This window comes from Anopheles ziemanni, chromosome 3, assembly GCF_943734765.1.
Source record: "Anopheles ziemanni chromosome 3, idAnoZiCoDA_A2_x.2, whole genome shotgun sequence".
Taxonomy (NCBI): Eukaryota; Metazoa; Arthropoda; class Insecta; order Diptera; family Culicidae; genus Anopheles; species Anopheles ziemanni.
In genome coordinates, this window is record NC_080706.1 from 31,858,195 (window position 1) to 31,930,283 (window position 72,089).

The window sequence follows — 72,089 nt, forward strand, 5'->3', positions numbered from 1 at the left end:
TGCTCGAAAGGTTCTTGAAAAATCTTCTGAAATAAAATTCACTTCCAAAAAGCAGCCTCTATGCTTGCTTCAATTAACTTCTTACCCTGAGCAAATCACAGCTACAAATGGTAGGATTCTGGAGTGGCGGCACTGTTAAAATGAAGTCCAATGTGTACTGCGATCGTAACTCGATAGCTATGTCGGATATTTTTCTTCATGCAATTAGTTACGTTTGAGTTATAGGTTACTATAGGTCTATAGGTTACTTTTAGTTATTTAAATTTTCGGTATCCATTCGTTCCAATGGTAATGCTCCGATTTTACAGTTGTTTTTTGGTTAAATAAAGTGTAGATAGGTTTATTGAAAATACTGCTTTCTCTTGTGGACGAACATTTTCGGCAAAATTACTTACCAAAACCAATGGAAAATCACAATACCGTTAAACTAATTTGTTAAATAGTTTATTCGAATAATTTCTTCTCGATTGTTGCTCATTTTGTCGCACTTACAAATGTATATCTTACAATTCTCCGTTTATCACTTAACTATATTTATTTGCTAGTTATTTCAAATGCTGTAAAACACGTGTGATTCCATCGCCGGGCATGTGCCCCCAGTACCGATGCACCAAACCTATTCGCTAGTGTTTCGCTTAAAAGTCTTTTATTCCCTTGTCCAAACTGTCTCGCTTCCGTGCTGTGGTACTTTTATTGATTGAACCTGTTCTGTTTCGAACGTCCCGTTTCCGGTATGTTTAGTAGCATGTGTGAGGGTGTGTGTTTGTCATGTTCGTTTGATAAGTTTCGAAGTAACATCTAACGTTGTGTCGGTCGGTGCTATTTCGTTTTGATGGCTGGTTCCGCTTTAACTTTGACCTAACGGGTGGTTTTGGTACTATTAAACTCCTGTTCTGACGTTGATCTTGGACATTTCTTGTTTCCAAAACCCACATATTCCTGCTTTACTCTATCCCCCCCTCTATTGCGGTTAATTTTTCGTAGTAGTTTTTACATTTGTCCTTCCGCACCAACCTTTGGTCGAATTGAAACACGCATTCACGCGTACGAAGCGCTTCACAGGACTGTAGTGAGAGGGGGAAAGGCTCGATATTTGTGTGGGGGTAATGGAGTTGAACCTTCCGATCCTGACACGCTGCCCTTCCGAGCGTGCCGTCGGTAACATGTAAGATAAACGGTCGCATGTACCAAATTGGAGTAATTGTAATGTTATCTACCGACTACAATGTACACATCGTTTTATGCTTTTATGCTTACAACAGTTAACACATTTTTAACTTTTAAATTCCACCGGGTTTTGCCTGTTCTTTGCCCGATTCGATTCTCGATTCGGTCGAGTGATTGCATGTGATTTTCATGTGTGTGTGCTGCGCATTGTGTCTCCCCAAGCTCCCCAAAGGTACCCACTTTCCGGTTCGGCCTTCGAATGTTTTAAAAGGGCGATACGTATAGGTTGTGTTTTTCCACCCCACACTTTGGGTGGTCCATGGGAAAAAACATTAAGTGCCCACTGGTGAGTGCAAAATCTACAACAAATATGTAGATCCACCGGGTGGTAAGAGGTTTATTTTAATCATTCTTTTTTTCCGGCTCAAACGATTGCCCACGGTTGGCAGTGTATTTTTGAAAATGCCTTTCCCTGCTTTCGGCCTATTTGACCCGCAGCTGGACGCAGCCGAGTGAAATGCTTTTACGCACAGGTTGATTTATTTCGCTGCCGCTTGGTTCGTTTTTTGCATCCTGCTCGGAATTTTCGCATCAACCGTGGGCAAACTTCGGTACATTGATTGGCTTGATGGAATTAAAAATTCGTTTCAAACAAGATGTGTGCAAACATTGTGGGCGGGAGGGCTTCGGTTTTTTGGCTTGCTTCTGAAAGTGCACCAACAATGAAGCTTTGTGTAATAATTTATTTTTTGGTCTGATGAATGCAAAGAAGCGCGCCACAAAATCAACAAAAACCTGTCCATTGCACGATGGAGCGAAGCCGGGATAAAAATCAAAAATTCATTTTTGGATTTCAGAAAAAAGAGACATGTTTTCTTAAACTACAAGATGAAACTAAGAAATGACCCAAAAACTAGAGCCTCTGCTCTTCCAGGTTCTGAGAAACAGCCTCTCAAAGTCAAGATTTGTGAAAATATTGCGTGAAAAATTGAAAAAAATCCATCAACTTTGAAGGTCTGTAACTCCTATAATAATGGTCGGAATCGGATTCCAAGCACAGTTTTGGAAAGGTTTATTATCAAGCTTTAAAATTATTGACAGTTTAAGCTAATTGAAATTGAATGTCACAAAATATTAAGCATTGTTTCGCAAAACTCCCGGAAAATTTTTCAATTTTCTGTTTTTAACCTTATGCCATCGCTAAGGATTGCGAAAGATTGTAATATGATGCATACCCACTTATAGCCTAGAATGTTTTGTAACAATAAATGATAGTTTTTTTTGCGCATACGCGCGCATCTTTACGTTATTCTGTACTTTAGATGTGAAGCTTATAGTTTATCAGCTACTAGGCGCCTCCATCATGCCATATGCAGCATCATGTGTGGTAAGAAATATGAATTCTCATTCAATGCATTCAAATTTGAAATTCTCATTCAATGAAAAATGTGAAGCAGGGTAGTGATTGAACATCACATAAAAGGGGAAAGACAAGCCAAGTCACTGGCAAAGAATGAAACTTGGTTTGGTTTGCTTTGAATGTATCAGGTCGCTTTTACTTGTTCTACAGCTCACAAACCCATTTTTTTATACCCAAAATTCCTCGGAATAATGTACCCTACACTAAAATAATAAATAATAATAAATGTACCCTACACTAACACTTTGTTCTGTTTGTACCCTTACCTGTAAAAGCCGTGAATTTTGGGTAGATATACCTGTCACTCTTTTTCTACCCTAATGGTAAAACGCCGCTAATTGTGGGTGGATAACTCATAGAAGTGAACACAAATATTTGATAATATTTGCTTTTGAAAACAATATACCCTAACCATACAGTAACAGCTAAGGTAGATGTTAAAATTTTGACCTTCGAACGGCATACCATAGCGGTATGCATTTGAAAAGATACATATATAACATACGTTCGTTTATAAAAACATCATTCAAGCTTTACCTTGAACAGCATAAACACCAATTGTCAGAAAGCTCCTTGGAGAACGAACAACGTTTTTCTAGTTTTCAAGTAAATAATCTATCTGAGATTGATTTAATAATTTCACGATGGGTTCCTTTATAATCAATGATATCATAAACGTTTTGAAAAACAATGCTTCTTGCAAGGAAAACATTGGGTATGCTTTACAGTTCATTGAAAGTAAAGTAAGCATCAAACCGTGTGATAAATTGAAAGTGACTAATAAGTTGATGATACTGGAAAAAAGTTTCAAGGCTAGATTGAAGAAATGTGCTAGAAACTCGAAGAATTTTCAAAAGGATTCGAAAATCTGGTTGAACAAACCATTTGACATTAGTGCCTATACGGAAAACAAAAGTCGTGGACGGCCAAAAAAAGAGTTTAATGATCTCTGCGTGAGGAATAAACGTCGAAGTGTGGCCAAAGAGACAGATATCAACGGCAATCTCGAAAAGGAATTATACTCAGTGAGGTTGTTAGCTTTTAAAGAAAAGCAGTTAAGGCTGATGAGTATGATAGACATGTTTTTGAAAAATCCTTCAAGTGTTATGCCAATGACAACCAAAAGTGATGTTTTAGTATCTGCCGAAGAAGCGTTGGCATGTTTTATAGACAATAGTTTCTCAAAATCCCAGTATAATGATTTGCATAAAGTATCAAAAAAAGTTTTTCCGTCATATTACCAAATCAACAAACTTAAAAAAACCTGCGCACCAAGTGAAGATTTTATTTCTATTAGTGAAACAAAAGCTGAAGTTAATCTACAAGAGTTGGTTAATCACACTGCGTGTAGAATAATTGAAATACAAAAGGCAGAAATCTTGCGACACCTTTCATCTTCTTTGTGTGATTCACTAAGCGTCGTATTATTGTGCTCGTGGGGCATTGACGGATCTAGTGGACACAGCATTTACAATCAACCGCTTCATGGTTCCGGAGAAAATACTGCATCAGACAGTGATTTATTAGTATCGGCATTAACGCCTATCCGTCTTTCGTTCATCAGTGACGATTCAGATATCATCTGGATAAACTTGATGCCTCAAAGTGTTAGGTTTTGCAGGCCAATTGTGATCGAGTTTGCGAAAGAGTCAAAAGAAAAAGTTTTACAAACAGTAGACGAAATCAAAAGCCAAATAACCAGGTTAGTTCCTTATACAATTCAGCTAAATGAAACAAGTAATGTGACGGTAAACTATTCATTTTACATGAGTTTAATTGATGGAAAAATTTTGGCATATTTAACCGACACTCTATCTATGCAAACATGTTGTATATGTGGTGCAAAACCAACCGAAATGAACAGTGTAGAGCACTTAGAAAATGGATTTATTCCAACTCCTGAGAATTTATCTTATGGAATATCTCCACTGCACTGTTGGATCAGATTTTTCGAATGCTTGCTTCACATTTCGTACAGAATTGAATTTAAAAAATGGAAGGTTACTAAAAATTTTAAAAGCATGTACAATGATCGAAAAAAAATTGTATTGGAAAAGATGTACAAGGAATTTGGTGTAAAAGTAGATGAACCAAGGCAAATGGGTGGAAATAGTACGACGGGAAATGTTTGTCGTCGGGCTTTTTCAAACATAGAAAAATTGAGCGATATTTTGCAAATAGAAACAGAACTCATAGAAAGGTTTCGAAATATTTTAATAGCCATCAACTGTTCACAGCCTTTAAATCCAAAAACTATTAGTCTATATTGCAAAGATACATACAAGTTTTACATACATCATTACAATTGGTACAAAATGCCTTCCACTGTCCATAAAGTTCTTGCGCATGTAGGTGAAATCATTGTAAATGCCCCAGCTCCATTGGGATCCTTAGGAGAGGAAGCAGCAGAAGGTAGAAATAAAATATACAGAAGGGATAGAAGAGAACACGCCCGTAAAATGTCACGAGAATTCAATATTAAAGACATTTTTATGAGAGCATTACAATCATCCGATCCATACATTTCAACAATATCTCTGGCTAAATCGTTGAAAAATAAAAAACAAATTCCATACCCAGACGCAGTAAAAACATTCTTCGTAGATTACAGCTCCTCAAATAGTAACAGTCCCTTGCCAATTCAAACCCAAGAAGATGATGGTACAAGTTCAGAATATTCAGATAGTAGCTCTTCGTTAGGAGACGTTATGTCCGCGTTAGATGCTTTGAATATCAATTATATTCCAGATGACAATATTTTGAATGGAAGTTTGTAGTAAATTTAGTTTGTTTTATATCAAACTTTAAAAAATCTTTAAGTTAGTATAAAAAAAAAAAATTAAAAAATAATGCACCCATAGAAAATTCCAAAAATATGAGGTTTTTGCAGCGCCACCTGGCGGGATTGTCCCGAAACATCATAATTTCGTGTAATATAATAGTATTACACGATATTACAATGAAAAAATTGCAAAACATTTGATTCTGAATTTTATCCCGGCAATTTGCTCTTTTCGCTCCATAGTGCATTGGCGTGATATTATTTTTAACTTGATCCATTCATGGGCGCATTGGGGCGATGGATGTAAAAATTAACAGAGTCTCGTTTGTTTTCTTTTTGTTGCGCGTGGGAATTTGATAAAGGATAAAAAGGGTTGCCACTTTTGACGGGTGGAATTAAAACGAAACTTTTTGCAACCCACGCATGCAATCGAAAAGTACCGTAAGCTTCGGCACCGGGCGCAAAAAATGGCAAATGTGTTTGCACAACGCTAAAAACGCTGTGCTAATTGATTGGTGAAATAAAGTTTAAATGGACTGCGCTACCGTACGTTACCGTACGTCGTACGATGACACTTGCGCCGGGTGCTTCATTGCGAAGGTACATTCGGAGTCGTCATTTTACCGACGGAAGAAGCCGGCTAGAAGAACAACTAGGGCAGTGGGAAGCGTTGAGCAGCTTGTTTCATTTTAATTGACTCACTAAAACTCGGAGTGCGCTACAATAGGAATGCAAGTCGAAGGGAAGCGCGTTCTAACGAGCGCATGTGTGGGGAAGCACTTGAGCGAAAAGTTCGTTTGCTTTCAGAAGTTTACAAGAGTGTCGAGCTTATTTGTTTTATAGTTTGCGGCAGCGCCCGGACAAAGTTGGTTTTAAGTTCGGTAAGTTTCCTTGAGTATGTGTGTGTGTGAATCAGAGAGGGGTGTAATATTTTACTGAGAGTGGAAAAGTTGGTTTCTTTTCTACCCATTCGCCAACATGAGTTTGTTCATGAAAACTATTTGCATTGGGAAACATGAGTGAATTAGTTTTAAAGAAAACAAAATCATAAGAGGATAACATCTTGAAAACTGCATTTTATGTTGTTTTAACGATGTCTGCGGAACACTAAATTAACTAAAACGAAAAATTAGAAATGTTAAATTAATTCCTACACTGAGATTTTCTTTACTTTTTCGCAAAATAGAGTTGATGTCGTTAATTCTAGTTTGATCGTACGTTAAATCAAATCTTTATCGTTGAATTCAGTGCTTTTTTAAAATATCATTATGGCTTCGGGGGCTAAGATAGTTAAATATGAACTTTTATACGTTTTTCATACGCCATTTGAAAAGAAAAAGAGAAAAGAGCAGGATGAGAACGAAACCATTCCTTTATGGTATGGTTTTAAAATTCGACACAGTGTTTATCCTTTTGCCATCCACGAGTACGGAGTGTATTACCCCCCCATATAAAACGCATCGATTGCTGGAATGAACCATAAAACCGGCCATAAACATCGTCAAACAATCGCGCGCACATGTCACATGGCAAGGAAACGGATGGGAAGCGCTCCAATCGCCTATGAAGGGCAATCAAAACGGCAGAAACAAAGCAAATGGCACTCAAAAGGGATGCGCTCGATCGAGATTCGACCGACCAGGCGCCTCCATTCGGGAAAAGCGATTATCGGAGACAAAAGCGGAAGCAAAATAGACGACCGCTGTGATGGGATCGGTTTGATGATTGATAGGAAGGGCATTATGCTAATCCGGCCCCGACACGCTCGTGGAGTTAACGGAGTGTGGAATTAAGTGTGGCCAGATCGACTGTCCGGGATGGGGTTTTCCGAGTTTATCGGTCGCCAATGTGTGTGTATGTGCGTCGAAGATAACGACCAACCGTCTGAATTGAGGTTAGTTTTATCGATTGACCGAAACCGGAAAGCTCGGGGTTTGGGGTTGAACTTGTGACGACTCAGTGTCCGTTGCCTTGCCCGGCCTTTCCTAAGCCGGCGCCCTGCGGGGCCGAGTCACCGTTTCTGGGTGGGCCTCGGTGCCACAGAAGCCACAGGACGCCGTCTCAGACCAAATCACCGCAATCGGTATGCGATCAGACCCGCATCTCGCTCATGGCCGCGTGCGGTAGCTGCTGCGGGCAGGAGTTGTTGTTCTTCAGATTTTGTGATTTTAATTGCGTTAAACTATCTTGATGCTGCTGCTGCTGCTGTCCATGGTGCGCATGGTGGTGCGAGTGGCCGGACGAGACCATTTGCTGTTGCTGCTGCTGCTGCTGGTGGGTGGCGAGCAGGGGACGGTTTTCCGGCGAGGCTTGCGATGCCCGCATGTGGATGCCGATGGCGGTTCCGTTTGGTGGTAATTTAATTTGTTGCACATCTAGAAAAGCAATCGAATAATGGGGGAGGGAAATGTAAAACCTCTATGTGGGTAATGTGTGCGTGTGTGTGTGTGTGGGTGGGTCATAAAGTGCGTGTGTGTCTGAGTTTGTTCAGGGGTTTGCGTCCGTTTAATCAACCCTCCTACGGTGACGCCTCCGTTAAGCCTACGGATTTTAATGGCTTGGAATAGGATTAGTTTTGTGTGTACCGATGTTCCCGACCGTTTTCACAGAGCGGATTTGTTTGGTGGCGGAGTTTGTATAAGGCACCTCAATCAACTCGCGGCGCCTGCGAACACCGTGGGACCCAAATCGACTAACAAGCCGGTCGTTCGGTGACCGGGATTTACCAACGCCCGAAATGTGCGAACAAGCTTCTGCTAATCAAAACCATGTAAATATCCTACCGGAAATCATAGAAAAAAAAGCACACAACCGAGAGAGTGTGGGTGAGTTCGAACACCGGTTTTGCCAGAGTGGTCAAATTTGATAATCTTTAATTAGTAATTAGCTAAATCGCCCAAGCCTCGTCGCCCCCGTGCCGGTGTTAATGTGCAATTATTGACTGATAAGCGTACAAACGGGAAAAGATAAACAACTTCATTCCGCCCGGGGGCGCTTAGCGCCCGTGCTGCGCTAATTGGGTTTTTGGTGTGGAGGATTTCAATAAATCTATCGAAATAATTAAGTGTGCCGGTTGCTGTTTGTTTTGTCAATACCTCGGGCTAGTAATGATTTGTAACGGTGGATTTTAGGTTAACTTCCAGTGCTATATCTAGTCATTATTCGAATGAAAAGGTAACAAAATGTAGTCTGTCCCGGAAAGCACTTTAAATTTGTTCAACCCTCATGGCTACGATCGCATGCTCGGGTATGGTTTGCTACATTTAAAGTTGTTTATTTTCTAGAATTTTTGTTTTTGAAAAACATACTAAACATGAACGTTTTCAGGGCTCTACAACTAATGGAATGAAAAATACAGAGCGTAGGACGTTAAACGTAAAAATGTTAATATGTTGATATTCTGAAGTGTGATTGAATTTTATTTGCTTTAGTTTTTATTTTTAAGGGTTTTAAACCACGTTACCGATACTTGTTTAGATTACCAAATTTTAAATTTTTTTTTATACACATTTAATTTAATTGGTAACAAAGAACTTTAAACATAATTAGAAACTTTGCCATTATTTGGATCGGAACTAGACATTTTCAATACATCCATTTATCATTTACCATCTTGGAAAAAAAATAAATCCAATCCAAACAAAACAAAGTTTTAGAGCAAATACTTTGATGTTGTGCATAATGAGAAAACGTGTTTGCTTCAAAGATTCATAAAGATTAATTAAGGTTTCGAAAGATTCATAAACGTTTGAAGATTCGAATCCCCAAAGGATTATGAATCCATCTGAATGAAACTTAGGTGATAGATTCATATGAATTAATCTAGCCAAAAGATTCATAAGGCACAACACTATTTCTAAACAATATCTTTGAAAAAAAAAGTTACATTAGTTTAAAATATAAATCTTGAATTTTCTATCTCCAGTTTTCAAACTAAAAACCAATTAATCGCAGGATTTTATCATGTGTTAAAGGCGTTAAATGCATTAATAAACGAAAATTAATCGCAAATAGTTCAGTGCATTACACTACACTAGCACTTTACCACGGAAGGTGCGCAAAAGTGTTTCCTTATTTCTGGCCCTTGAAATATTTAATTTAAAAGTTTCTAGCAGCAACAATGTTTGGAAGCGTTCGCTCGGAGTAAAGTCAAGTGCCAGTGGGTGTAAAGAGAAAAAGTAGTAGTTCCCAAATACCGGTTGCCATGGCCATTCCGAACCGGGTAGGAGTCGCCTGCAGGGTCGGAAACTGTTGATGAAGGGCAATTTGTTCATTTTCTTCTTCGCCTCTTGTTCACTCTCATGTTGCACTCCTGATGACTGGAAACATTCGTTCCGCTGAAGCTTGAGGGACCATAGTGACATTCTCACATCACGGGAAAGGGCAGTGGTGGCATAAGCCTTTACATGGGTTTGTCCTTGTGTGGTGTATTTTTTCGTTTTGAATGGAAGAAAATGAAATTAAGGGAGCTTAAAATTGTACACCAACCGACGCGGGTCCTCGGGAAAACCGGTCGGGGGGCCGTTTAGGTGGGTGAAGTAAAACCACTTCAAAAAATTACTCTGCTCTACGCCTTCGAGTATGGCACACTCGGCATGGCGGCGAGGCTGCCCTGGGTGTGTTTAATTTGCCACGCGCACCAGTGCTTCGTGTACTTCCGGCGGCGTTGGTGGTGGAGCCATTCGCTAATCACTTTATCTTTCGTGGTTACCGGAAAAGCCGTCGGAAGCGGAAGCGGCATCGTTTAAGTATTTCCGGCCTCACCCTCGCCCCTTCCCAATGCCCCATGTGGCCCTCGTTCAGGTTCGAAGGATTTTCGTATGGGTGCTCAACAGCGACAGTCAACAAAAAGCTCCGTGGTACGCGTTGCTATAATGGCTGCAGGGCGGAACCGGGGGTGGTTTCGGTTGTTGGGGGATGGGGTTTACAGTTAGAGCGAAACTAGTTATTTGCCGAGCGTAGTTTTGCCAGAAGGTTTGTTTAGTCAGGATGGGGTAGGTCTGTGGCGGCGTGTGTGGGTATATTTAAGGATGAGCGTAAACGGGCGTCATCACCATTATCAAGACACAAAACTACGGGCGCTGCCGGAAGGGGCTGTAAACGCAAAGGGGGTGGAGGCACGCATTAAAGACATGGGTGGAGGCAGTGAGTGAAAGTATATTATTGCGAATAATTGATACAAAATAATAGTCTTAACAAATGGCGCCTCACCACGCGCATTCTGCTTCGGAACGAGAATTTCCGCTTTACGGAAACGGGATAGCTTCAGACGGTAGGTGTCCACGTGCGGGAGGAGGGTTGGAGAATGGGTAGTGGTTTTAATTTGATTCATAGCTCGTAGATTGTTTAACACTAAGGGTCTTTGTGCGGGGAAAGCGTCGGAAGGACACGGGGTTTTGTGGGAATGCTTTTATGACGTTTTACAGCGATGGCTCACCGGGAACGCCATGGTAAGAGTGGGGAGATGGGGGAGTGGAATGATGTCCGCGTTTCGGTCTTTCACGCTTGGAGGAGTTTTATTGTTTTGCGGCACGATGGTGAAAATGTGTTACATTGGGCGGAACGTAAATTGAATCATGGCGGAGGTGCTGTTTTCCGTGACAAACGTACGTCACGGGGTTTGTGTCGATTGATTGCGAAAGTTCTGCTCACGAAGCAAATGTTTTCGTTCAAATATTTTTTCTAGCCCTAGAGTTTCAGTAGAATTATCAAGAAACCCAAGTAGTACTTGCTGAGCTTACTCTGAAATAAAACTTTTCATGTTAATCGTTATGCAAAGTGGATTCAAAGAGCCCAAGGGTAGATTTTGGTCTATTTTGTGATGCTTTTCTTAAGAAAATGATTGCACAACTCTTACAAAGGTAGCTCTTACGAGCTCTTGAGAAAATGTAAGGAAATCATCAAAAATTGAAACATTTCCTGAACACATTTTTTATTATGAATGTTCTCACGTATAAAAGTCACCAATTCATGTTAATCGTTATCGTAAAGTGGATTTCCAAAGTGCTCAAAGCTAGGTATTGGTCAATTTTGTGATGCTTTACCAAGGAAAATGATTACAGCGCTCTTGCAACGTTGCAGAAGCACTTTAGAAAATCAAAGGAAGTAATCTAATATTGAAACATTGCCTGAACACATTATTTTTATAATGAATGATCTTGTCAATAAAAGGTAAAACAAAACTGTTCACTTGCATACACTAGTAAGCAAATTTCGCACCTTTAAGAAACAACCGAGAACTAGAGATAAACATTTTACTTTTATATTTTCAGCTACAATTTGAGAATCTAGTGTCTGTAGCTTATTTTGAGAGGTGACCAATTTATGTTTATTTGAAAACTAACAAAGTTAAGAAGCTCTATACATGTACTTGAACCAAAATTTAAAATACGTACCAACAACTAAATACTGTTCAGTCACTCTGTCTCTATTTCTCAACTTTACATTAAAATTGCCTAATGCTTGAAAATTAATTCACAAACCGTTCGTGTTAAATAAAAGGTCCCGTTTGTATTGGTTTGAAACATCGTTCATTGGTTTTTATTGAGTGATATATTTTTTGCCTTCTGTCGTTTCTTGTTTTGTTTGTTCGTTTTAAACTTCCGCCCGCTTACAATGCCCTGTGCTTTGTTTCTGGTTTCCTCTCGCTCTCGAACTTCCCACCTTTCCCTAATTTAACTATATTTACTCTATTTAACTAGCTCCATCACCAGTTTTTAAAACAACTATCGCAACCTGCGCCAAGATGGCGCGCGAACGTAACAGTAACGAGTTCGTAGCGAAACAAAACGGCTACCTAAAGAAACTTAGGTTCCAGCGTTAAACGTACGGTACAGAAGAGATCCAATTACGTAGGTTGGTTGAGTGTGTGTGTGTGTGTTTCAGGAGTTGTGTTAGGTTCTTCCATTGCCACCCCCTGGTGAAAAGATTAGTTCACACAGGGAAGTTCGCTCACTAACAATCAATCAGCTAACAGATAACGAGGAAGACACAGCAGTTTCCACACAAGGAAAAAAGCATGTCCCGAAGGTAACAAAAATGGCCGAACGAAGTGAGCTCCCGAAGCCTGTCACTCAGAGATTCTCCCTCTTCGGCAACCGTACACCCGAGTGTTCTTTACATTGTCCCGCGTCCCTGTACCTCAAACCCACCCCCTTGGTTCCTTCTACTTTGCTCCACCGAGGCATCCGGAACGACCGAACGAATGACGTGTGCTTAATTGTGTTCTCGATCGCTTTTGCGGAATCATGCCCTCTCCACACTCGCTTCCCTCCATCAGAGGGCAGAGTTGGGGATGGACGGGAGATGGTATACGGTTAGTTTTTGTGTGTGCAACCGGAGAGTTGTACAGGCGTCTGGGGGGAAGGATGTGTCCCTCTAATAACTGATTCGGTTCCGGTGCTGTTTTGTTCGTTCAATGCCAGGCAAACGGAAGCGCAATGGAAGGAAGAAGGTGTTGTTTGTGAGTGTATTAACGGTCGATGGCGGGAAGACAATCACGAGAGAAAGCCATTGTTGATGGTCGAGGTGCTAATGGTCATGGTAGTGTGGTGTAGAAAGGTGCACGTCCGAATGGTGATGGTGATCGTGAAGGTGGTGGTGGTGGTGGTTCGTTTTCATATCGGTGTAGTCATGAAATCTAGTCTCACTTTACCTGTGTTGGTGCCGGCGGAAGCTGCACTCAGTCCGGCGCCGCCCACGCCGCGCGGCAACGTCATGCACTCGTTCCGGTTGTAGCTCATCGGGATGTGCACTTGCTGCTGATGTTGTTGCTGCTGCTGCTGCTGTTGCTGCTGCTGCTGTGAGCTGGGCTTTGGCAGTGTCATCATGCCGCTGACGAACGTCCCACCACCCCCACCGGCGCCGGTGCCGATGAAGGTGGAGTTCTTGATCGGAATGGCGATGTGTTCGCTGCGCGGCGGAAGCTTCGTCGTACCGTAGGACGTGTTGTTCGCTTGCAGCGACATCTTCGTCACGTTCGACTGGCCGAGCGGGGCCGGCACATTGCAACTTCCACCGTCCACTCCACCACCACCACCACCACCACCAACATTCCCAACCATATTCCCACCACCGCCGTTACCGCGACCATCGACACCGCCACCACCCGGTGAGCCACTCTTCATGACGCTTATCTGCATGGCGTTGGTGCAGATGTGCGACGACTTGACGTCGCCGGCCAGGATGAGCGCGCCCGTATCGTGGTTCTCGACGTCCACGATCACGTTCGCCGACTGCGAATGGCCGAGATGGTAGTGGGCGTGCTTAATCGGATCGAACGGACCCTGCTGGTGGAGGCCACCGCCCCGCTGCTGGTACTGTTTCTGCAGGCTCTTCACCTCGAGCCGCGTCTTGTCGCGCTGGTAGTACACGCCGGCGAAGATGAGCACGTTCAGGATGAGCAGACTGCAGCCGATCGCGATCGTGACGCTGAGCGCGGTCGAGTAGGCGGCATATCCGGCCGCCTCGAGCCCGGCCAGCGTGTCCGTGGTGGCGTTCAGGACCGTGACCGTCGGCGCCAGTGCACTGTAGTTGCCGACCGGCATGCACGTTGTTAGCAGGACTGGCTCGGCCGTCGTCATGCCGACTGGAAGCAGAGGATGAGCGGTTAAAATCAAGCACAATGCCACTTAACGTTGGGGAAGTAAGATCTATCCTTGACGCCTTTCGTTAGTGTCATGTGAGCCACTGGGAGACTCAAATCGAGCACTTTCTTTGAAGTCCTTAACTGATATTTATGGATACGCAAGGTTGTTTTTGATCCAACTTTATCTGATTATTTTCTCGTTTCCAACTGTTTTGGAGGACTCAGTTTCATCTAAGAAATTGTGGAATAAGAGTTGTAGCTCTCACAGAATTTGATGTAATGCCTGCTCAAATAAATTCCTTAGGACATCGTATGCAATCAGAAGAGCAGTTTACATATTTTGCTCTTCTATTACAATTATATGGAGTATTTAATAAACGGACCATTCATTATTCTACAACGTGTCTAATTTCATTATAAGAGGGAGATTGTTCAGACAAAATTGAATTGAAATCTGTGCCTAAAAGTATAACGCATCATTTAATACTTCAAATGCTTATGTCTAAGTACCCATAGATGCTAATCTTACATTTGCCTATATTCTGCACAGCGCAGTGTGACTTTACCATAATTCGAATATCTTGAAGGGAGGTTAGAGTCATTCATGTTCGGTATGGTAATAAGTACTCGCAGATGTGCTCAGAAGCTAATTATTGCTATTCATTCAATAGTGTAGCGACGTTCAGAAACGTTCAAAGGAGCAAAACTTTCAACACGCCAAAAATGCCACTTCTGAGCCGGTTAAATAGTAATTTACCTGATACTTGAATGAATACAACACTATCCGATGGAAAATAGTGAGGTTGACTTGAACTGCTACTTTTACTGCGAAAAAATTAGCTGAGCATAGATTCGTAATGTACCTCAGCGCGAGTACCGTAATCAAATTAACCTTTCACGATCACTCGTGCAAAAAACTCGTTTAGTGGACACGTTAGAGCCATTCCCCAGGGGATGGCAACTAAAAGCTGTCTGGCCCGGCATCCGCCTGGTGTGAATTAATTCATCAGCCCCAGCGAGGGCGACACAAGACACGAGCGACCTAGCGGAATGTGAATTTCGAGGAAAAAGCGGCATGAAGAACGGTGCAGAGTTGGTGCAGAAAAACGTACCGTTGGCGTGCAGTGCGTGGCCTAGTTCGCCGCCCGTGAGCATACCTCGGCGCTTGAGATTGTCCTCCAGGTAGTTGAGCCGGCCGGCGAACGAGTCCGGTTTCACCAGACCCTCGTACAGGTCCATGTCATCGTGGTTTTTGAAGAGATTGTGCCTCGCTATCACGTCCTCCATGCCGGCCTTGTGCAGCTCCGGGATCAACCGCAGCCAGATCGACAGCTGGTGCGCTCGGAAGTGGTTCTTCATCCGTGGCTTCATGCCTACCATCATCATGTGTGTGTGTGTGGGTGGGTGGGAGGGTTTCGGACGATGGGAAGAGAGAAAAAAGCAAACGGACGAACATTAGCACACGCAGCGAGTGCGTTGGCTGGCCGGGTGGGCTTTTAGCGGCCTATTACCAATTTCCAAGTATTTCTGATGGACCGGATCGTACTCCTCCCAGTTGATGCTGCGGAAGCGGTTCCGTTCGCGTGACGCCGACAGGATTGAGTCCTGTCGATGGTGCTCGTTTGGGTTGCTGAAAGCGAGAACGAGAAGGGAGACATAATTAAACACATTTTGCCAGTCGAACCTTCGTCGAACCAAGCGTGGCCGGAGCCTCGAGTCGGTGCCCCATAGAGAGTAAGGGAACAACAGTTAATTACACCCTTGCTCGCCGATAAACGCGGATTTGGGTGTGGATTTAGAAGAATGTTTTTCGGGTCGAATGGCGTTTGGTTCTTTGAAGTTGGAATTAGCTCCAGTTATGGTAGAAATTAGTTTACACGCTTGACACAGCTGGATCGTGTAACGAAGCCGAGTACATCCTCAGAAAGATTCAACAGGGACTCAATTTGATGAAATTGTGTGCCGGTAACGGATACATTGTGCTCTGATAAGCATGCTTGGATGGTGTGGAGAGAGCTCTTGCTTTGATAATTGCTAGTAGGATAAATGTACATGGTACGGTATCAAAGGCTTTGCTATAACATTCACATTATTATGTTGTTATCACGTGTGGAGTTGGACAGTTTGATAATGACACAGGTCAGGTCATTTACATTTACAGACCGGCCCCGATTTTCTTGATCAAATGGGCCTTTGAAAACGACGAAAACATCGGCTAGCGTTCAAAAGCCTACTCAAGACTTAATAGATACAGAACAAACGATACTTATACAAATCAATGGCCATTAATCGTTTTATACTTTCTTTTACCTTTCTGGTGTCTATGCCGTGTAGGTTTACAATAATACGCTCAGTTCTTCAATTGAAAGACAATTTTGATTGAGTAAAGTAGTCTGATGCGGGAAGCCTGCACCAATTCGCTTATTAGTCCATGCTCGAATCTTTTGTCATACAAAATGCATTTAATGCTTTGGGTAAAGAACCACGTTAGTATAAACTAATTTCGAACTAATTTCATGCGACACAAATCGAGGTCGACGAAAACCGGAGCCAACTTGTACTTGTTCGCATCGTATATACAAACGGTGTCGAATTTATTGTCGATCAAAGTAGTCTTGCTAAAATTGGACTGTCTGAAGAAATCTTACCCTGTTCGCGCGAAGTTAGCCCAGTACACCATGATAGCCTCCGAAAGGGCCACCTCCGACTTGGTGTAGTTCCGCGGGAAGTGATTGAAGCCGTCCACGAGTGGAGCGCCGAACACGTACGGTAGGTCCTCCCCGTGCACCGTACCCATCCGCTGCGGGTAGTCCCCGTCCTTGGTCTGGTAGTCGAACACGTAGAAGAAACACTTCGGCCCCGACGGCTCCTGGCCGGGCAGTGGCGGCGGTGGGGCCAGCATGTCGCCGGTGTGCACGAGTGGCGCAACGAACTGAGCATCGGACAGCGCTGAGACGGCGGCATCGCGCATATTGATCGGGTGCTGCACGGTACGCTCCCAGTCCGTATACTCGTTCACCACCGTGTAGAAGATCTCGCTCAGGTGGTAGGTGTACGCGTTACGCACGTACGTCCGCAGGATCTTGTCTCGTCGCTCGCCCTCGAACCCGCTCTGAATGTCGGCGGCACTGAAGCGCCAGAGAGCCTCGCCGGTGACGACGCCGAACAGCAGGTCGTAGCGCCCGGCCGCACCTTGCGAGCGCTTGGAGGTGCCGGCTCGGACCGGCAGCTCGTCGATGTCCTGGTTGGACCGGCCGGGTCGTATCACCACCCCGTCCACCGATGGACCGAACGCACTCAGGAAGCTCGGTGGCTGAATGTCGGCGGCGAACAGCTCCTCGAGCGGCACATCCCGCAAGCAGTCGACGATCAGCTCGTGGTTCTTGATTAGATCCTCCGGGATCGAGCAGTTGACCTCCTTGGCCAGCTTGAGCGCGTACACTACCGGGTCTTCGACCAGCGCCCAGGACGAGTAGGCCGAGCCGGACAGCAGGATCGCCCGGTGGAACAGGCCCGGCACCATCGTCGGGGACGTCATCAGGAAGTTGATGCAGGCTGCGCCACTCCCGTGCCCCGCCAGCGTCACCGTCGACGGGTCGCCGCCGAACTTGGCGATGTTCTGCTGGACCCAGTGCAGGGCGGCCATCTGGTCCATCAGGCCATAGTTCGCCACTCGGGCGCGCAACTGTGGGCTGGGATTGGCATTAAGAAAACCTGCGGAAATAGCAACGGAAGGTGCTCTACAGTGTCTACATTCTCATAAGGTAAGTTATATGATTTTTTGTACCCTCTCGCCCATACGTTCAAGATGAAGTTTTGTACTCCAATTTCATACGTCAAAGATGAAGAAGTATCGAAAAAGAATATATTAGTTAGGCTCAATTAGTGCTAAATATAATCCAAATATTTTTTAAGGTCCTTTCTATTGATCGTTTCTTTGGAGAAGCACATCTTGGATCGTGAAGCACAGAAAAATACTGTTTGGAAATTTAAAATCTGAAGTGGATTAGCAATAGCTAATGATTTTTGCAACCTTCACCCACATTCAACCTATGCTGATTCATTCGCTACCCAGGAAATGCAATTTAAATTCACCGGATTAAGAGTAAAAATCATCCGACTCCCAATCGGACGGTCGGCAAAAATGAAAGACAAACTCATTCTTTTTAATGTTGATTAAAAGCACATTCGCAATTAATCGGAAAATCAATCAGTGGATTGATTGAGTAGAAGGGGAGGGTAGTTTCTGCGAAAAGGAAAAAAGTGTCTGGTACAGCTATCGGTTTGGAATGTTTCTTTATCGCCGGTTTTGCTCAGTGCCTGAGCCCCGGCTTGGATCTGATTTTTCCTTTCAAGCTTCAATCTAGAATATTCATAAATCAGAACCGAGTTTGACTTTTGCGAATGGATGGGTGGTTTGGGCGGGGGGAAATCAGGCCGGCAAGGACTGAGTGGGAGTGAATAAAGCTGAATGGTAAGAAATTAATCATTTTGCATGATTGATGAATGGTTGCACAGTTATTTGCGGCATCGTTTTTCTTCTGCCCGATGCGATTTAGCGATGGTGGTAATTTGTTTTAGGTAGATGTGTTTTCTACTGGCTCGAACGCGGGCTAAAAAAGCTGTTGGGGAAAACTAAAAGTTGTCGGTGATGGCAAAACTTACCCAATATACCTAACCGATAGTTTAACGTAACTACGACTAAATCACTGTAACTGGCTAGTACGGTACCATCGTACGGGTTCCCGCTGTTCCACTCGAACGACTCTCCGTGTAAAAATACTATAACAGGCAGTTTCTTGTCACTTTGAGTGGCTAGAGGAAGGGAGAAGTAGAGAAAAGAAAAGAAATGATCATCAGGTGCGAAGCAAATAGTATTATGTGCTAAAGCAAAGTAGCTCTTGCGGGCGTAAGATTGACCGAAAAATATGGATTATCTTGTACGCAAAATCTACCCAAAAGAGGAAACCCAAGGGGAGATAAAACAGATGGTTTAAAAAAATCGAAAGCGACTTACCATGAACTGGGGCAAATACATTCAAATACAAACAGTCCTCCGATTGGTTCTGTAAAAAAGGTAGCAAACGTTTCAAGTACTCTAGTCGTCCTTTTGGCATCTTATCTAAAGCTGCTGTTTCGTTATTTACATTCGGCAGTCGCTGGGGACAGACCGGACTAAACTTATCCGCTATCCGTATGCCGTCCCAGGGCGACGGCGTGCGGGTTGGACTAAATCTGCAAAGGAGAGAGAGAGAGAAAGGGGAAAAAATAACGATAAGAATCTGCTAACAAGCACACCACCATTTTCGGGACCGAGACTGCCCCACTTTTGACGACCCCGGGAAAAGGGATGAAACCCGACCGGGCGCGGGTTTAGGGTTCTGTTTTAGAAACTGGCACCCGAAACCAAACCAACCCCTTGGGGAAGGAAACCGGTGCGCGGTGATGAGGGTGCAATTTTCTTGGCGGATCGTGTTCGAACCGGGTCGACGCTGACCTCCGGGGCAAACCCAGCGGCGGCTCGAAAGTAGTTTTGATTGGTTTCAAATTTGGTACGGAACGAGGTTCTTAACGATGCACGATTTGGTGTTTTTCTGTCAGCTAAAGATGGAAGACGAAACGACCCACCCAGTTGCGGATGTGTCTACTGGGACTGGGAAGTGATCATCGAGTCCATTTTCGGCTATACTTTTTATTATCGAGGAACATTCGAGGTTGCAACTTCGGGTAAGCATCCGAATCGCATCGGGAATTGTCAATCGATTCGCACCATCATTTCGACGAACAATGTGCTTTGAAAAGCCATTTGAAATAGATGCTTTCAAATGGGGTTTAAAGTGATTTGTTTAGTTTTTGTGGTTTGAAATGTGCTTCATAACAGGTTTCACGGGAGGGAATTTTGTAAACTGATAGTATTGAAGTTATTCATGAACCCTTTTGTTTCGAAAAACATGCAAATGGATACCATTCGTGGAAATAGTAATTACTGCAACATATTTATATACAATAATCCATGAAAACAAAATTTACAATTTCAAAAGAGGTTTTCCTTTTATTATTTAAATTGTTTGAACTATCCCACTTTATTCTTCGTGCTTGAATCTATTCTAAACGGTATTGGTTCGATTTGTTTCGCACTTGTCGTTCGATTCGTGTGAATGCTAACATGGAATTTTATGCAATACTTCAACATATAATCAGTGGCACACCGTTTGATCTTTGGCATTACGCAAATGCAATATAGTGGATTTTTATCTTCTCTCTTTCCCCTTTCCATTCACTTTGCCTATAATCAGCGGATCATTGGATTGTTTTTATTTAATTTAAAACCTAGACAATTATCCAGCATGTACCATAACGCGATTTCGTGAAGCGATAGTGACGTTGGGAAAAAATTGGTAACCTTTTTACCCTGCCCTTTAATCGGATGCAAATAAAATTCAATACACTGGTCGCAACTAACGATGGCTTGATGAAACGCCCCCCTTTTCCCATGCAGAGAGCCCGACGAGTAGTTTCCAAAGACCGTACACATCAATCGAATCATATCACTGGCCTATTATGGTGGGTAATTTTGTTCGACAAATTTCTTTCCATCTCAATTAGCCAACAAGCGCGTCATAGCGACAGTGGCTGGCGGGCGGGCAGGGTTTTTATTTTCGTGGGGGAGTGAGAAAAATCTACAACTGTACAGAATTTAAATTAGCACCCATTTTAACAGCAATACTGGTGGGCGGGGGGTGGAAAGTGGTTCCGGATTGAATTGCGGCCCGCAACCGGGACGAGATTGATTTGTTCGCGCGCCCGTTCGGGTCGTTTTATTTTACGGATATTTTTTCATTTGTGCCAATCAGGTGCGAAGCGTGGTGCATTGACGTCGCACATTTCACGGGAAGGGTTGAGAGGATGAAAAAAGGGTAAATGCAAGTCAAATTTCCCACAGCCACCGTTTTTCGACCAATCGAACGCCAACTGCTGCTGCTGCTGGGTGAGTGCTGCGGATGCAAATGTGTCTGCATTGGAGCTGATGGAGTACCGGACGCAATCGTACCGCTGTATCATTCATTTTGCGCATCGTTGTCGGGGGGGGCCTTGCAAGGGTCTAGAGCAGTGGTGTGAAGGGGTAGGTTGATGGAATAGTTTTCAATCAGAAAAACAGCATCACGATAATCCATCGGATGCAATCGAATGCAGCCCCCGCATTGTGGAAGGGTTTTCCCCCACCGCCATGACTAATAAGTTGCGCAACGACAACATAACCGTTTCGCGTTACTGATGTGAGAGTTTTTCTTTTGATCTTTCGAAAACATATGCGCTCAACATAAAATGCACGACATAAAAAATTGGTTGATTTAGTTTTGCAATAGTTTTGGGCCGGCTAAAACCGATTAATTTTTAGTTTTTGCCTGCGATAGCTTAATTTATGATTATTGTTCAACGCTATCTTTAATTTATTATCCCGAGTACTGGGGACGATGCGATGCACACGTCCGCTTACACACAATTTCAAGCGATATATTTCATGCAACATACGCAACGATTCGCTCGCCTCGACATGACCGAGCGCTGGACGAGGAATGATTTTATGTCAGTATGGTTTGCGGTGTGGCGCGTTTGTGTGGTAAATAATTATTTTTATACGGTTATTACCATTATGATAATACCAGGCGACCCGAACCATCACAGTGTGTCATCCGGGTCGGCCAACTCCGTGTGCCGTTGTCCAGATGCGTGCCCTTGTGTCACGGAAAGTGTTAGTGGTTTCAGGGGTTTTCGGCTGACATGAATGAGCATCATTAGTGCGTTGAGCAAAGTGCAATGTCGACGGAGGGGCGGTGGGCGACAACACATCCGGCCCGGAAAGCCTCATTTGCTGGCCAGACCAAAATCCGACACGGGAACAAACATTTCGCTTCTACCGTGGCTCAAAAGGTCAGTCAGTCGGAATCTCTGCATCGCTTCGACGTGCGCCGTTTTCCTAACCTTGCCTGAAGCACGGTTTTCCGTATGTCCCGGTGTGTGTGTGGCTTATGTCGGTGGTGGCAAACGGACACACCGGTGCCACTTTTATGTTCATCATCAAAAAAGCAATGTCCCGCTGATGGGATTTCGATGTGCCCGCGTAGTCGTCCTACATCGGCTCGGATACATTCACCCCAAGACGGTAAAGTGTGCGAGTAAGTGTAAGAAAAACACCCTTCGCACCCATCACAGGAACACCACGGGTTGGGTAGAAAACGAGCATCAGTGAAAGCAGGCAAATGTTGATGATGCCGATGCTGTTGATGCCACTGTCAGGTGCGTCATCAATGTTACGGTTATGATTATTACGCGTATAACCGTGCGCAAAGAAAAGAGGTTTAACGAAAACAGAACCGGCTTGGAAAAAGAAGGAAATTGAATGCCGTCTGAAAGTCAACCCCCTTCGGACCATTTGGCCTGGTCTGCAAGGTGCATTTCGCCAGGAGGAAAATGTCAAAACACCTTACAGCGCACCGCCTCGATACAGGGATCGCTTTCACTGGGTAGAAGATGGCGGCCATTCTTCTTCAATTTCCATCGCCCGTCTCATAAGTTCAATGTTTTTGAATGGTACACAAAAACATCGTTTAATGGTTTATTTTGCTCCACTTGGTTTTGTTTTAATGGTTACGCGATGTTGGACCATTAGTTTTCCTGGCTATGGCATTAAAAAACTCACATTATTTTCAGAAAGTTCTATTTATTTATTTACAGGGTGGCATCGTAGAAGTGATACACTTATTTGAGTGTTTTCAGACAATCTTTATGTGTCACATACATGGGTATATTTTGATAAATTAACATGTTTACATTTGATGTACAAAACGTACACTTAGTGTTCAGTTCAGTTTTCTAGTAAATTGCAATGAATTCAACTCGCGAATAATTAAATATTTAGCATTTGCAAGGTTTGAAAAACGCTCAGATTAGACAGACTGTCTGTCTGCCTCAATTAAAGTCTCATCTCAATTTAAGTCGATTATTTGTCTACCGGACCATCAAGCGATACGAGGAGACAGGCACGGTTATTCTAGAGAAGAAACCGGGTAAAAAATGGAGAGTCCGGTTGTTTAAGATATGGGATGAAATGCAGGATAAAGTTATGCGTGCGGTCTGCAACGACTTTCATAAGGTTCTATGGGCAGTTATCAAGTGCAAAGGTGATAGATTTGAAAAAATTAAGTGAAATGCAAGTTTAATAGTAATAGATGCTATTTAAATCGATTTCGAAGAGATATCATACCTGGTTTCAATTTTATTACATAAACAAAGTGTATCACTTCTACGATGCCACCCTGTATTTCATATTTCATTATTTCATATTATATTTCATATCAACTATTCATATGATCAAACTTGAACCGTATTAGCAACTGTTACTTTTATAAATTTCAACTCAACTTGCAGCATAATTTAGTATCTTTATGTAAAATAGACTTTAAGAACCATAACATAGACTTTCAATTAGTAATTGAAAGTTTTGTTGACATTGATCTTCTTTGTATGAATTCTTTCACAACGAAGGTTATACATCTTAAGCTGAAGCCTATCGTTTCAAAGAAATTTGTTTCCTCCAATTAAGATTTTGAAGCTTGTAAACCGACCACTAACGGGGCTATTGACAAGGAAGATGAACTAAGTCCGGGTTGCTGGTTTGTTTCTTGTTATCCGACATGGGATCTAATCCAACCATCCACTCCCCCTCAGGGGATTCGAGGGCGGTTTCACGACTGCAAGCTACAGCACAAATCTCGAACCCAACTGTAAATTTCGAAACAGCTTCAATCGAGGGCGTGACATTCGAATGGAAATGTTCGAGATTCAACATTCGTTGTATACTTATTTTTTTACTTTAATGAACGAAAGGGCATGGTTTTGGGATTGTCCTTTTTTCGGTATTCTTTGATTTGTACCGCCCCGTGCTGGAGGAAAATGGGAAAGATGAGAAGTTTCGTGGATGAACAGCTTCAATGTTGTACCGGCTAGTGTTTGATGTTTCTTAAAAAAACAGAAAATCACATATCCAAAAGCATAAAAAAAACGAAAAACATACGAGTCGAAGGCGGTGATCATTTGTCCGCTGTACATACTGTACTTGTTTTCAGCCCTTGCTTTAATAGGTTTTCTTCGTATGGGTGTTGAATTTTAGCGTCTTTGAAGTGAACACCATGATACGGCCGATAGAAAGACGCCTGAGCTCTACATAAGGATAGGGCGACCATCAAACCAAAAAAAGAAAGCCTTTGTTGAAAAAAGTATGCACCACCCTCCTACAGACAATGAACCTACAAACGAAGGAAAGATTCGCTTCGCTTTAGCTAGTCGACAACTTGTGTTTGTATTGTTTTTTTGATTCTTTTTTGTTCACTCTTATCGTGATCCACCCTGTCTTTGGGCAAATCATGTTTTCCCTGGTGTCCGTTTTCGACGTCTTTTTATTTCTTCATTTCTTCAGTTTCTTTTGCTCCCAAGACGTAGCGCGTAGTCAAGGTTCAAATTTTATTTCCCTTTTCTTTTTCTTTTTCCGTTTACCACGAAAAGCTATGGACTCGGAAAATTTTCTTGACCTCGTAAGGGCAGACCCTTTTCCTCCTTTGTTTCACCCATCGCTTGGTACGCTTTATTTCGACATAAGATTCCAGCCCGGTACCGAGCCTGATTGGAGTTGCTAAATTTTGGACTAAATGCTTAAGTCAGGAGGAAAACAAAAGAAAGCTAGATAAAAAAAAATTAAGGAAAAATGGCCAGCTAGGCAGAAAGCAACCGCAGTGGTATAAAAAAACCAGGCTCTTGAGATGGAAGCAGCTTAAGCCGAAAGATAATCTATGAAGAGCTTCGGCTTGCAAGGCCGAGGAAAGGTGGGATGAGTGAATGGAGAGAGAAGAGGAGATGGTGAAAAAAGTAAATAAATAAACCGGCCCTTCAAGATGAAGGAAAAAGTTAAGACGCATGCCAATTTAACTCCCCGCAGACGGCGAACGGCACGAGGCAAAGTGGTGCTTTCGGGTAAATGGTATCAAAATCCATCCCAATTTGCCGCGGCTTTTCCGACGAGCGAGGGAAGCCTTCGGCGTGGGTGCGCCGCTCGTCATCGTTGTGGCCTTGATACGATTTCTTCTGAGAGAACCCAAGGGTCCACGAACTGCGAAGGCGGATGGAGAAGAAGGGTGTATGTGCGATTTGCGCAAAGCTGATATGTTTGAGAGCTCATGTTATGAAGTTATCTCGTTTGTAAAACATATTGAAGTGTTTCGTATCGCCACTGGCATATGCTTACCAATTGGTGGAACCCGAGGGCCGTAACGGATTTGGCCGATGACCTCGAGAATCATTCGTTTCACTTCTGGTGTTTGGTGGCACTAAGGAGAAGGAGGGTGGTGCACTGCGAGGGTAAACCTTGCCGATCAAAGAGTTGAGCAATGGTGCGTTTAAATTGCCCGGTTATTTCTATTTTGTCGTTTTGTGGTCAGAAACAATTTAATTTTTCCTATGAAGCGCTTTCGGGTAGAGGCCATTTTCCTCAGCCAGACAGTTCTGGCATTTTAATGGAACAGCTTTTAACTGGAGGCTGTGAGGCTTATGTTGAGGTGTTTTATTTAAGGTGCTTTATTATTATTATTATTATTATTATTATTGTTATTATTTTAATAGCCGTAAAATCATGAATCTGTAGCAATGCCGATAAAATATTTATGACTATATGACTCAGGTTATTTGTTTCTTAAATGAAAAAGTTTCGTTGTATCTCGAGCTTAGAAGCTTAACAATTCGAAGGATCCTCACAATCAAGATAACATAAGATGATTCCTTGACGGTGATATCTAATTTCATCCTTGCAGGTCGGTAAGCCAACTCGCCATTTTTCCCCGGGGAAAACAGCGATGCGTGACAGAGAAATGATGTAATGTACATTTCATGACTTGTCTGAACCCGCGGTCGGGAAAATTGTCTTCAGTAGGATCACCACTCCGTCAACGCTTTTGAGCGATTAGACGACTAGTTGAACTAACGAGCCACACGGTATAGAATTCGGCTCGTACTGGAGAAAAGATGAAGTGAGACAGAAGAGTGAGAGTATAGGTAGGAAATTCTGAAAATTGAAAACGTGTACATTTGTGGTGATGATACGAAGTGTTGTGCAATCAGCGAACTTGAAACAGCAACGCGAGCGGTTAACTGACAAGTGACATGTGAAATGTTGTCATTTTGAAGAAGACTGAAGGGAAGCCATATACATTTACTGAAATGTTTTGCTGCTCCATCAACCGCTCCTTATGAGCATGCCTTCATTATAATCAATTCCATTCGAGAGGGAAGAATTCCACACAAACCACGAAAATGGCAATGTTTTAAAAGGCAATTTTAGCTATAGCAAGATTGGGACAACATCTATAAAACATCAGGTTAAACAGAGGTTCATTTGGCTTTCAATTAACGAAAGAAGCATTAAACTTTTGTCAATGTTTATCTTCCCACACCGTGTTGAGTTGCGGCGTGTTTTAAGTCGCGTTGTAAAATCAACATTCGCGCGGTACTCGCGGTGTGTCAAGCGAAGCAAAAATAATCAATAAACTTCTTCAAGCTGTTCAAAGAGCCACATAGAGCGTCAAGCGCAGTTATAGCTTCGAGCAGTACATGACATTCGTATTTCTGAAGCATGAGAGGTTAGTGTACTCGTAAAAGCATCTCCGTGCAGGTGAGGGTTAGCTTGAAAATTTTAGTCGTGGGTATTTGTAACCTTTCGGATATGAATGGAACGTGCGTCAGAAGATAAAACTGAAGGGGAAAATAAAAATAAATCCAAAACAGAATAATAGAGAAGTGGCATGGAAGATGGAAAAAGTAAAGGCTGGAGACCTTGAGACTTTAATGGATGGCCGTTTGCTCAGCATAGACGCACGTACACTGCTCTGGTTTCCATTCATGGTCACCGAAGCGTCCGAGCTCATTCATCATTAATCGTGGCGGCAAAATGACTTCCAAGGCGGGGAGGAACAAACCTAATCTCGCCCACGCTTGCTTTAGCGAGTGAAAAGCTTTTATTTTACTCAGTTAGCTTGTCGAGGGCGGGCAATGTGCAAAAAAGGTTGTATACCTAGCCGCAAAAAACTGACGGTTTTGTCAACAAAAATCCAGGAAAAACAATTTGCAAGAACTTTGAAATCAACGAGTCGGTTAATGAGTTGCTGTATGTTGAATTTGAATAAGATGGATTTCTTATCCATCATTTTACATATTTATTTTCTTATTTCAGCTAATTTGAACCATCATTAACAACTGTTCACCCAAATTAAAGACATGTGATCAAGCTTTGGGCAAAAGATCTTTAATTTTTCTTTAAAATTGTTGCGAAATGTAAATTACCTGGTGGCACGTAGTAGTAAAAAGTAAAATATCTCAATCAATTAAGTACACCCAACGGTTTGACCGACATTGCTGCATTAATAAGCGGTCGAATGATTTTCCAGGCTAAATCGTAAGCACTTGTTTTTCATTCCTAGGGTTTACACTCCGTCGCTTTCGCTGTACAGAACCATAGAACCATGCTTGCTTTGAATTGCAAAAATTCGTGATGCATAAATAAAGAAACGTTTCATTAGCTCGGATTTAGGGCGTTGACCTCCAGTCCAGGGCCCGTGACTGGGGTTTGAACAGAATTCAAATTAGCCATCAAACAGCTCGAGCAGTGGTGAATAAGGTCAGTAGCCACCGAATATTAGCAAAGGCCAGGGACTTCCACGAATATTGACATTTGCTTTAACACTGCCTGAAGGATCATTCCGACAGAAATACGAAGCAGGATTCGGGTAACATTTGCGAGATGTTTCGATTGGAATTAATGAGAAACTGAACTGGCGGAAAGATGCTGGTCGACGTTGTCGAAGAAACCTTAATTAAAACCGTCATGTTTATAGGAGCTTGAGGCGTGACAAGGTATGTTTCCATAAGCAGGCTTGGGATAAATAACAAAAGGATCTGTAAATCCGATTAAATTCAGGGATTGTCAAGGATTGAAAGATTTGAAGGTGAACAGTTGGCATCGCTCGTGTTTGTTTAGTTTTATAAGATTAATTTACTTATGCTATGAAGCGAAGCAAATCTTTGCATTGCTTTTATCTGTAAACTCCAGATTCGCAACGTAGTTGTTTACTTACTAAACATAAAATAATAGTGCTGTAACGTCACGCAATAAGTTGTATCCGCCGTGAAGTGCAATCGAGTGGATCGGGTTAGAATATAAATCCACTCTGACTGCTGACTCGCGAGGGAACCTCTTTGGGTCCATAAACGCTCAAAAATAAAGCGTTGCAAAAGCTTCTATGTGCTGTATGACTTCTAACGCCAGCACGAAAGCCAGTGTCCCTAGATTCCCGATTTTATTGTCACTCACAACCAACCAGAGTGGGCAAGAATTTAGTGAAATCGGTCCGGATTGTTGATTGTATGTACACAAATCGTGGTCCCTAGCGTTGGTGGATTGTTGTATTTGCGTTCACCAGCCGGCCATAATTAATGGAGCTTTACAGCACCACGGTCGAGTTGGTGTGGCTAACCGTGAACGAAATGGGTCTATGTGAAATGCAGGTAAGGGACATACCCGAACAGGCAGTAACACTCCTTTCCAAACCTGAATTGGAGCTACAAACACAATCTACCACTACTTTCTGTAACCTTTGTGAACATTAGAGTAAACATAAACTCGTCGATAAGCTTTGATTTGCAAGGTCCACTCTCCAGTTGCAACTGGAAAACCTTAAATGGTTTATGAAAGTGAATAAAATAATTCAGCACAAGTTATTGAAGAAGCGGGAAGCGAAAATATATGTTACTCACTCTTCTGTGGTTCTCGTATTACTTTACTCTCGTTTTGCTCAACTTGCTGTGGGGAATCTTTTATTGGATTGAATTTAAATCGCTTCATTGGATTGAGATTTGATGGCTCCATTGTAGCATTTCTTGGCGAGCGGGATTTTATGGAGTGGTTCCTTTGGCTAAAAGAATAGAAGAAATCTTATGGACTCTTGTTTGAATCGGTACCGCTTGGCAAAACGAGGTTGGAACCGGAAAATTGTGCAGAACCGAACTCAAGCCACGCTTTTGTTGAAAGAATGTGTACTGGCGGAACGGTTGCCCTTTTGCCGACCCTTGGGGCATCCGAGAAACATTTGCCATTCCTTTCCACACTCGTAGGAAAGTCGGTAGTCTGATACCGGAGGGAAAAATGGATGGGATGATAAATATTTATTATTGACCGGTAATGAAACATTCTATCTTTTCGATTTTAAACTGCTCTCAGCGAAATGTGAAGTACTGAGGCTGGCCTCGAGCTCGTCGATGCCATTTTAAGTAGAAAAATCTCGGTTGGATTTCTTGTGACTCGGTCTCGCCGTGTGAGGGAAAATTAAATTCCATTCCATCACAAATCTATCATCGCCTAGAAGAAGGTTGGAAGTGATGAAGTTTTGTACGTTATGTAAAATTATAAATAAGTATTTGATAGGGAATTTGAAAAATATTTTATTTTGAACCGGAAAAACCTGAATGATCCGGAATGATTTTGAAGTATTTTTAAAGAATGACAGAATTTTCTCATTGAAATCAAAAACATTTTGTCGGGCACATCGGAATAAAAATTGGTTATAAAAATACACGCAACCGCTTCAGACAGAGCTTGTTGATATGTTAACTTGAAAAAAAAAGGATTGCGAATCTATTGCTAAAGCACGCAGAAAGCGCGAAACACAAACATCAAAGAGATCGCCTTCGATCTGAATCTTTACGACCAGCTTCCCCAGCCTTCTTTGTAGGCTCGGTGAATCCTCCGCGTTCGGCAATGGCGAACGGCCGAGCGTGCGTGCATCCGTAATCTCGAGCATCCGGTGGATCATAAGTTTTGTGATTTATTCATCAAAGGGCTCAAGAACTTTTGCCCCTGGCCCATACGTTCTTTCGGTATCGCTTATCGTCATTTCAAACGAGGGTTCACGTAGACACACATCTTACGGCCTCGGAACACACGCTCGAAACGGAATCGGATATCTGGCCTGGGAGTTTCAGCCGAGGGCTGGAATTGCAAATGAGCTTATCGGGCCAGGAAACGGGCCAAAACGGCCAAAAGTTGTGCTGGCGTGGAACCATCATCGGTTTTGCAGCGTTTTTGCTCACTGAAGTACATGTTCAAGGAAGGAAGAAGCAACCGGACGGGAAGGGAACATGAGACATGAAAAGCAGCGTAAATCGATACCGGTGAACGGTACTTTTAATATTGGATATGTTGCAAGAGGAAAAACTTTCCAGTCCTTTGATGCATTCACTCGGGAGGGGCCTCGAAAGTTCATCGTCAGGCAAGTTTCCTCATCCTGAGTTTTCTCACCGTCGGAAGTTGAGCTATAATTTAGGATGGAATTGACGGAAGCTTTCCCGACGGTTTGAGCAGTCCTTTTTGGAGGAGAAAGAAAAACACTCCGGATGGAAAATTGTTACTTTACCAAAAATTATTTTGCTGCTTTTTGGTGAAGAGTTCGTTTTAACCCATGAATATTTAGATGAAACGTGTCTTCGTTTACATCCGCGGCGTTTCATAAAAAGGCCCGTAACCGATCTTCCCTCAAAGTAACACAATTCGTTTCGGTTCGGACACACGTTATGGTAAACCGAACCAATCCTTTGTCGATCAAATCAACCCAGACAGCCAAATGTGGGGTTCCCTTTCCTCCGATTTCGGCGGGGTCGAACCATTCCGCTGGTGCTTGCGGCGAGGAAGCCAAACTTCCGGCGCACGGGCCACGTGTGTACCGCAAAACCCGACAGTACCGCACGCACGCACGCAAACGCTGTGACACGCATTCCAATCACGATCGCAATTTTATTGCCCAAACCTTCGCGGCTTCAGTTTTTCTATTTGCCCGCCTCTTCCGAGAGGCGTTTAGCGTGTCTTTTATGGTGCGGAATCCAATTCCATGGCACAGGCGGTGAAAGATGGGGTAGTGAAAAGGGGGAAAATTGTTACCAATCCATCGGTTTGGATGCCCGCTGGTGAAACCCGTCTGCGCTTTGCTTGTGGGACTCGAGCAAACCCGTCAGCCAGTTTCATGTTATGGCGGATGGAGGACATTCCGCGGGCTTTGCTATTCGGGGAACGAACTTCGAACAAAACAGCGGCCAACAACAAAACCGACACCACAACAACGCACCGTTCCTAGGAGCATGCCGGGCAATCGAACGTGGCGTCGACCCAACGCACGTGCCTTGTGCTTCAAAAGCAGTGATTTAGAGTGGGTTTCTTTCGGGAGAGTGAAAAACGGCCAAGATTTACGTTCCGACAAGGGGCTTGGCTTTCGTCGGGCAAAGAATTTCAATTGTTCTGGTTTGGTCGTAGGAAGTCGCAAACATTTCACTACCCAGAAGCAACTACCAGCCGCGCTTTAGAGCTACGACAAACGAACGTGAATTATATTTATGCATTTGCATACTCCAAGGGATAAATTAACACTGGGACGTTTGTTTGGGAGAAACATGTCTCAAATTTAGCCCATTTTTGCAATCACAAATTATACTTCCTGTCCTTCAACACAGTCACACGTTTCGGAGTGATATACCACTGCCACGATTTCCCCAGATACCATCAGTCAGGATCCTCCCGCTAAGAACACCTGAAATGTGCGTGGCCTGAATTCATATTCACAGGAGCCGCTTGGGGTTCGCAGAAGTGCAATATCGGAAGCGAAAACATGCCCATTTCCAGAGTTACCGAAAGAGAGAGAGAGAGAAAGAGCGTGAGGTGTAAATGTCCGAATAAATAATGATTTATGTGTGAGATTATGTGATCAGAATTGGACGCCAAAGGACAGTCGTCCTGGGAGGACTACCAAAAGAAGGTTCAGGTTTTAGGTCTCCAGCCGACCACAGGCTCATCTCCCAAAGCTCGCAACGGCTTGGAGAAAGATGAAAGAAAGACTGGTCGACACTTTCTAGGAATACCTTCCCCACACCAAACCCCGTTACGGTTCATTCCCCACACGTTACGGTTCATCCTTGTGGACGTGCGGTCATCCTAGGATCGGGTAACGTTTTCTCTGTTGCCTTCCGAGAAGATGCAAAGCAATGCACGTGTCCGTGGCGTGCAAACATAAAATGGAACCCCAGGCAGGAGTCAAGCTCGTTTCTCCGTATATCCCACCCTCGATCACTACAGCCACTAGAAACTAATCTGCGCCAGCTTGAAACGCACCCCCAATATCGAGGTGGAATTTAAGGAGAGGCTATAAATAAATGATTTCAGGTCACAGTGTAATGCAACGGTGAAGGTGCTGGTACGCTTTGAAAGTGGAATCGAGCCTTTCGGATTTCCAAACCTTTTTATGGAATTGCATCGAAAGCGCGTATCGGGGCGCAAAACGACCATCCACGGTGGTATGGCTTTGAATCAACGTATTGCCATCATGTAATCACTGCTTGGTCCAAAATTCCCGTACCTTTCTGGTTGGAAGCAGAGAGACCATAAGAGATTGTTTACGATTGCAATCTCGGATGAAGCAGGACCGGGAAGAACTAATTCCTAAGAATTGCAAATTCTGATCCTTTACATCAGCATATGCAATACCATGGAGTAGTTCCATAGCTACATCGGGTGTGTGTAGGGAGTGTGGTCATAGGAATGGTTATAAAAGCAATGATTGAAGAGGCAGATGGTAGTATTGTGAGGATGGATTCCTTCGAAAAATGAACCATGTGAAGGCGTAAAGGTTTTATGAATTATGCACCCAATCCAAACAATTTCTGAATAAACCACAATAGTAGAACATAATCGCTGCTACTCCAACTTATTTGAAGCTAATTTCGTGGAGAATCCAAGCATTTTTGTAGAAGGTAATAAGTTTGTCAGAATTCATTAATCTGCTTTCACTAGTTTCTGGAAATTTTCTTTGTTTTGTCAAGAGCATTGAGTAAACCTTTACACGAGTTCCATAATACACCCTACGGAATCCTTGGCAACATCCTCAGATACTCTAAATAAAGTCACCAGTTCTCGGGACGAAGCCTGGAAATTCATTAAATATTCATTCAAATAAAAGATTCGTTTGAAGCAATTTGCCAACCAACCCATTGCCAGCAACGGAAGCAAAAAGGAAAGTCATGCTGCACCGAGCTTTTGTTTCTTCCTTCCCCGCCCAAGGGTTTTAGGGAGGGGTAGAGCTATAATATGCCTAACATACAACCGGCAGCCAACGAGCGCACTTTCGCTCAACTGACCTCGGGAGAAAGTTGCCCACAAGAACCCTGCTCCATTTAGTGCAGTTGGCATGTGCGGGCCTCAGTCTTCTACACCCCCACCGGGCTCATGCCGGAGGGCAGCATTTTTCGGCCGGAATTATGGGTACCCCACGAGGACGGCGCAAGTAAAAATGGGGGTCCGCTTTTCGGACTGTCACAAACCAAGTTTATGGTTAACATTATTTATACTGATTGTGAATCATTACTTTTACATTGGCGCAGTTGGGTCGGCTTGGAACCAGTGGTTATCCTCGAGCACCGTTTATGGGTGACGGGTATTGTGAGTCCAGTAGGGACAGTCACTACGGAGGTTACGTTGACTCTGGGTCGGCAACAGTCGCCGGATGCCTTACCAACCGCCATGGCAAGCCGGTTTTTGGGAAGGGAGCGACGGGATTTACTGCCGCACGAATAAATGCTCCATCCGTCCGTCCGCTCATGTTCTTCCATGTCCGTGCCGTGGTTTTCTGTGTCCCCGGGTTCCTACAGACTATGTCAATTATGCTATTTGGACGCAGGACTGAGCCGTACCGGGACAACGGGGTTGTTGGTGACAGAGACATTGTCAGTTTAGTTTTTCCCCAGTTCGGCCACTTCAGACGCTGACTCCAGCCATTGTTGGTGAGGATTAGCGTAAAGATGGCATAAACAGCGAAAAGTGGCAGCTTCAAAAGAGGTCCATCCGCCGGACGTCCGTCGTCAAAAACTCGCAGTAGGTTGCATTGGGTTAAAGATGGATTCAAACCGATCCCGTGTCGGTCCCGGTTTATGCTCGTTTTTATTTATCTACCTTCACTCGGTTGCAGTTAGTTCGTTTAACGACCACCACTGATGATTAAAAGGGGAGCGATCGTAATTTTTTGTATAACGACCAGGCCCTCCTTACGATACACCTTCCGTTCTCGTCTGGGGCTTTAGTTTCAGTCATCAAAACCTTCCTTCATGCACTGATCGTACTACTTTCAGAGCGCATACTAGTTGCCCCGTCTTGGCTTCTTCTCGGAGCACATAGCAAAATGAAACGGCCGTAAACTGACGATAGGAGATAAAAGTAATACGCATGTCAGCGGAAAGTACATAAACGGACCAGGTTTATGGGTGAAATCGATGCGAAAATAATTTCGTGGAAAAATATCATTCGGATACCCGTTTGGTTACCCGTTTTGGTAATGTTTGGTAACGTTTTGATTGTCGGTCGTCAATTATTGTTTTGTTTGTTGATTTGAAATGGGAATCTCTAGCATTTAAGGCATAGATTCTACGTTGTTTGTTAAAGGGTGTCCCCGAAAGTGTAAGCACGATTTCAAAATTAGGTAAAAAATAAAACCTGTTCCAGAAACTGAATTTTTGTTTCATAAATTGTGTTTGGGTTATGTTCTGAACTATTTGCGAAAAACAAAATTTTTAAAAATTTAATCGTATGCTAATGACCGCACTTTTGATCTGTCGCCTTCGATATGGCTCAGCACAGACTTGTCGTGAACGGGTTTCGACACTTTTGAACGGTTTTACAGTTTTTTTTGAAAACTGTCAATGTCTTCCGCAGCTTTAAAATGTTTTCTCAAGTGTGCCTTCGTTAGCGCCCAAAATATTTCAATTGGTCTGGTCTTGGCCGACTCGTCGTCGAGCTGATGCATGAGGATTTACCACACAGCAGCTTGTCGTACAGCTTCCGGGCCCGATATTTAAAGCATGCGGCCTGATTTGCCCTCTCTTTCGATTTCTTTTGGTTTTTGTACGATTTTAAATTCAATCTTGCCTTGGCACATTGGACGTTACTTTTTTAGGTACCCATTTGTTGAGCCATATCGCGAATGGAACCTTCCTATTTTTACTTGAATGATTTTGCTCTTTCCCGGTTCAACTGTTGGTTGATAGGACCAGATTTTTGACCACTTTTCGGCGTATCCTCGAAGCTGAAAGCTACGTAATGTAGAAATCATGCTTATACTTTCTGGGACCCCCTTTAATCTGCATTAGACCATTCTTTTTGAAAGTTTTTGGAAGAGGTTTGTTTTGTACAATATCTACTCTGTGTATTAAATTACACTGTGCATTTACTTTCAGCTCTTAAACGTTCCTTACAATTAATTTCCAAACAAACTGCCAATTTAATTTATCTAAAGCTAATTTGCGATGGTGGTGGAAAATAAAATTAAATTACTTCGCATGTTGGAAGCGAACCACGTTTTGTAGGATAAAACTGCACGCCTCTTCATCTCTAATTGAAGTAGAAAAAACCGAGAGAGATAAATCTTAGCAAGTTCGAGAGGGCATGATCAAGAGAAATGCAAACAATAACCAAAACGGACCAGATACGATCGATACCATGAGGTGAGGCTCGCTTAAACCATTGTTTTTTCTTAATTCAAGAGCTTTTCTTCTGAGCGGTGAATAGCGTAACGATCCAGGGCGCTGAGAATTCATTTTCATTTCGGTTTCTGTACTTTAATTCTGTTTCGCTGCTGCTTCTGTCAACATAAATTTTCATTATTATGCAGCAATAGAATGAGAGATATTTTTCATATTATAATGTTCTAGAAAAAATTATAGAAATTAGAGCAACAATTGTTTAACAGTTTCACATATAACACTTTCAAACGTTAGAGTAAAGCTCCTGCGAACGACAAATGGGAGTCGTGGATAAAATCTTTATTGGAGGCATCTTCTTTTCATTATTTTTTTTGCGAGAGCTTTTACCCATAACGGCTGACGTTACTGTTATGATTGCTACCTGTTTCCTGTTTGCCGCCCGGGTGGTAAATGAATTTCCCAACGGAGCTTTACGGGCGAGCTAATAAAATTTTACTGCATCTCCGGGGCCGATCGCCAGCACAAGACTGTCATGTTCCGATATGCGAACGCTGGCGAATGCTGTTGGTGGTGGTGGTACCATGGTCCACTGTTCCTTCCTCCCGAAGCGCCCTTTTGAGGGGTGAAAGATTCCGAGCACCGGAAGTGAAGTGATTCGTTCACCAGCCGTGTCTTGCTGTGGCGCATCTTTACCAGCTCGTTTCGGGATCTATTTTGCTTTAAGGGACAAACGTGCTGGAATTTTATTTCGCCATACAGGCAGCTGCTCCACTGGAGGCCCTCTCTGCCGCACCGGGCATGATAGTAATTTAATAGGAGCCTATGTCGGTGTAAGAAAAGGTCCAACCCGGAGGCTCCAGAAATGGGACCATTCTTCTGGTTGCAGGTGTTCCAAAGAATGACCCGCGGTTGGTTCGGACTTTCATCTTGTTCGTCCTTCGCGCCAGGTGCACCGCCGGTAAAATGGCGTTTGGATGGAGTTCCTACGAGTCTGCCCTCACGGGAAGCTGCAAGCGAGAGTAGCTACCACCGATACGGTATAAAATGCAAATCAAGCGCACAAACGGTCATTTTGGAGGAGGAGCATAAGCGGATGGGAGGAGTACCGAGCCTTTCAGTGCAGACGAGAAATCTCAAAGCCCGCATGGAGTGTGAAGCAATGCAACCCAGTATTGCCCGCAGCACGGGTTCCGTCTGGACAAGTTAAACCCCCTGGTGGTTAAGGGAAAACGCCCGTGACGTTAGTAATTAATTTATGGGAAATATTTTCCAAATTGAATTAGAGAAATTTTCTCGCCCGTTGGGAGCACGTTAAATTTTGATATTCATGGTCCTGGACTAGGTTTGCCCACGATAAGAGCGTATTAACATTGGACCGAATGCAATAAGATGATTCACCATGCGGCACATAGTATGTTTTCAATTTGCAATCAGATCTTTTCCTAGAAAAATTGCTAGACTAATTTACTTTTGTTCAATGAGATATAACACATAGAAAAAATCAATCCCGTGTAAAAACCGTACGTCACAATTGCCATTGTCCACGCCACGAACGAACGGATCTAGTTTTCATCATCATCGCTTTACGGTGATGAATGAATTTTCATCATCCATCAAACAATTTGCTTCGATGAGGTTTTTATTGCGGTTCGTCTCCTTGGGGCATTTAGGTTCATGTACTTTTGTTTTTCGTTCCCTGCAGAGTAGACCGCCATGCCTCGATCGTCACGAGTTTTACTGACCTTCTGAGTAACCGGGGTGGTTTTTCGAGAGGCACTCTTCCATGATGGAAAGGACGGAGTAAAAAGCGTCCTTTTTATCGAAGAAAAACTTTGCCAATGCTATTATTGGTGCGACAGTCCCGAGGACGACAGATTGGGGCAAGAATTAATGAACGAAGAAAGGAAGAAACATAGCATGGCGCGTCCTGGGAGTGAAGTTGTTATAGGAAGACGATCGGGAGAAACCCAAAAAGGGTTCTTTTTATGGTCGTTTCCCAAGCCATAAAATACTGCACGTCGTGGTTCGTGTTCAAAAGGGTCGTTGTTCAAGGTTGCCCCGGTAGCATGCGATCTTCTTTCGTCTTATTTTCTCTCAAACTCGCCAAAGTTTGTGCGAAAAAAAGGAAAGCAACATACATAAAACACTTGGCCTATTGCCAGTTGTCGTTTTTGAAGGTTTTGAATGGCAAAGCGGCTCCTTCTGCGTATTGGGTCTTCTAAAACCGACCAAAGTCGACACACACAACGCACGATAACGTTTGCGTCGAGTGTTACGAGTTGTGTTGTTTTGTTCAGTTTTATTTCCCCGTACTTTCACGGCCGCACAGCCGGGATAACGGTCAAATAAAGCTAAAGTAAATGAGAGGAAGCTGTTATGGTCGTTATGTTTATTTTGCACTTAAAATATAGCGGGCTTGCGTTACGTCCACTGAAGTGGGGCCTTAGAAAGCGAAACGGACAGACGAATGATCATATGGTTTAGGGTACTTCTTCTGTCGTTTGTTTCTTCTGCCGGAAAAAAGTATGCGCAAATACTTTTGGGATTTCTTTTATTGTTATGGGGTTATGCTTTGAGCGATTAAATTGATATGTTCTTTAAATGTCTTGTAGGGCAGATGAACGGGCGTAATGCGTTGCTAAATGCATAATAGCACCTTCGGAACTTTTCCAACACACCGTATGTGTTTTTTATGTGTTACGATATTTACAAGTTGGTTGGGTCTCTAAGCATGCATTGCTTTTCAAACTCATTTCATTGCATCATACCTGTGTCGATTTGTTGCAATTCAGCTTAACAATTTACATTTCCAAAAACTCAACAAGATACTTGTACTGGTTAATTTGTAGAGTGGGAAAAAACATAATTGTTTAAATCAAGGATAACCTTCTTCGTTCTCATCGTCAAATACCTTGTTAACCGTCTCATTACTTTAACGAGATATTATATGCAACATGGCTTTGTATGTCAGTCAAACTCCACTGAAAGCATCCTGTGTTCCTTTACGAAATACTTAATTTTATTGCAGTTCGTTTCCATTTGCTCTCTTTCAAAGCTAACAAATCCTGTAAATTGCAGTATTTTGATGGGTTGCTCTATTCGAACCCACAAAAGCTGGCATTTGGGAAAGTTCATCGTAAGCAAGTTGTTGATGCTGATGGAATGGATGAATAGTTACAGCCATCATCGGTTTCTTGGCGCCCGGTCTATCCTTGCGTTTGGTATTTTTTACCAGACTTTTAAAAGGTAAATAGATAAAGTTTAAAATTAACGAACCACCCGAACGTTACTCGTCATGCTGTGGCCGACTAAAAGGGAACGCAGAAAAACGATAACCTCCATCGTCTAGGAGTGATATTTCTGCAGCACTTGTTAACCGGTAATACTTTACAAGTGCAACTAGACGAGCAGAAAGTCAAACGAGACGGTTAAATCAGGGTTGCGAACTGAATCGAGTTACGAAGCCGCACCGAAGAAGTACTTCTCTAATTAAACGCGAACTTCTCTTCCCATTGCATTTCTCGGTATCGGGTACGGGGTTTTAAGAGACAGGCTAAAGTTTGACCTGGAAGATGGCAGAAAATGGGTGAAGGTGGAACTTTTATCGTAAACATGACCACCCAAGAGCTTGTTAGGCTTCCGGTACTTGATCCGAGACAACCAACCCTCAGATGGATGAGTTTAGTATGGGAACTGATGTTGAATGCTTTCTGGAGTCGTTGGAAGAAGAGCTCTAACCGTAGGTATAGTAATTGCATAGCATTTCCTGTTTACAAAAAATAATTGAGTGTGTTCAAAGCATGAATTCTATTCTGTTTGAAATGAGATTTCATGTTGTTTTTAATCTATAGAAGAGAGACATAGGATGTTCATATTCTGAACACGTAAATGCAGTACCTTTTTCATGGTATTCAAAAACTCGATGCAGATGCCAGCCATAATGAACGTTCTATTCAATGCCAGCAAATAGTTTCACTCATTTACTCCAGATCCGAGTAACTGTTTGGAAACATTACACATGTCATTACGCACTGGAACACAAAATGACTTGTTTTCTATGGACGTCACGTGTCACACCACATCCAATGAATGCATATGACGAGCACTGTGATGGGTTGTGGTAATGAGAAAATTCGTCGCCCTCCCGCGTCGAATGTGTTGTTGATGACGGGTCCCCTTTTTCTCTTGAGTCGTGAGCCGCTCGTGGCTGGCCGGAATATAGAAACGACCTTCCCAAACCCAAAGGCGGGAACGCATCGACGAGTATGCAAAGGAAAAGTGATGCAGAGGAAAAACAAAATGCTGCGGATGGTTCGCTTGTGTAAAGATGGCGCTACGCAATCTCCATACTAAGGCCCGTGAAGGGCTAGGTGATCCCTAAAGGGGGCCAGGGAGAATGAGTCCTTGCTATCCTCCCAAAGTCGCGTCCTGTTTTTGTACCTCGTTAACCACCCCCCGGGGAATGGCTCGAGACAAACAAAAGACGCACTGAATTCAACCCCAAACGAAACGGCAATGCATTCTCCGTGGCCGCATTCAGCGCATAAAAATGTAAAACAAAACGTGCACACGAATGAATGGTTTCGTGGTGCCAGCACACCGCAACTTACCCAAAAAAAAACAGGCATTAAACAGACATAAAAAAGGGTAACACTAAAGTGAAACCCAGCAGCTGCAAAAAGCTACTGTGAAGTAGGACGCAGTGCCTGGAGCTTGCTTCGGGTGAGATGCAACGTCTAGATGAGGAGCCAAGTCACTGAGAGGGGAAACTAGAAAAGGGATGGGTTTCTACGAAAACGAGGTCATTAAGAGGCCATACATCTACGGGAGCATCTCCAGGAGGAGAGTGCCCCAGTCTAACATAGTGTTGGCAGCGGCAGCAGCAACGTACATTAGTTAATATTAGTTCTACCTTTTTCGTACTGAGTTGGGCGAAGGGAAGCGTGAAGGACATGGTTAACAACCGCCGTTTTTCTTAGGAATGAGGGCATCTTTAACGGAGACTCGAAATTCGAGTCTGCAGACGTTCTAGAGTGTCAAACTGCAACTGTTATTCATACACACAAATTAAAAAAGGGTCCTCTGGCGTTGAAATACTCCAGGAAAGGAAATATTGTATGTTTCAGAGCTTCTGCGAGGTATTCTTCTCACCAGCATCTATATTTACAATGTTTCAGCGATCGCCAGTATTGCACCCCAACAAATGGCAAGAATGATTCTGTAGGTTTTTGCAAACAAAAAAGAGGAAAATATACGCGTGTGGTTTGGTAGAAAAACATTCCGATTCTTAAGCACGTACGACGTCCTCCGCAGGCTAGAGATGAACAAACGAGCGAAACCAAACAACAACAATAGGCACACAAGTTCCCCCAAAATATTGCTGGCACAATTCCGTATAGCAGAGGGAAACTCTGCTCTGTTTCGTCACCGGGAACAATTTTCCGTTCCGTACTGTTGCGAGATGAGTGTTGCTCTTCTAGGCTCAGGCGGATTTGCATGGCCTTTTTCTTTCATGAAAAAAAAAATCGCCCAGAGCCCGCGGCCCTATTTCTCGTCCTTCTCTCTGTGATGGGAAAAGATTCGAAGGATTGTTCTTCCTTTTTGCGCTCGCGTCGACGCCAAAGTGTATGTGGAGTGCCACTGCGAGTGTCCCTAATGAAAATTTATTCCGCACGTGGTGGAATTTTAATCAGTGGCTGAGAAAAGGAAGATCCCTTTTTCGAAAGGCGTGCTCGTTTGTGCACGGTTGTCATACTGCAGGGAAAATGTACCTCCTCCCCTGCAAGAGCACCGCATTGCAATAAAAGCTATTGTACATGTGTAGAGGTCCTCGTGTGAAACTGACGGTGCTGCATCGAAATTGGTCTCAAACCCGAACGCCGCTGCGCCCTAAGAAAGACGTGATTTTGTGGGGCACGTCTTCATCCGGGTAGGCTTGAATATGGCCAATGTATTCGCTTTTTCTTGCGTGGTCTACTCTGATCGAATGCCATCGGCATAACACGGTTCGCAAACACACCCTTTGTAAGGTTTTCGGTCGAACTCTGAACGATTAGATCGGGGAAATTGGGACCTGACCGGAAGTCCAAAGAAGATAAATCGTTGCTCACCTTTCCTTTGGGGTTGGGTTGAGGGAAAAAAAAATCTCCCCAACGACCCCCGGGTGTGTGAGAAACAGAAGGTAATTTTCCTCCACGAATGGTGGATCGAAAACGGCTCAAAATGGTCTCCAGGTGCATGCGGAAGCGACTTCGGTCGGCCGGTGTTGGTGGTTGTGTTTGATTTGCAGATCAATTATGGAACCGCAATAGCTGATGGCTCTCCGGTGACTCCGAGCGTGTGGGCAATAAATCGACACCGAGCGTGGGCCCGGCGGTGCGTCTTCTTGGTGGCTATTTCCCATTGGGGCTCGACAGCTACGCCGAGGAAAAACCTACACAAGGCTCGAAAAGAGTGCCCGGGTGAAAAGCCGCTAGCGAGAGCCGGTTACTGATTTGTTATGCGGCGTGGAACGCATCGCGGCTCCTATCGGTGTCCGGAATCGTCAGGAGAGATGTTTGCAGTTTCGTTGGATTTGTATGGAACAGGCTTTACGTTCACTACGAAAAGAATAAGGGAATTGTGTTTCAATCTTGTTTACATTCTGATAAACAAGATCTCTAATTTATATATGGCGGGGTTTTCTTTCGAGTTAAGATGTTGGTTATTTGAATAAGAAAATATGGCATTTGAATTGAAATTGAAAAACAAGAGTTAGCACACCACGAACAAGTTTCTTGTTTTTTATCCCCTTTCCTGAGCGGACACACTTAACTCAAGACATAAAACGTCACACCGCAACAAAAGAGTAGTTGCGAGTAAGCTCCTTAGAAATTGAACAAAAAGTTATTCGTATGTAAAAGAGGTAGTTAGTCTGTTCGACAAGAAAGAATATCAAACCGAACAATACATTTGAGGGAATTTGAGTTTATGTTATTCAACACTTTCATTGTTTTCATGAACAATTGTTGATTTTTTACAGTAATGGCAATATTATCCTCTCTAGGGAAGGCTTTTGAGGAGCAACGAAAGCATCGCTTCTGTAGTCTCAACCCACTTTCAATACTGCAATTGTTAAAAACAATATTGCAAAAATCACACAACACAACTAAGAAACCAAACTTAATTCATAATTAGCCCATAATACTAACTTATTTCGCATCGTTTCCACCTGCTTGGGCCAGGATCCCATGTATACATGATACTATCATGTTCAATTCCTTCTTTCAATTTGATTAACACGCTCATAAGATTAGTCTCACGGCCATTAGGTAGCTGTAGTGTCAATAGCTTCCAGCACTGGCCAGAGACGAAAAGCGCAAAATTGATTTATTCGGCACTGTCGTCTACCACACATCATCAAAGCGTACTGCAGATGCCTGCGTAACGACACCATGCTAAAGATGAGCAGTTGCCCATTAGCATGACGTTCACACTGCATCTAGCTGCTATCCTCACACGAGAGAGACGTTCCCGATGGTTGGACGGGAGCATGTAATACAATACGCACACAAACACACGTTTGCCGTGTTTTCCGGAAGATAGAGGATAACTGTTCGTGCTTTTTATACATAGTTGCTGCCTGCCTTGGGGCTCTTTATTTTCTACTCAACGCAGGCCGGTGTCGTGTTGCAGCAGACATTATGCGATGGCGCATCAGATCGGTGAGCTACAAGAGAAAAACTCCAAAGTCGGCTTATGCCCGCAGCTCAGCTAACTTGACTCCACCGTCATGGCGGGTTTACGATATATTTTACCGTGGAAATATCTCGCTTACGTTTTGTTGTTTCTATGCAAGAAAAGATAATCCTAAACGGCCTGCAACCTGCATCTTGTGAATTTTCACGCCGAGCTACGCTCTACCTGATACATTTATACATGTTGATACCGGCGGGCGATAACGAGTGAATGTCGATCGTCATACCCGTGAAGGTCCCGGAGATGAACCCAAACGTGGTGTGAAAACTACGCCATCAGCGACGGCCTTCCTTCACCAAACGGTTCGCGTTACAGAACGTAACCAGGGTTTGGCCATCCGGGTCGCGCCAACCGCTGGCCTTTGTTTGCTGGGAACCGACCTTAGGGTTCCAGGAGCGAGTTGAAATGTGAGCAATATTAAGCCGCGGGCTGGAAAAATGATGATGATTCGTGTGCGGAGTTATCAAATAGCGGTGCTGATGAAGTTTGGGTTTTTGGATGAAAATTTGATAAGGCTGGCTGGATTCATTTCTTCCATAGAGCCAACGTTAATGAGGTTCACCGCAAACGTACACCAGAAAAGGATAGACATGATTAAGCGTTTGCGTTGGATTTTCGGGATGTTTTTCGACATTATTTGCACCATGATTGTTACATTGGAATGTGTGAGGTTAACTGTAGTTTATCCTACAATATAAATTAACTAAACCAAGTTTCTTTAATTCATAAATAAATGGTTGACATAAATTTGTCACAGAAAACACCAAATCATAAATTTATGAGAATTCAATACTGATACAGTTTATCTTAAATAATAATGACTAGAAAAGCCATAGAATGAGTATTTTGGCAAAATTCTTGCATGTTTCCGAGAATGCTTTCAAGCCTGAACCTGAACGGCACCATTGTGGTATGCCAGCCTCCTTCCATGAATTAGTACCGGAGGCATCAGCTGCTGATGAAGCTAATCATTATGATGCTGTGGTAACGTACCCTCCACCTTCGTTCCTGAGATATATTTTCACCCTTTTTGACAACAAACGACCCAACCACGCACACACCGATGTAAATGAAGGTGAGAAAGCGCCTAACCCTTAGTGGTGCTTATGAAGCGCGTTGATGATTTCGTCAGGGACGTTTTTGTTAAAGTTTAAAGCAAGTTTAAATGATGTTTCTGGTTGCTACGTACATATTTCTGTTTTCTCATGTTTTGAAACCACACTTTTCCGAAAAATGATCCAGCTTGGAAAGCCGTGACCTTTTCTGGGGTTGGAACGGGTTTCACGTGACAGTAGAAAAACAAATGCGTGTCACACGATAGCTCGTAGATCTTTCGCAATGGGACACCTGGGTGCGATATCAGCGAGATGAGTTTTCTGGCCCAAGCAGAGCTAGGTTTTAGATGAAAACCATAATATTTTACGGTTGGGAGTACATTTTATGGGTGCAAAAATGCGATTTTATTTTTAACCACATCCATTTGATGGGCTTGCGTATGTTTTGGTGCCGGCATGTTGGTTTGTAGCTTTTACTCTTCAAAGAAGCTTCGTGTTTTATTATCGATTTGTTGCAATATTGTGAAAACCGTTTGGAAACCGGTTCATTTTCTTGTAGGTTATATTAATGTTTTTCGTCATTCTTATCGTTTCTCACATGTTTCTACATCGTTACTAATCCATGGTTCCTGTATATCATTTGATATCATGATGATCCTAAAAATCTTCAAGTGTGTCAAAGTTAAAAACGTTTCGAATATTCAAATATTCTGGGAGCAAAACATCTTTCCCTATAAAATTTGCTGACATACGGGGATTACGGTAGAAATTAGTTTCCTGGGTGCGACCGAGTAATATGCCTCGAGAAGGACACACCTGAGGCAACTAATCCCAACTTATTATGTTTGCAGAACCCGAACAAAGTATCCCGTACCTTTGCTCATTTCAAAGTTACTGAAATAAAAAAGAGGCCTTCTGGGGAAAGGGCCCGATTTTCGGTCTGTTCGGAGCAAGAAGTGCTTGGTGCGTTTACGTTGGCTGATAATTGAAATGACTTCACTCGAAAATTAAAAAAACCGTTTTTCCGGTAGGTATTGAAAAAAGGTCCCGTAAGGGATAAGGGCAGAATTTTGGGCCGAAAAGCTGCAAATATGTGCTCCGATACCTGCGCGTACGACCAAAAGGCCGAGAAATGGGTCGCGATGAAACAGGGTGAGAATCGAAAAGAGCCGGTAGGGATTAATTTGGTTGTGAGGAAACTCGACCACGACTTTGATAGAGTGAAGTGGAAAGGAGATAAAAGGAAGATCGTTTCAAAAGTGCTTCTTGAGCGAAGTTCTTTAGGTGCTTGCAAATTAAAAGCTCTTCCCTGGAGTGATTCCAATGAGAACTTCTAATCTAGGTTCGTCGCGACGATATTGAGCGCATGCAAGTATTTTCATCGCATAATAGTACAAGTTTCAATTTGTAGGTATCATCTGAATTGTTGTTGTTTGTTAGTTTACAAAAATTGAAAAAATGGTCACTTATTATATAATTCTGTAATGTAATTACTTCATTGCGTATCAATTTAAAATTGTAAGATGGTTCGTTTGTTATGTCAAACCTTTTGAACCCTTAATAGAAACGCTCCAAGAAAGGACCGTTTCACACTCCAAAAGAAATAGGCTGTTATCACGTATCAAGCTTAAATTGTTGTACGCTCTTAACTTTTTTTACAGCTGATCCAACCAGCAAACACTAACAAGCATTAACATTCCCGCAAACGGCGTCGTCCGAAAGGTCGAACGGAGGCGATAATTTTTGACAACCGAAACTCAGCCGAACCGATCCCTACATTGCCAACGGAGGCGTATGAACGAGGCCTAGCGGCCGGATGTCGTCGTACCACGAGACGCATTAGAAACTAGTGGAGACACATTTACATACTCACATCGTTATTTGCGGGTATTAGACTTCTACGAACCATATCTACTAAGCTCACACGAGGGAGGCCCACGCCGGAGTTCAGAGCTTTGGAGCCGAATGTCAGGATTGACTGCATAATTACCCATAGCACAATATCGCCGAACGAAATCTAGGCCCACCGACTTCGGGCAGGGCTTAAGCGACCGCAAAGGTCACCATTCCTCGTAGGGTTTCTCGAGGGATTTTCAGATAGCCGATCGTTGAATTTGTACAACCCAACGACCTAGGGGTCGAGATTTATCGACAGTTCGGAGAAGTTCGAATCGAGCAGTAATTTGTTTTACAGTTTCCACCCGTCGGTTTTTCCTGTGCATGCTTGTCGTGATTATTCCGTATCGCGTACAGCATGACTCCTTGGGATTTTCTACAGGAGCGTGAGAGGTGTGACAGCGGAACGAGAGGGTTAACGGTTAGGACCAACAGCCTGCTTACCGTTCGGTCTAATTTATGTTAAAACATGACGTTAATTATGTTCCGTGTTGCTTTGCGACATTTATGGCCCCCAATACAAATATACGGACGCGCGCACACACACACACATAAACAACGAATGCGTATCACTACAGGCGATAGGAAGGTGTTACCATCGATTTCCCAACGCCTCCCCTCGGGGCCAAGAAAAACGACACGACGTTTGCTTGAAGCAAGCAAACGGAAATAATGTTTCATTGTACAAAGAAAACGGGGGGAACGTGAGGGTAGTAAGGATTCTGGATGCGAGTGATATGAACCCGATCGACATTTCTCTATTGCTTTGCTTTGCGTCAATAATCGTTCCGGTATCGGTTTTCCTGGAGAAATCAAAACACATCGGATGTTTATGATAGTAAAGACATCGAGTTGCGATAGTCAGAGCAGTGGCCAGAACATTGACTTATTCCAAGTTTCGCTCCAACTGCACAACTACAACTTCAACTGTATCATGTTCTCCTTCCCGGCCGATTGTCGTCGGAATGTCAATCCTTCAAAGACAGCACCCCTGGAGGAAAGCGTACCCTAGTATCTGTATTATGGTAATGTTCATTCTAACTTCTGATTGGTGGAATTGTTGATTTGTTGCTTAACTTTCCATCCGATACGTATCGATATGATGGGGCGAAACACATAGGCCTTTGCTCCCGAAAATCGAATCATTTTTTCATTTTCGTGAGATGGAGTGACATTTCATCTTCGTTCCAATGTCCTTAGGTGACAGGTGGCAAATTGAATCGAAAGTTAGCACAACTTCTTTATGGCATTTGAACACGAAAGGACAAATTCAGGCAGCGAACGCCTTGCCATTGAATAGACGTAGGTTTTCAACGGCAGGTGAATCGATTTGAGGGAAATCGATTATGGAATTATGATTTCAATTTATTTTTCTTAAAATAAAAGAAAAACGAAAATCAATTCAGTTTTTCGAATGAGCAAATAATTCATTTTGTAGAACGTCTTGACCTAGAAAAGAAACTTCACAAAATCAGCACAGGTGCTAGATCACACATCCTGGAAAAAATATCCCACAATACCTTGGTAAAGTTTCAAAAGTCAATTCAATCCCAAAGGCAAAAATTTGTCTGCTTTGTTTAGCTTTCGGTGGTTTTTTGTTCTTCTAACTGCGCTTAAAACAAAAGTTTCACTGGTAACGGAGCAGGAGGAGATAGAAAAATTGTACAGAGTTGGTGATGTGTGCGTGTGTGTGTGTTAAAATGTTCGATTTTCAGACCTAAGCCCTCAGGCCTAGTGTCATGCGATGAAGAGTTCAGTCGGCAAGGGACTCAGAGAGTACATGTAAAGTTTCGGCTTAACGTAAGTTTCGACACGTAGGTTAGCTTAAGCTTTGTTTGGAAAATTTACTCACAGGTGAGTGCCATCGACGGGTTTGCTTTTAGGTTTCTGACCTCGTTTCGTTCCTACCTTTCCGTTTTTCCAATCATGAAACTTCAGTTAGGCGAAGAAAAACGAACGAGAGCTCTATTGATTTGCGGGGCTGCATTTAGCGAGTGGTGCTAGACCATGAATATTCGACTAATGTTTGCGGATTTCCGTACGAGTTCTTTTTCGTTGCTTGTGTTTGGATTGGTCAGGATGTATTGATGCAGTTGAGTTAACCGTTGTGTAACCGTTTGCATTCCGTCGTTTTGATTGATTTGTTTGATGTTATTTGCTAGTAAATATAAAGTAGACAATTTAGAGACGTTTTGTACTGTTGCAAACATTATGTGTTTACATATTCTTTCTGTTAATATGAAAAGTTGAAAGACAGGGTGGTTGGAAGAAGTATATTGTGTTCAGTAGAGTAAAAAATGTAATATAAAATTCGTTATGAGATTAACTTCAAATCTCTCGGCGTGGTAACTGTCCTTCTCGATGAATAATAGAATTTTTGCACATAAACGAATAATCTCTTCATGTGAACCTGGTCGTTCAAGCGTGTGTTTGCCTTTTTCCATAGCAAGTTGAAATTGAATTTTCACCTTCATGGATGGAGAAATGGTTCGCTAAGCATCAGTTGCAATGTTGTCCTGCTGCTTCCTCGACGAGAAACGGCACTTGCGTAAAATCGATTCTATGCTACGACACAACCGGTCGATGAGAACAGCTTGGCAGAGAATGATAACGCTTTGCATGGTCAAGCGAAGCATTAGTGTCCCGAGAATAGGTGACGGTAGGTATGATAGAATGGAAAGGAAAAGGAAAGAACCGAAGGTGTGGAGATTCCGGGAACAGTGTTTGCCTTCGTCGTTGGCTGGTTCTCGGAAATCGATTATAAAAATAGAGCTCTTAGGATAAATATGCCGTTAGACGCATTTGGAACGGATGGCATTTGGCTTGGTGATGCAGATTGTGGACAAGCTGTCAGTAGTGGCGCTTGTTTGCTTAAGATCGATGGTCAACGATTTTACGTTTATCTTGGCAAATCTATTGACAAGGCCGAACAATGAACGAAAACTGAGAGCAATTTTCTGGATCGTTACATGATAATGGCACGGCTCGTTAAAAATAATGGAAAAATTATGTAGAAAAATACATTAGCATTGAAACCGCTAAGTGCTTATGAAACAAATTGAAAACTTCTTCTTAATTATGTAATGGTCGATTTATGATGATTTTACAAATTTTTTTACCCTATAAAATACTGTTAGTTTATTAAATTTGACAACTCCATACACTGTGAATATGAATGTAGAAGGTTTCGCGCGTGATATACGACATCTTATTCGTCGTAGTAAGCCTGTCATTAATTTTCCGCCTTCCAATGTCACCCAGCGGACCTTCTAGCACATTTGAGCTTCATATTTTCCAACAGTGCAAATGGGCGCTGGTAAGGAATGGTGCCTGGCATCAAAACACCATGCGCCTCCATTGATCGATTCGGCACATGAAGAACTGGGCGCCTCCGTCGAGCCAAGAATCAAATGCATAACCCTCGGGGAAATGGCAAAGACAAGTGGAGAAAAGTAGAGGGAATAGCAAGCATTTGCGTTTGCCACAAGTTTGCCAGCAATTTGGTGCAATGTTTATCAAACGTTTCTTTTAGATCGGTTTTGGTTGCTTGCTAGGAAAGAATAATTTTTCTTTCTCGTCGGTTGTAAGGGGTTTCACTGAGCAAACGCAATTTTCCAAGTTTCTTCCAATGTTTCGTTCCACTTCCTATCCATCGCTTAAGGGCGGCAAAATTACTGAGCAAAATGGCGAATTGTTAAATGAAATGAAAAATAGTCAAAAGTAATCCGCAAGGCCATGACTAACGCCCCGGATCGACCTCGAATCGGGCTGGCACGTCAGTCGATGCTGTAGGGGAATCATGGCACGGTCCAAGGTTTCGTTAGTTGGCAGGAATGAGGCATGTTTCAGAGCTTTCACTATTCCGTATTTACTATGGATCGTTCTGCTTCAGCAAGCGCCGCTCGGCTGGTGCCGTACACTAATGGCCTTTTGCTTTCTTTTCTGTTTCGGTTCACATCGCTGCTTTGGAATTTCGGTCACTTAGTTGATGCGTATGTATTTGATTAGCGGCGTTGGTCTTGGCACTTGCTTGTTTGTTTTTTCCTGGCCTCCTAGACCCATTGAGTGGCGCCAGCTTTCGACCAGCCTTCGAAGGAAACGGGTTTGGCTGGCCGCACGAGGAATCTGCAGAACCAAAGCCTTCAACCTTTCACTTCAGTTGAGGTTTCCATTTTTATTTCACTGTAGTATTCTTGGAAAGCACCGACACCAATGATTAGCTTGCGGCAACGTTCCGGTTATTTTTCTTCTATCCTGACCCGAACCATTCAATAATGGAGCCGATTTCTATTGTTAGAGAAAATCAGTGAGAAAAGCCACACCAATAATACCATCCTTCAAGCGGAATTTTGCATGCAAGCTGGCGAACGTGAGATTTTTGGTTTTGCATGGATTTGTTTATCGACCGGTTGGCCTTCAAGCGCACGCCAAAGAGCTAAAATATCGAGCCGACGCGGGAAACGGTCAGTATTTAGCTCACCACAAATAACCATTGTGGTGAAGTTCTAGGAATCGATTTACAAGATAAAAGAACAGCAGTAATTCGATTGAAACATTTTACTATTTAGCTAGCTGACTCGGTCAAACATTTTTGAACGGCATACATCGGTTGAAAATATTTGGTTTTTAACTATACATTTTGATTTTTTATGCTTTATGCCATACCATGTTATGTAAAGATCAAAGAATTCAAAAACTCTGTCGTAACTCTTACAACTTTGTGGGAGTTGGATCGATGAAAATATATGGTTTTGTATTTTAACATTTAACTCTTCGACGATTGCATGTTTTTGCTTCAACGTTAGCATGCATGTATGTAATAGACATCAAAACAAAAATCATATATAAATATTATCACTGAATTTCATTGCTGAATGCAAACAAACAAACCAATATCGTAATTGATTTAAAAAGTATATAGTTTCCAGACGTACGATTTAATTAAAACCTATTCTCATGTAAAATTACGAAATATGTGAACACAGTTTGCTTAACATTGGTCCAGTCGTTTAGGAGGAGTTTAGCCACTAACACCGTAGCACAAGTATTTTATATCTATAGATATAATTTTTCATGAACCTGCAGATCTATTAAAGAATGCATTGTAGATACCTATGTTGTGGTAAGAGGTGGGACTCATCATCTTTATTTCGTAGGGGAACCAAAACCGTTTCATCTACTCAATATACAGAATCATTTTTAGGAACATTAAACAAGGTGCACCCTTGCAACATTTGTGCTGGCTCGCCAAGTAAACAATTTTATAATAACTTTTTTTAAATCTTAAATCTTTTATGCTCTCAGGTAAAGTGGTCGTTTGGAAAGACATTGGATGTGAAAAGTATTTTTTCTTTACTACCGTCGCTCCATGTCTTGCGTTATGCAATTGGACGTTGGGTTCTTTTTGGTGTTTTTCACGACCCTCACGGCAGTTTTACTTCTCTGTCCGGGGTTAGCAAAGAAAAGCGACCATCCGTGCTGGGTTTGACGTGGGCTCAAAGCGAAATTCAGTGCCGTAGTTTTCTCCAAGATCCAGTGGGTCGTGAGGAATTGATCGAAAATGAGAATGCCCACAAACAAGCCATTAGAGAGGCGAAAGTAAAGTGTACATTTTGCACGATATAGCGTCAGCAATTGCGCGCCGACGCTTCCACGAATGCCTTGGCCGATGGTGGCACGACCACCAAGGGCCTGTGGAGTCATAGTTTTCCGTTGCCCCGGGAAAATGCGGTGAACCATCGTACGGGTGAAAACAGGGTCGATGGGCAACGGGCAGTAGGGAGAAAATGTGCTCGTTCGTAAAATTTTTATGCTCCATCTTTTCCTTCTCATGAAATCGGACGCGATGCATGACGTGATAACCGATTCCGGAATGAAACTGAGAAAATGTTTGGTACAACTATAAAGGAAAAACCTTAAACAACGGTTCCTACTTTTACTGTTACAGGGTAGAGATTTTGCGTTATATTAAATTTTTTAACTAAGTTTACTATTTGAAAAGAATATTTCTAGACCGTGGCTGTTTCGTTTGGTCCTTATTTTGCTAAACATGAAGGGTAACAAAATGGTTGTAACGGTTATACTATTTTTATACAAAATGCACAAACAAACAATCACAGTTCAATGCTTCTGAGGCGTTGTCGTTTACAAGCCAATATATATCAAGCGATAACTCTTCGTATCACCAAGTGTACCAACACCAAACCACTGTTTATACCCCATAAAACCCTAACCGTCGTACAAGTTGCTCATTCTAGGGTTAATGCTTATTTTTGCGTCAGATACATAAATGACGCTTGGTTGAAACGGAATTATATGTTCCCGACGTTAGAGTTTGCGATGCAAAATAAAATAAATAATGTTGGCCCAGGTCCAGTAGAAACTTTGTTCGTTGATCTGAATGCGAAGAGATGTTTTTATTGTTTAATGTCGTCACGCTCAAATAAAACGAACGGCTTGCTTCGCCTCATACCATTGCCTAAATGCATACTTCCTTCATGCGGAAAGGTTATTTGCTATTAGTGACGTTTTTAAGCAGTTTTCACTTTACGTGACCATCAACCTAAAGGTTTATTACGGCGGCTGCGATTTGTGTTGGGTTGTGAGTGGGTGAGCCAGCTTGCTTACTCTCCTTATCTCACTGAGCAGTGAGCCACGTACTTAAAATAAAAACTTTGGTAGCTCTGCAACATACTGGTGTCTCACTCATTTAGGTAGCTCAGCTACTCAGATGATTCACCTACTACCCAGGTGAGTAAGCAAACTCCAGCCACCAGTACAACTGGGTGGCTTAGTAAACTTAGTGGCATTGGTGGCTCAGTAAACTCAGGTCTGCAGGTGGCCCAGTGAACACAATAAACTACAAGTTTGAACATACATTTGAAAGTTTTAGTTTGATAATTAAAAATTTATCACTTAACTCCTTCGTATTTGCTCGTTTTTTTCCTTACAAAGTATCCTGCCTAAATTTTATAACTAAGTTTAAACGAAGTCAACATGGGATGGATAGTCTAGCATAAAAAGCAATAATTAAAAGACAACTTGTATTCACAATGCCGGTCGACCCTTTATCATTCATTCTGATGACCAACAGAGCACGGTACGAAGTTGCACAAAAAACAATCGACCGGGTTGATCATCCGCCTTCGCCATGGTCCAATCTTGTCGGACAGCCGATGCTGTGATGCGTTGATGTAGTTAATTGATAAATTACTTCATTCATCACCTTAATCCAGGCGTGAAATAGGCTGCCGAAACCCGTTTCACGACAAGTTTGCGCCGAAAAAACTTCTCACAAAAAAAAGTGTCCCAAAAATCTGTCTTTTCCCTTATAGGACCCTTTTCAAACGCTGTCAAAATGAAAACATCCCCTTTCAAGAGGCTTAAAAAAGTTCTAAAAAAGTTTGTTGGATGAAGGGAGAATGAGAGAAAATCGGAATGAAGATTTTTGCTCCTTTTCTCAATATTTGCGCCAGGTAATATTAGATGTTGACCGAGTTTTTGTCATGCCTTCATAATATGATTGATTTTTATTTATAACTCATTCTCTGACGTAGTAAAAATTTATACCGAAGACTTTCCACAACTCAACTCTGTGTGATCGTTGTTATCAATAAGTTTAGTTGAAAATCTTATGAAAAATATGCATTTTGATAAAAATTTCAGAATGTTACCATGGAGACGCCTGGTGCTTTTCGAATGGAAATGGTCAGTCTTTATCCAAAACTCCATAACATATTCAAGAACAGCTAAGTTACCTACCTGTTCATTTTAGTTGGTGGCGTGGCGTACGGTACGCCGAGGAACGCTTCGATGGGTTTGAGAAATTTATATCCTTCCAGTGGCAGTACCAACCCTTGTAGCCGGCCGTACCGCGTCTGCACGATGCGATTGCCGAGGCGCGAATTTTTGTACAGATCCATCGTGGCACCGTTAAGGAAGCGCATCAGCAGGAAGTATACGATGCAGAAGTACTGGAATTTCACAAACATCATTTTTCTGTCCGTTTGTGTATTTGTTCCTCTTTCTTTCAATGACTTCGTTTACACTAACGATGCTTCCGGTTCCGCTTTGCGATCCGTTGCATACAGTCGAATGTATGGACAATATTGTACACCCGACGAGAATAATAATGGAATGGTTTGCACTAACCGAGCAACACTATTTACATCCGATCGATAAGAGACTTTCGGTAGAAGGTATCGTTTTAGTTTTGTAGAATTTCACTTCTTTCTAGTACCGACAGATTCTATCCAAAAGTAATTAGCTTGAAATTAAATCACTACAGTACAGGCCAGAACGAATCGAACGTTTTATGAGCGCCGTGTTAGGTTACATTGACAATGTTTCCAGTGCACGTTTAGTTGTCTTCTGATTCCGTTACCGATTGCGTTGATTCACTTTTATTCCACGCTACACTGGGTTGAAGAGTTGGATGGATAAAACTAGAATCTTTTTTCCACTTTTTCTTCTAACCACTTCCATCTTATCACCAACTTGGTCACTCGTGGCGGCACTCAAGCTAATTGCTGAACGATTTCCCGGCTGCTGTATATTGTGTGGAGCTCACTCGGCGCTGGAGTATCATTCAGCGTTGTCCTTAGAGCAGTTGAGCGGGCGCGATCCTTAAAAGGTTCCATTTCTCACACTGATTGTGTTTACTATGGAGTACTATTGCATTAACCCCGATGGCTGCACTATTGGAAAGCAATCGACGCCTCGCATTCGAAGTGGTGGTGCCACTTGGTGCAACTTTGTGCTGCAATATCATTATTTCGTCTCATTAGTCTGCGAGTAATGATTGCCGTCGTACAAATACACACATATAGCTCGGGTGGAGATGTCAAACGGTGCCAAGTGACATATCTTACAGACGTTTCCTGGCTGGTGCACACTTTAGATGTCCTTTTTTATTACTGTGGCATCGGGTTCGATTTCGCACGAGAGCACGGGAAAGAAATTGCCACAAATCGCTAGGCAATAATCGTTGCGCTATCGTCCACGTCATCCTCCTCGTCGTCGTTGTCGTTCGCAGCGCGAGCTGCCAGCGCTTGGCGTAAAGTTCACTGGAAACTATCTCCGGTGTTATTTTCCCACCGCCGCCCAACGAAGTGCTCGTGCCATACCCGTGCACTGATTGGTCGGACGCCCCGCTCCCCGGACACGCCCAGCACCGCCACCTTGTATCATTTATCTGGCCCGAGCATCATAAACACTGACACTTAACGATTGCTGGCGGTGACACAAACGAACTCATGGCGGAACGTGTTCCAGCCCGACATCGGCAGCAAGTGTGGTGCTGGCAGGGGTTTGGGTTGGAGCAGGAGTTTTTGAAGTTGTAGCTTGACAACTAATAAGCACCATGCACGAGGCGTTCCCTTTTCCGGGACGATATTTTTACCACGCCGTGTGTCGTTGGGATCTTATTGCGCACCACCAAACCGATGGCGGAAGGATTTGTGCACTGGTGTGACGACTTTCGCTGAACAGACTGCGGTTTCCTGGTCCAATGTCGGCAGAAGTAACTGTATACCAGCGTGATTCCATTAGAGGTTCGTAATTAGGCTGTTTGTTTCCACGAGTCGCCAACAACTGCAAGTTCACTTTAGGTTGGCCAAGGTTGAGATCTGTAAGAGAATCAGATAAGAATGAGGAAAAGTTAGAGTGTGGCTAATGAGGGGTCGTAAGCAGCGGCCTGCAAAAGCAGCAAAGAAGCAATAGCAATTAGCAGTTATTGCAATAACATGCTGTGGACAAACTGTGCAGTGTTGCTCACATTTACAAATTCGTTGGAGGTTTAAAAATAGAGGAACCAGCGATACAAAAATATTGATTTAATATTTATATACCATCTCAAGAATGTGTATCAATAAATCCAGCGCACTTGTAAGCCAACATTTTCTCTCATGTTGTAACCCTCATTAATTGACGTAGGTAAGTGAAACGCGATATCGAATGTAAATCCAGCCACTTTTCATCGACGTAACCATGCTCGTGCCAGGTTGGCACGGAAAGCATACATAAAACGTGGGAATTGGCTATATATTCGATCCTTCGCCGTTGGTCGCTGCACTTGCGTGCATGATATCGATTAAACTCAGTCGCACCGGAGCTTACGGTTGAGCGTGACATATTTTTAATTAGTGGCTCTTTTTGCGAACATTATTCCGCTTGACTGTCCTATGTTGCCACGGCTCGGGCGTAGGTAATTTGACTATGAATCATTTATGATGGGAAGAGATTTCGGCAGAATATTGCCGTCAGCGTTCGTAGTTGCGTGATAGAATTCATTTTGCAAGTAATCAATTACGCTGTGTCGAGATTGATTGAAAATTACCTGCTCGAAGTTTGTTGTTTGTGCCGCTGTGTCAGGGATGTTATCATGAGATTTGTTTTCCAACGTACATAACTCGAAGCAGTCTCCATTTACTGCTGTTTGAACATGTGCAAACCATAGTATGAAACGCAGTTACAAATACTGCATTGCTTTTCAAACAAATGAAGTTGATGAACAGATTTTTTCGAGAAACCTTTTCAAAAGGTTTATCTTTCTAACTTTATTCCTAAGACAGTGTTTGGTTCCGTACAATCTGGTTTACAAAGTTCATGAATTCATATAAAAAACTTTGTTCCTTCTTTTGCTCCAGTTTGCAGATTAGTTTAAACCGCGTACAGATTTGTACAAAACAATGGTGCACTTGGTGTTTGCTTGCAGAAGCTTCTGTCTGTAAGACCCTATTTTGAGTGCACGTCTGTGAAATGTTTTCCCGCACAAGAAACGGCTATGATTGGTTCACCCGACGTTATCCCGTCGGGATAGCGGTTCCGCGAAACGTAGCGCTAAGATGGATCGCTACTAGGAGACAGGATAATCCATCAGCGCTCGGCAGAATTATTTGCTGTCCTGGAGAGCGCCACTGTTCCCGCGAAAATGGCTTAGTGCGCGAAAACATCCGGCCGTCTGAAGACGGGCGAGATTATGTTTATTTACGGCGCATCGACAAACACGGACACGGACCATGGACAGATGGCAGAACCGGTACCAGTACTAACCCGTGGGAAGATGGCCGTTAGTAAGACGGTTTCAAGGTGAGGTATATTTTTGTAAGATGACCAAATGAATCCACGAGTGGTTCTTGGAAGAAACGGTGCTAAGAGGGAAGGTAGGTTGCACACTGTTTACGGTTAAGATTTTTGTTTGCTAAGCTGCTGGTTAACCTACCTGGCTAGGACAGGTAAAGGTGATGTTGCTATTCGCACTGTGAGGTGAATGATGAATGATGATGGTTGGATTTGTTTGTGGACTAATAGAAAACAAAACCAAATTGAATTAATTGTCCCAAGCCAAACCAAAGTATTCTAAAAGACAATGGGAATGTCTAACCGGCTTGTATAAAAATCTTATCACATGCATACTAGATAACACATAAATCTTAGAAACCTTTGAATATTTCCCTAAACTACGGTTTGTTGGGACATTTTCTAAACACAATCTCGTTTCAAAGTTTCCCAACAAGGGATCCTATGAACACATGGAAGATGTATTCCTGCTACAATGATAAGAATCATGAAATTCGAGCAAATCCAATTCACCTGGGCCTAAGCAAAACGTTCGAAATTCAAAAAAGGCGTTCCTGGGTGATGTGTGACTGATCTGATATCATTTATACTTCTTAGTTGATAGTTGTTTTCTTTTGCTGATAAATGTGTAAGATACTACAGTTAAGAAGAGCATTTACCTTTCAACTTGAAAATATTTCAACGAACATAGCTAAGATAATGTCTTTGTATTGCAGCGTTTCGTTTGAAAGAGATAAGGACTCATTAAACACCAAAGAATACCTTTACAAAGAGCAGATATCGTAGAGTTGATTAAAATATCCTTTGTATGTTATTGAACTGTGAAGGTGGTGTAATTTATCATCCTTGCCTACAGATACAGCTCCGATTGTAGTATAGATAATAAAATGTAATTTTGTACCTTTTCTCCGTCATCAGAAAATATGTGACTGCGTTTTATTCTGCTGCCCTCTTTCGTGATATGTGGCCCAGCCCAAGGTATTGCGATGGATAATCTCAAATTACATCTTCGATCCATTTCCAATCACTATACGCCGTGAGCTGAATCGAGACGGAATAAATGGGCAAAATGGGTGACTAGGACCTCGGCACAATTGTTCGGCAAGGCTTCCAAATTCCATGGATTTCCAATGTTGTCACCAAAACCTTCATTCAGCAAACCCCGTGAAGCATGCTAGCGAGGGCTTTCTTTGCCTTTGTGAAATTTTAAGGTGAAGCCCTTTTAAGCGTTCCTTTTTCTTCGCATCCCTGTACCAATGGAAACACTGATATCGGTGATACTTTCGACTGCGTCCGAAAGTTATAGTGTCCTTGCGAAGCGGCATTAGAGGCGGTTCGTTTGCTACCAACTGAGCTGATGAATTTTGTGTTCAATTTTCCCGCTCCCCTGAAATGAAGACCCTTTTCATGCATCGTGGGGGTTTTATTTTAGTTGAATACTCTGATCCGTTCGATGATGGATTTTGTTGCCTTCTCACAGGGAGCTAGGTCACCAAAGGGAATGAAGGATGTTTTATTTGATCAAATATATTTCATCGATTTTAATACATCTACGAGAACCGATGAACTGCTAGCAAACGTTTATTATTTTTTGCGGTAGAGTAAACTTTTCCCATCTTTTATATTGATTTTAAGCGATCGGATTTTTTCTTGAACACAAAAGAAAAGCAACAATTAATTGTGTTTCTATTCTTCCCTATAATTTAATGCCTTGACGCATTGTTAAGTATTTTATGATAACGACAAGAATTACTAAATTCAATTCAATTGAAAGAGTCTTGGAGAATTAAAACAAAATATGGAATTAAAAATATATTTTATTATTCGAAAAACATTTTAAAACAAGCCATTTGGAAACAACCAAAAGTAGTCTTCTTAGTGAAACCTAGTGACTATCAAGTTTGCAAGCAGAAGATTTAAATCAAACCTTGGTTTGCGGTTCATTTCTTGAAATTTTTGATAACATAATTTGAGATTTTCCTACTCTTCATAAAGTTTATAGCAACTGCTTTATATTTATGCTCTTGCTTTCATCAGCAAGAAATCCACAAATCTTCATTCTTCTAAGATCATCTTGAACCCTCGTAGCTTGTAACATTGTAACAACAGATGTTATGAAAAAAAAAACTAATTAAAAGCATTTGTCAACCAGACAGATGTTATGAAAAAGAAATTCACAAAATGCTGAACGTTCTTCTTTAGACATGAAAAGCATTCCATAACCTCATGCAAAATCTAGGCATAGTTTGTTGCACAGACACGAAGAGTTTTGTTCGTTGTGTTCTTTGTCAATTGCAGCAAAACTTTCTGGTTTTTGCTGGGTTTCGGCGGACAAATGGCAAATGTGGTGGATGACATCTCGGATACCATATGCTACTGCTTCATTCGATATCATCGTCTTGCGACTTGCAATTCTATATTGAAATCAGCTGTTGTGCGACACCCTGTAGCGGAAACGCTGAGATCGCCAACATCTTTGGATTGCTCTTTTAGAGCATTTGGAAAACTTTTCAACTATCACAAATTGAAGGGAAAGTTTGATTCTCGATGCGAAAGTCTTGTTAGCTGCAAGTGAACCCAATAGCGATGATGTGCGCAAAGCTGGGACGGTAGAGAAGTTTTGAAGAATAAGTTGATAGCAAGAGCTCTACACTGAACTTCCTCGTTTTGATAATGGAAAAGTGTCTTATGTTTCATAATATTCTCACTAATAATAAGAAGCAGTATCGCGTGAATAAATTATACCATCCTAGCCATTACTTAAAGGATGTGTAGTGTGACGTAAGTATGTTTCTGACAAGTTTAACTACATAAAAATGTAGTCTTTTATGTAAACTGAGTACAGTCAAATAAAATATTTCACGTTTCACATATAACGTCAAATTTGGTTTGGATTCTGATAAAAAAAACATACTGCACCAACAATCGGAAGTATTTGCAAAGTTACTATATGTTCAAAGCAATTGTTCTGTGGTCGCATTTTTGCAAGCTCGCATCTGTTTGATATCAACATAAGTTGAATTCAAGCCAAATAGGAGACCAGTCAAGTGCGTACCGCACGCAGGCGAGAATTCGTCTGGAAGGAGTAATCAATCGAAAGGATCTGCACTACTCAGCCGAAATGGAAGTCACATATCTTCTACAGCAGGGAACTACGACAACTGCTCGGGCCTTCCGATAAGAATCGCTCGTAAACAAGTTAATCCAATTACTCAATGCCTCATATCATGTCAATTCGGTTGAGCCGCCAATTCGCCGGCCCTTCGTTTAATGGATGAGCACGCATAGCTTAGCACTAGCCGGAGGTTTTCATTCCGGTTTGAGGGCAAGAAAAGGAAAACCTCCGCCCTGTCGCAATTGTGTGCGATACCATCTTGAAAAAAAGGCAGCGGATTGTCTCGACTGGAGGGGACGCGAATCGAATCTGAGGTCCATTTATAAAACAAGAAGCGTAATTCTTGTGTGTGTAACTCTTTTCGAGCAATGTTTATAGGCCTTTCTAGACAGCCTAATAACGATTCCGTTCGAATTATTCGATGCACCGTCATTTGTGACGTTCTCGACGAACACGTGTGACCATTTTTTTTTTCAAAAAAGTTGTTGAATTCATTGTCGTTGGATCCGTTCATGAGCTCTATAAAGCAGTGAATAAATTAATATTAAACAGCAGGCTGTCTGGAACTGTTCCTAGTAGTAGTTTGTTACAGAAATGGGACCGTGGTTTGTATTTATCCTGCTAGCTTTAGTCCCCAGGCAACTCACATACCGTAAATGACTGAGCAAAATCTGGTCAATATTCAAACAGCAAGCCTGCGTTGAGCTAACAAACTATAAAGGCATCGTTTGCATAAAAATGCCCATCCTGTCGCTAAATATTCCACTCCTCCCGATGTAATCCTGGACGGATTCTCAGAAATGGTCCATAATTAAAACCAGACACGTACCGTAAGGCAGAACGTTGAATTGGAAGATGGTACCTAACTAAGTTTCATCCAAACCGCAAAAAGTGGCGCACCTCTACAATCACCCTCAACCACCCTGGACGATACTATTCTGCTCCGGTCTAGCGGTTTTTAATGCCTGAATGTCATTCCCGTAAGTTTGCCAGAACACTAGGTGTGGTTTTTGGGGTGGCGATGATTATGAAATAATCTTCGTAACGAGCTGCCTGCGTACCTTTTTTTTTTTTGCACTAGAGGTGAAGATATGGCTAAGGAGATTGCGGACTTCAAAGAAAGAAAACGTGTTTCGAAGCAGCGCAACCAGCACCACTAAGTTAATGAAGTCACCGACTTACGGAACGGACAGCAAACAACAATTTTGCGATGGTCAATATTGTACCCTCTAACAAGTCAAAACTTATGAAAAGAGGCTGCAGTGCGAAAGCAGTTTCTTCCGTAATCTACTCGCAGTTCTTACACACTTTGGTTGTATAGGAGGAATGAGTAAGGCAAAAAACTCGTTTTGGACTCAAACCGCATAGTACAAAAACAAAGTAAACAAAAATAAATTAAGATATTTCTTGGTTAGTTTACAGCAAGAAACTCAATTGGCAATTATCAAAACTTAGCTTGATAAATAAGGCAAAAACGTGTTTGTGGTACAAATTAGAATAAGAAAATTTAAGAAAAACCTAACGCTGTACCAACACCACCAAAGCAAAAACGAAAACACATCCGACGCAGCAAAAGATGAATATAACTCTCTAAACCGAAGGTTGCGGGTGATTTTCTGTTTTTCAACAACCAACATTGTTTACCACAAGAATCAAAGGAAAAGGAACATACCAATCGATCTCCACACAGATCCCGCCATCTTTTATCTCTACATGTGCGGGCGAACATGCGGTTCACGTGCGGCCAACCAAAAGAACTTAGCACAGCCGCCTCGGGCCGTGGAAAAGCGAACGAAATTAATATCGTAATTTCGTGATCCGTGCAGATTTTCGGTTTTGATAAATTGTTTTTGTTTGGGCCGTACCGTCATCAAGCGCTAACGAACGGAATGGTCGATGGTAAAGTGAGTGGAGCGATTTGAGGCGGGATGAGAAAAATAATAAACGAAGATAACAATGAGAAACGATGAAACCTGAACGGCGGGTTATGGCAGGGGACCAGATTTGGAGTGGCTTATCCGAGGTGAAGAGAAAGCTTTAATTTTTTGGGTGTGTTGACGGAGGTTTTTCTCCTGTTCTGGGGCAAATTTTTACTTCACTGAGGATGAGGTGCTTAACCATAAACTGCTCGTTGAGAAAAGATTCGGAAATATCAGGCAAGATACGAATAATAGAATATGGGAGAAGACACACTACGCAAAGAATGGGATAAAATTCGAAACCTCACGCGCCATTTTTCTGTTTTTGTTGTTTGCCACTTTCAACAGAACTGAAAACGGGAAGGGTAGGTGCCGGTGCTGAGCTTTGGAATGGAAGAGGGAGATCTCTCGAGCGAAGAAGAGAGCTTTCCAGGGGCAAATTGAATGACGGCAATAATAGGGTTCACGTGATCATGCCCAGCGCAACGTCACGTGATGTGCCAACTCATTTTCTTCAGCGTCACGGGTGAGTTGTGCGGTACTGCTGGCCCATCTCAAGCTTTGAATGGGGAGGACGAGGTTCCGACACGCCCGAGGGGTTGGGACACATTTTTGCGCCCTTTCTCCTCGTTACGTACTCCATCCACGGCATCCAGGAAAGAGGACAACAAGCCTTCCGGCGAGGATGAGCGAGTACCCGTTTTCCTCGGGGGACTTTACAAACAGGAAAATATCCGTTGTTCCCCGGGGCCAGGTTAGTGTGCTGGTCCCGCATACACGTGCGCGTCTCACCACCGAGCGAGTGCCACCACTTTCCCCGTAACATTGCCATCCCGTGTCAGTGCTGTAACATGCAAACCTCACCCGGAAAACTCTTTTCCCTTCGTCGAGGGTATTTAATCCTACCGCCCGAGGATCTCTTGGGGACGCTTTTTGAATTCTACACACCATCACCACCATCGCTATTTCGGCCGAGAGATAGCTGGGGCCGAAAGACAACAAATGACAACAACAAACAAAAAAGGGAGGGGCAAGGAAAACGGGCCGGGAAAAATGAAACCGCGCCGTTGGCATTACGCGAAAAGCGGATTTAAAATATTTACCATTACATATACATGTACGGTATACATTTGTCCAACCTACGGCCGCATAGACCATCAGGAAACAGGAGGGTTTTTGGTACATTCGCAGAAATTCATGGGCATTTGTGTTTGAATTGGGATTTTCCAGCAACTTTCCCAAAAACACTGTTCGTGGTGAGTTTTTGTAAAGCTTGCTTTCAATGTTTGCTGCTGCATGCGGTAATGTATTGTTGTGCTGGGTTTTCCAAAACACCGTCAGAGGGTTGCGATTCCTTTGCGCAAATTCGTACGTAGCTGGAAATAGGGTTTTATTATTTTTGCATGGGTGGGAGACACAGTTGTGCAAACATTCGATTGTGCAACACCCGGCTACTAGCATTGTAGATTGAATGGCGTATGAATTAAAGGCTGCTTTCTTTCTACGGAAAGAGAAGCTGTAGTGTTGCAGCTTTCTTGCGAGCTCTTGAAGCTTGAATACACGAAAAGCTGGATATACTATATTCATGAAAGGAGTTTTATTGTCCTACTTTTTCCACTCGGTTTACCTTTTGGTGGCATTTTTGAAACATGAGGATACTCGCAAGAACGAACGACCTGGTGGCGCGAGATGTTAGTTTGCTATTCGTTCATTATCCTCACAGTTTTTAATTCCTTGTGTCTAATGTTGGCGCTAAACAGCTTTGAGCTTAATGAGGAAGCAAATTCGTCAAGTAATGCGTTTCATAATAAGGAATTCCTTTTGCACCGAATGAGTCCTTAAACAACCTACAATGAGTCCTTAACTACAATAATAGTCACAATAATTCCATAATTTTCCGAATAATTTTAGTCGAATGCCATAGTTACCTTCTAATGAAGAGAATCTCTAGCTATTGTGTTGCACCAAATAGAATTATTATTTAAATCTACCCCCTTGCAACAAAATTCATGTGGCCAAACAAAATAAAAGGTTTCCCAAACAGGTATCGTCTGATAGTCACTCACCAGTTTAACAAGACCTATGTCTTTAGGAGTTGTTGTAAATTCCTCATGAATGTTGAAAAACGGAAGGGACTTAGGTGAAACGGCCACTGGGAAGAAACTTGTTTGTAAAATCAAACTTGTCTGTAAAATACGCAAAGTGACAGCCTATTCCGCATTACTCGAACGGCACGGTTTTTCCTACGCTTAATTCGAGCAGCATTTACGGATTCCTACCCATCACATGCTACCTCAGTTTTGCATATCTAATTCGCAATCGTAAACAGGCAAATGAAGCTTTATGGTTGACATTTCAGCTGGAAAGCATACCGCTCACATTACCGTTAATTTTATCGTGTGTCTGATAACGAACGCGAACCACGCGTGATAGGATAACGGCGTGGGATTTCTGTGGGTTTTCTGTGCAAGCAAGTATCAAAACATTGTTCTCTTAATACCACCGCGAGAGTTTCCTTCTAAAGGGCAGGGAAAGGTCGTTAAAATATTGGTTAATGTTTATTTTTTACTTTGCCATATCAGAGAATGTACTTGTACATACCAACTTGAAGTCCTGATTTTTTTTAAATCTACAGTAATGTGGGCCTGTGATCATCTCACGTTTATGTTAAGCTCTTCTCTGCTCTGTTTTCTAACCTATAACTATGTTTCTGCATCGTTCTCCATTGATAATACAGCTACAAGAAGATCTTAAATGAAAACTCATTCCAGACAAGGCAGGCGCTTGAAGCGGAGGGTGTTTTTTTTAACGCTCCTTATTGCTGTCTATTCTTTCACATAAATCAGTGGCTTAAGAGCGATAAGCTAAATTTATTGAAATACCCTCCCTGGCATAATGCTACTGTGTACGAGTTATGCTAGCGACAGCTGGTTGTTTGTGACTGTCGTACAAGCATCCGTTAAATTGGTAGAATATGGTCGGTTTAAAACATGGTTTATTTTTTTCTCATTTTAAGCATCTTAGCACACTTGCAGTTAAACTCACACTACACTTGGAAAAAATAATTCCTTTATTTGAGGGATTATTTGCTTTCTGGACAAAGCATATAGTCAAAACGCTGTATAAACAGCAAATTAAAATACGTTTATCTGAAGTTTCTTTTATAGATCGAATTGAGTTTGAAGAAAATTCAACATAAACCGATTCTGAACGTGGTTTTGCCTCTGATAAGATGTAGATTCGAGATCTGATTAAAATGCTTATTGAAATACCTAATTTAAGTACATTTGAAGTCGATGAGGCTATGGTTTCCCTTTAAATGTTCCCTTATCTACTCGTAAGCAGTTCTGCTACATCATTTCCACCAATCCTCGATAAAAACCACACTAATTCAATATAACTACACCCTGATATTGTATAATTTTACCATTTCATCCCTGCTAGTCAGTCAACAAGCCTACACTGACGGCTTATTTTATCTCTGATGGGTCTATCCTTCCTCAGACGCAGGGGAAGTAACCTGGTCTGCTTACGAAATGAGGACTCTCGACGACGCCACCAAGAGGACGTTATCGTTAGGACACGCTCAGCGCGTCGCACATTGCTGCCAGAGCGTGACTGGAGTGTACCACGCCGTTCTGGTGGCTATTCCAACCCCATCGTCCCATTCATCCGCATCCGTAATCAAACCCGGCGGGTGACGATTCGTCACCGTAGCAAATGAAACATAATGAGCACTTGGTGGAGGCAGCTTCCCGGAAATAATGGAATTAACATTTCATGCTACGGCCCGCTCTTGGCCACAACTTCTCCAACCAGGTGTCAAGCTACTTAACCACGGTTTCCTGACGATCCCTTCATTTTTCATTTATCATTATTACCTCATTCGTAAACCCGCGAACCGTGGAAAGTGTCGAAAGGCTGTGTACGTAGGGCTTCCGCCCGGGAGGAGGAGCTCGATATTATTTAACGCCCGTTTGGGTCTTGGTCGGGTAATGGCAAGGTTACGAACGAGGATTAAACCGGATTTCGAGGTGTGTTTGCTAAATAAATCAGATGTCAATTTCCAACTGTTTGAAGTAAATTGTTGATGAACATTAAATGGAGCTTTCGGTTACGATGGTAGCGATTTGGGGAGAAAATGTTCATCAAACAGTCCCCGAAAGTATTTATAAAAAATAAATGCTGTTACACATATCAGCAACAGTGGAAAACATTTCAACTCAATCATGAGAATGAGTTGAAAAACATCAATTAACAAGGACGAAAGGAGTTTGATTGGCAGAAATGCAGTTGATTGTATAGCCATGATCAAATCGCCCGCCAGAACAGAGAATCAAATTTTGCCTTAGTTGTTCGACTTCAGTCAACCATGTGCTCAACCAAAGGTGCGCCAGAGCATCGATAAGGTTAATGGGGAACAACGCTGAAATTGGAAACCTCTTGATCCCAGAAGTCCGTACGTTCTACATTCGGACGTCCAGATCCATTAGCGAGCATCAGCAGCCACATATGCTCACACACAAACACACACATGGTCCAGCGGAACGAGTCGTAGCATTCACATCCAGCATCAAACTTCGGTCCGGAAAATCCGCTTGCCAAAGTGTGAAACGCACGCGGACGAAGGGATTCACAAACATCCGGCAGAACTGCATCGTTCAACGTTCGTTTTTGCTGGTAAGCTACTATGGACATTGGACCCGAACTCGCAATAGATAAGAGCGCCATCGGAGAAAATCGGAACGCGATGTGAGCTGGCTTCACACTCAATTTCGATGCGATGAACAAAAAACGGATTAGCCGTAGGACCGAGCAGTTGGAGTCCAATTATGGACCGTTTGGACCGAGTTGTGTTAGTTTTTTTGTTTATCTCAAGTGATGGGAAAGAAAGATTGAAAGTTATCTTTTGAGTTGTTTACATTGAATTTGAATTGAAGTAGACATGATTTTACTGTACATTAAAAAATCTTAACTATTAGTTAAAGACCGTCAAGTATGTAAACAGTTGTTGAATCATGAAAAATACGATTAGAAAAACAAATTGTAAATATAATAAAAAGAGTACTGTGTTAGTTACAAACAAAAGTTCCTTGTATTATCACATATCCTTTCATCGTGCTCACAACACATTTCAGACAAATAACAATAGCATTGAAATTCGTACACTTAATAAATTGAATTGGGGGGTCCGCGACAGCCGAGCGGCAGCGCCGGTTAGAACATCGGCCCATGAGCGCCGGGGCTCACCACCTCGACGGCGTGGGTTCGAATCCCAACCGAGACCGGACCCTCCCCTGTACGAGAGGACTGACTATCCACGTACAACAGGGAAAAAAGTCTCGTAAGCCCTTAACGGGCAGGCATGACCAAGGTCGTTACGCCAAGAAGAAGAAGAAGAATAAATTGATTGGTAAACATGACATAATTAATGCTCAAACGTGCTGAACATGTTTGTAACCGACAAGGTTACTTCACACCTTTCGTCTTAGAACTATGATTACGAGCAATCAGGTTACTTCCCATACCACAAACGATTCTTTTTGCCTGCAAAAATCGATGCCGCCGACATGCAACCGAAATCGTTCCACAAACAGGCCGTGGGCAATCACATTGTGTAATTGTTACTCAAGACCCTTTGTCCATATCCGTAAAACACTACCTACCGCAGAGTTACGCAATTGAGGTCGATACTGTCTTCCTGCGACCGTTGGACTTTCAGCATGACATTACCGATACTGAGCGTGTCATTATAAGTGGAATGGGTTGGTTCAGAAATGACATACCGTGTTTCGTTGGAATCACTTATTTTAATGATGGCTATTTGTTGAATTATGTACGATAAATGTACAGTGGAAGTACAGTTTGAAAATTTTACCAGGAAGCAGAATAGCAATAAATGCAGAATTCACTCACTTATTGCCAGTCCTTGTTTTATTGCTATTTAATACAATAAGCTTTTCCATGGCCGTAGTATTCAACAGCATTAGTACATTAAAAAAAAAAAGACAATCTCAATATCAGTTTGATTAAAATGGCGTACTTCAAATATAATCAAACGTAAAATAAACATGATTTTATAACGGCTCCCGGTCATTTCACAAGGCAAGGCGTTTTACTACCTCGGAGTGACTGTGTTTGATGTTTACTAATGTTTCAAAGCACGTTTTTCAGCTGGTTTGCCTAGTGCTGCCGTCAGTGAACACTCACAGACAAATATAACCGCGAGTTCTAAGCCTGGTGTTTGACGAATCGGGCTCGGGGATTGGTTGGGTCCGGTGGTATTTCTTTTTCCCAGGCATCGCTTTTCCCTGCGGACGCCATAATTAGCGGTGCGGTTTGCTGAATCATTAATTAGAAACGCAGCGTCTATCGGTCATTCGGACCGAAGCTGTTAGTGTCCAATGCATATACACCCAAACATATACACACTTGAGGCCAGGATGATGGTGTGAAGTAAAATCTTACGAAATCAAAACATAGGTAGATCAAATAAAACTCACGAAATGCCTCAACAAGAAGTGCGAGCTGTAGTTGCACGACAAATACATACTTCCGCACAAAGTCTGCGTTTTCCCTGACGAAACGGAGCATGCAATACTTTGGTTTTGGTTGTCGGAGTTGGCTTCCGTCACTCTCTTTGCCCTTCTCTTTTTCTCTCTCTGTCGAGGGAGCTTGGAAAATGTATGTTCGCGCTTCGACTTTGGGGCACTTAAATAGCCATTGCCGGGGGAAAGCAAGAAGTTGGTAAATATTTGTAATAAATTATGGTAATGCTTCTGTACGTAGTTCGCTGTAGGCTCAGATTCCATTACTAGGGCAGTCTAGCTCGTTTAGACAGACCGCCTTCGAATGAAGGATAGTGTTTTCGTTAAGGTTCACAGCCACCTTCAAGTGCCGAAATAAATGAAACTCTAAAGAAGCGGTATTTCTGCAGGAAAATATATTTTTCAATACAAGATGCTTAACGGTTGGAAATAAATCTTTTAAATATCAGCACTTTGCATAGCATTTGAATATCTTTATGCGTAAAACTTACAAACAAGCTTTAACATAAGAACGACAATGGTTCCCAACAATTTCCTGGGCCGATTCAAGCCAAAACCATCTGTATAAATTCCGTGTTGTGCTTTAATTTTTCTACTATTTCTATTTGTTGGGATGATTCTCTTTAACCAAAAGGGCGGTTCTGAAACTATTAATTTTACATGTTACATACATTTTATGTCATTTACATGTACATTACTCTTCCTTGCTACTTACTCCTCTCCCCCTCTGTCCTTCTAATTTCGGTGGTTCTTTGCTTTACTCACTTTACTCACTTTCTTATCGCACTTATCACTGGTACTTCTATTTCGCTACTACCCGATTGAGACCCTGCCTTTCCCTTTTATACGGTGCAGGATCCCAATCGGGTAGGAACACTCACTCCTGGGGTGTCGAACGATCGTCGCAACATACCCCCGCCCGTGAACTCACCCTATCTTCTACTTCATTGGGTTGGGTTCACCGTCCCTCAAGACGTCCAAAACAGCAAGCCTGGTTGCTGATCTTCTTTTCAGGCCGTTCGACGTACGAACTAAAGCCTCCCTAGCGCGTCCGTCTTTTCCGACCACTATCTTTTCGATTCTTCCTCTCACCCACTGGTCTCTCCCAGTACCTTCTACTATTAGTACTAATTTTCCTGGCTTTAAGTCCTCCACCTCGTCAAACCACTTACTCCTTCTTGTTATCACGGGTAAATATTCTTTGAGCCACCTCTGCCAGAACTGGTCGCTTAAGTACCTAGCTAGCTTCCAACTGCTCCTAAGTGTTGCCCTCTGGTCTAGATTCGGCGATGGCATTGGTTTGGTCCCGTTTGAGCTATCTAACAGAAAATGGTTTGGCTTTAGGGCTTCCTGATCGGCTGATTCCAAGGAGATGTAAGTCAGGGGTCGGGAATTAATTAATGCTTCGGATTCGAGGAGCAAAGTCTCTAGGGTCTCGTCGTCTGGTTTCCTAGATGAGCCTTGTACCGCTCCGCATGCGGTTTTTACCGACCTGACCATCCTCTCCCACGCTCCTCCCATGTGTGGAGTCGCGGGCGGAATAAAGTTCCAGCTTGTCGTAGGTGTAGTAAAGGATACAACCTTCCTTGTAAGCGCTCGGAGGTTGGGGATATCCAGGTGTAGGCGAATTTCGTTCACTATTGTCTCTCTGTTGGCATGCCGGTATTTTAAGTGGTACCAATCTACAATTAAGAATGAAATATAATTATTTTTCGGGAGTATAGCTGGGTACCTAGCGTCGAAATTTGAATGGATAGATGCTCCGACTCGTCCTCTCGTCCTTAAAACTCCATCATCGTCCAGGAAAGGCCACTTCTTGTAGATGGGACTGGATTTAGGGACAACATTGTATCTTCCCTCGGGATTGCCCTTCGTTGTACTCAGCTCAGCTATCTCGTCGGGGAACGCATCCTTCTGGGCATTCTTCCATAATGCCAATTCTGCTTTCCTAAGCTCAGCTTGTTGGAGCACACCGAGCTCTAGTGGTTTGTTATCACCCTTGCGTCCCAGGTTGTCCATGTAGCGGATGATGTACGCTGTGACTCTAAGTAGTTTTCCCAAACAGCTGAACCGCGAGAAGTCCATCGGTTGTGTTTTTGTTGGTCGGGCATGAAGGTGTATCGCTCTTACTTCCTCGTTGGTGTCGGAAACTGACCGTTTTTCTGGCCAACTATCCTCTGGTTCGTGCAGGAATTGTGGTCCAACGAACCAGGGGTTCTCCATACTCAGATCGGGGCCGTTGTTCCACTTCGTCGCCAGATCCGCCACGTTTTGCTTTGAAGGCACCCACCTCCATTCTTGAGGGTTCGTTGTGGTTAATATTTCTCCAACTCGTACCGAAACGAACCGCTGATAACGTCGGGGATTTGCCGATTTTATCCAGGCTAGGCAGACACCGGCGTCACTCCACAGGCACTGTCGGTGTATCGTGAGGGTATGTTGCTCCTTTATCCTCGCAAGTAACCGACATCCTAGGACTGCGGCTTTCAGTTCGAGTTTAGGTATCGAGACTGTCTTGAATGGGGCTACCTTTGTCTTCAGTGCCGGTGCTTTCTCGAATTTAGCGTCTAGCGACTCCATTCTTCTTACTGCCATGGGGTAGCTGTCGGGAAATCTGGGGTAATCCATGTTCCACAGAAGACCCGTTTCAAAGCGGTTTCCTGTCTCATCACGTCTAGTTGTTTCTACCAGTAACCGACGTGCACGTTTCTCATCTTCCGAGTCCAGGAGTCCGGAATAGGTGCTGGTGCTTTGTTGTTCCGTTGCGAAGTGCTCGTTTAGCTGCTCTTTCATTACCTGATCACAGTCCGTACAAGGTCTGGTGTGAAAGTTCACCCTCGCTGATTGGGGTGTGTTTGTAACCCATCCTCCGTAAATTGACCAACCTAGCCGACATTTAGCAGCAATCGGCTCCGTAGGTCGTCCTTCACGCAGCTCCAGCGGCACTCCAAGTCGAAGATTATCCAGACCGATGAGAAGCTGTGGCTGCGCTTGTTCGTAGTCTTGTATTGGTAGACCGCTTAGGTGAGGGAATTGTTCCTGCAGAGTTTTATACTCAAGTGTTTGCGGTGTGAGCATGAGTTGGCTGACGGTTCTAACGTTTTCCATTTTGTACTGTTTGTTTCTGTCTTGTCCAGAAATTTGCAATCCTACTATCTCGGAATTAGATTCTGTC

General features: G+C 42.8%; 1 protein-coding gene across 1 annotated transcript; it reads right to left on the reverse strand.

The window, feature by feature from the left end:
• Nucleotides 1-7,460: 7,460 nt before the first annotated feature.
• Nucleotides 7,461-54,247, reverse strand: LOC131287385 (neuroligin-3). Its single transcript, XM_058316430.1, has 8 exons — nucleotides 54,015-54,247; nucleotides 18,974-19,191; nucleotides 18,622-18,771; nucleotides 16,605-17,670; nucleotides 15,468-15,586; nucleotides 15,069-15,329; nucleotides 13,024-13,956; nucleotides 7,461-7,744 (listed from the first exon to the last, which is right to left on the reverse strand). The coding sequence occupies exons 1-8, from the start codon at nucleotides 54,245-54,247 to the stop codon at nucleotides 7,461-7,463; spliced, it is 3,264 nt and encodes a 1,087-aa protein (XP_058172413.1).
• Nucleotides 54,248-72,089: the final 17,842 nt, after the last annotated feature.

What these genes read in the sequence shown, in the direction of transcription:
- LOC131287385 (XM_058316430.1), bottom strand. Translation starts at nt 54,247, where the DNA reads ATGATGTTTGTGAAATTCCAGTACTTCTGCATCGTATACTTCCTGCTG. An exon ending in TGTATTTGCCCCAGTTCATG is followed by an intron (nt 18,772 to 18,973) that starts GTAAGTCGCTTT and finishes CCCTTCCTCTAG; the next exon opens with CCACTCAAAGTGACAAGAAA. An exon ending in CCACGCACTGCACGCCAACG is followed by an intron (nt 13,957 to 15,068) that starts GTACGTTTTTCT and finishes CTCTGCTTCCAG; the next exon opens with TCGGCATGACGACGGCCGAG.